At 31.9% G+C, this 52,569-nt stretch overlaps 2 protein-coding genes and 1 long non-coding RNA gene across 7 annotated transcripts; all 3 read right to left on the reverse strand.

The window, feature by feature from the left end:
• Positions 1-7,613: 7,613 nt before the first annotated feature.
• On the reverse strand, positions 7,614-13,409 carry LOC134236181 (growth hormone secretagogue receptor type 1-like). Of its 4 annotated transcripts, none has more exons than XM_062718349.1 (3): positions 13,329-13,409; positions 9,246-9,308; positions 7,614-9,115 (listed from the first exon to the last, which is right to left on the reverse strand). In XM_062718349.1, the coding sequence occupies exon 3, from the start codon at positions 8,902-8,904 to the stop codon at positions 7,732-7,734; it is 1,173 nt and encodes a 390-aa protein (XP_062574333.1). In that variant the 5' UTR covers positions 8,905-9,115; positions 9,246-9,308; positions 13,329-13,409; the 3' UTR covers positions 7,614-7,731. The 4 variants fall into 4 exon arrangements, with proteins under 4 accessions (XP_062574333.1, XP_062574334.1, XP_062574332.1 ...); XM_062718350.1 differs by lacking the exon at positions 13,329-13,409 and adding an exon at positions 9,788-10,288; XM_062718348.1 differs by lacking the exon at positions 13,329-13,409 and adding an exon at positions 9,788-10,288 and having other exon boundaries at positions 9,246-9,409.
• A 2,473-nt stretch (positions 13,410-15,882) lies between these two features.
• Positions 15,883-35,698, reverse strand: LOC134236184 (inter-alpha-trypsin inhibitor heavy chain H3-like). Its single transcript, XM_062718352.1, has 15 exons — positions 35,618-35,698; positions 34,781-34,929; positions 34,583-34,693; positions 34,193-34,437; positions 32,866-33,017; positions 32,355-32,640; positions 28,663-29,405; positions 28,396-28,528; positions 27,671-27,700; positions 27,469-27,525; positions 21,830-21,871; positions 17,192-17,362; positions 16,969-17,085; positions 16,473-16,694; positions 15,883-16,197 (listed from the first exon to the last, which is right to left on the reverse strand). The coding sequence occupies exons 1-15, from the start codon at positions 35,696-35,698 to the stop codon at positions 15,983-15,985; spliced, it is 2,754 nt and encodes a 917-aa protein (XP_062574336.1). The 3' UTR covers positions 15,883-15,982.
• Positions 22,574-24,466, reverse strand: LOC134236182 (uncharacterized). 2 transcript variants are annotated; one of them, XR_009985558.1, is made up of 3 exons: positions 23,866-24,466; positions 23,554-23,663; positions 22,574-23,288 (listed from the first exon to the last, which is right to left on the reverse strand). It is a non-coding gene; the product is annotated as an uncharacterized LOC134236182 (long non-coding RNA). The 2 variants fall into 2 exon arrangements; XR_009985559.1 differs by lacking the exon at positions 23,866-24,466 and adding an exon at positions 23,752-23,769.
• Positions 35,699-52,569: the final 16,871 nt, after the last annotated feature.

Here is a 52,569-nt window from a genome sequence, read left to right on the forward strand (position 1 = left end):
TCGTTTAAAAGTTTTTTTTTCGAAACATAATAATTGCTATTGTAAGTACGACGTACTGTCAATTAACAATGGTATTTTCCATTCTTATGTCGATACGAAATATCCTAGTGAGCTTGAAATAAAAGATACCACAGAGTCTGACACATCTGCTTCATATTTAGATATTTTTTTTTCTAGAAAAAGTCGTTAATGGTAATCTAACAATCAAGCTCTGTGATAAACTTGATAACTTTAACTTTTCTATCTTCAACTTCACTTACTTATACAGCAATATATCTTCATCACCTGCATACAGAGTTTACATATCTCAGTTGATTAGATACACAACAGCATGCTCTACGTATGAACAATTTCTACAAGGAGGTAAATTATTGACAAATAAGTTGATGAAACAAGAATTTTAGCAGGCTTGATTAAAGTCATCATCTCGTAAGCCCTATGGTCGATACAATGACCTCGTCAGCAAATACAACTTATCATTGAGTCAAATGTTGACTGACGTTTTTCATACTAATTGTTAGTCCATTATTTATACACTGAATTGACGACGGATTTTTCCGTCATTTCCCGATCACGACAAGGAGCACACGGCGAGTGTGACCGTTCGGCAGGAGAAGCTCACTCCTCCAAAGCACCTGATCCCACCTCTGATATTTTGGAGGGTCCGTGTTTGCTCTGCTCCTATTTTGTATTGTTTTATGGATTTCTGATCTGGGATACTGTTCGTTATCTCATTTTTTTATCTTTACAAATGACTAATTGCATTCGTATTTTAAATGTTATTTTTATTTTTTATCTTAAATAAAGGCGACTCCCAAAAGTTTTTTTTTCATTATTGCAGGCTCTGTCACATCAGAAATATATATTGCCAATTTATTTCCTCTTACACAATCTTCAAATACACACATGGTATACGTTAATCTTTTCGTGAACACGACAAGTGCAGCGTTGACATCAATTGTTCACGGACCTAACACAATTCAAGAGCCAGGGACATTCAACTTCAGCATTTCCAGGGGATTTACATCTCCTTCCGGAAAATTCAAGATATCTGTGACAGACACAGCTGAGGTTTTCATTGAAGTTCGGGAACTAATGCAACTTTATCACTTCAACATTGCACCAGTGATGGATTTGGGAAAAGAGTACATACTGATCTCTTCAAGTAATAGAAGCAACAATTATATGTGTCAAATTTCATCTGATTCATCTCATGACGTCATTTTGGATATAAGGTTGTCACCACGGCTCGTACAGAATGTAAATTTAAATGGTTCATGCTTCAAAAATTCTCACTGCATTTTAAAAAGAGACAAATATATCCAAATACAGAGTAGATTTCCGTTATATCAAACCGTTGTTGCGTCCTCTGAAACACTTGCTGTGTTTTGCAAGGATACCTCCATTTTCCAAGTTCTTCCCAAACATAACTGTGGAAAGTATTTTCAGGTATCATGTGCAAGATTTCAACCTCCTAGTGTTAATTCTAATTGTACAATCAAAATCAATACTATCGTTTCAAGGAAGCAGAACATCACAATAAATGGCAGAGCGTTTTCGGTTGTTGACTTTGTCGAATTTAATTTAGAAAAGCATATGTTACTCTCTATTCAGGCAGAATACGAAGTTTGTATTCTTCTCGTGGATAGTTTTCATGATAGTTCTGGGAATAATGTCGTAAAAACGAAAATGCTCTCATCTTTGACGATTCCATCGTCTTCACTTTCAAATACTGATTACACGTCTGCTTCGCTGGAATCTTTCACATCTACATTAAAAAGCATGTTACTAACCACCAACCAAACACTCGGTCGTCTTATTTCCACAACAGCATTGCGAACACCAATCATCGCTTCCAAAACGATATGTAACTGTATTTGTAAAAAGTTTAACACCACATTAAGTTTTACTAAATACCCAAACGTAAAAATTGACGTGGTTCTTGTAGAGCTTAGGTTAAACAAATCAGAATTATCTTCGGTAATAAGAAGGAAATCCTGTGCAAAGGACAACAGAGCGTCAGCCCAGAGGATCGGATATGTAGGAGCAGTGGTTATCACATTAGTACTCGCTACTATATCGTTGTTTGATCTGATAAATCTTTTTGAAAAGTATCTTCACAGGAGAAAAGTCTGAAAAATGGATGAAACTACATGTAAGGTAGCGCGTCCTGGAAATCTGACTGTTAATTTTCACTACATGCAGTACAAAACATTGGAACTGTGTGAGAATTCTTACAATTATTAACGTATAGGTTTATAATTACTTTGATGATGTATGTATGTAAAAAAAAAACCTGACGTTTAATTTAAAAAAATACATTTGAATATATGACTAGAGATTGATAAAATCATTCCTGGTTTAATCATATTTTTGTAAAGAATTAGACACCGCAAACAGGCTTCTTTTCATTATTCGAGGAAACGTTGGAGGCTTTGAATGCATGTTTTTAAAGTCCCATTCGAAAGTTTTTTCGTTCACATTGGGAAGTCACAATACGGTAATAGTTAAAAACCAGGAGATTTTCATGTATGCGTTTGATTTTTTGATGAACAATGATACGAATTTATTGAAAACGGACATTGCAATAAGTTAATTGACGTGATCTATGCTACGTACAATTTAAATATATCAGCATTATATTCAAAGCTTCTGACTATATTTCATTCAGAAAAAATGGGTGGAGCTAGGGTTTGTCATAAAAATTAACAATTCCAGATTCTCAAAAATTCAAAACTAGCTAGCCTAAAATTTTATATTCTTTTCAAGTAAACACACAGAACTTCAATGTTTTCAATATATTCTCTTTGCATCACGCATTTGATAGAATTTACTTTATGAAACTTTTTTTTATAAAGATAACCGGCAAGAAATGCAGCAACAATTTAAAGAAGTATGAAAAATTCTTATCAAGCATATATGTAAATGGTATAAAAAGTATTATATGCATTTGCTTTGAGAGTTTTAATCTAAATCATTTCAAGCCCATAAAAATTCCTTATCAATAGTGCAGTTTTGGGGAAACATTTTTGTGAGTATGACTGTATCTTCTGATTCACTTCTTACTGCAATTTATGAAATTTAAACTTAAGTTTGGTTTATCATTATTGAACCCTTGAAATCGAAGATTAGGGGGTATTTACTTTTTGGTCTGGTCGTGTATGCGTCTGTCCGATTGTCCGCCAAAATTTAACCTTGCCTTTAACTTTTGAATAGATGGGGTCATAGCTTTCATATTTCACAGGTGTATTTTTGTGACATGATCTTTATTCGGGCTCATACAAATTTGATTTTTTTTTTACCTTAGAGTTTGACTCACCTTTGCAAAAATCAAAACGTTTACCTTGGTCATTACTTTTGATCAGTTTTACCAGGGCTTCCAAACTTCAAAGAAGTATTTCTTGTGACAAAGATGTTTTGATGTATACATTTTTTTTACATTTTGATCTTAAAGATTCATCCACTTTCGGATTCACATGTGTATTCTTTGTGCGAAAAAAATCTAGAGACACTTTTGTCTTTTTGATCTCGAACTACTTTTGAAAACGTCAACATTTACCTTGATATTTCACTTTTTTATTACAAGTTCGATCCCCTGGTAACCTTTCATTTTACCATTTGACCTTGGAGTTTGTACCACTATAAAAAAGTAATCTTAGGTTTAAATTTTGAAAGGGTTCTATTAATCCCATTTATTAGTAATTTTAGTTAAGTGTGAAGTTTTGCATTACGTCACAACCTATGATGACTAATGCGCTCAAGGTAAAAAGTACACGCCTCCTGACCGTAAGCTTTACGACTGGAAGTTTCTTTTATTCCCTGATTGGTTGCTCGTGCAACAGATTATTTCCGTGTCAATGTTGATAATATGAGTTGACCAATCACACAGCAGCGGCTGAATTGTTTACTCTGGATGCATCAGTCGAAAAAGATCGTGGCGTAATGCAAAACTTCACACTAAACTGAAATTATTAATATTTTCATTGACACGAGTCCTTTGTTTGGGTAAGAACATCTGTTTTTATCCCTGGAGTTAGACTTGCATTTGGGAAACTTCAACTCTTGTCATAAGCTGTCATACGGGGGCATCAATGTCATAAGCTGTCATACGGGGGCATCAATGTCCCATAAAACATCCTGTTATTATCATTTTCATGTCAATGTGATAATAAATATCAAAATCACTGAAAATTGTAGCTCACATATGCTTTGAGAGTCATGTTTTTGAGCTCTCAGATTCTGAAATTTTCTTTGTCTTAAATTTCAGAATGACGCACTAGCTGTGAGCTATTGCATTATACAGAAAAATTCAAATTCTATCACTTCAATTTATCGTTTGAACTACTATGGGCAGCGGAAAGGGCAAAAATTACCATAATGAGAAAAAAAAAAATTTCAATGACCATAAAAATTTAATATACAATGCAAAATCAACAGATGTTTTCGCACAACAAATATACATTAAAGCAAAACCAAAAAGTAACAAACATGTATGAATGCAAAACCAACAATGGTACAAACGTCATAAATTACGACAAGCGAAAAAAATAACAAATCGGTAAATATATAATATACGTTTTTGTTTTTTCTATTTGAAAATGTAAAATATATGCATATTTCCTTTTTAAAAATTCAATAATATGTAAAATCCTTTGTTTTACTGAAGCCAGAAACCAGAGAAAAAAACTTTTTAAAAACTTGACAAGCAAAAACAAAAAGGAAATTAAATGAAAACTTTTCGAAAATAATGTGTGTAGTTTTTAACAATAGAACTAATATATATATGTACATACCCCCCCTGTTTTTTCCTTTTTCTTAAAATTAAATGGTCATGCAAAAAATGTTATACTTGTAATATTTAAAGAAATGGAGAAAACCAAATTATGTAACAACAACAAAATAAAAAAATGAGGAAACGGCATTCAGGAGAATAAAATTTTATTTTTATTTTCATTTTATGTAAATTCTTTTCTTTTCTTTTCTTTTTTTTTGTTGAAATTTTAAGGATAAAATAACAAAAAAGAGGAAAAATTCAACAAAGTAGAGTCTATGTCCATGTTAATTGTAGAGCAATATAAACATGATGTGGCCAAGAGAATCGAAAAAAAGCATATCTTTTATTTATCTTGCATGCAAATTAGTTTTCAAACTAAAAAAAAAAAAAAATTCATAAATCCTTTACAGTGGTTTTCGCATTTAAAAAATTTGTCGCTTTTTGACAGGTGATACTGCGGGGAAAAAAAAGTAGAAGATCGGATGAAAAAAACACTTGCACGTTTGATAAGTTTTTTTCGCTTAGTGTTTTTAGAACTGTACTCAAAGGATTTTTTGTATTCATTGTGCTTGTGCTTTAAGTATATTTAATTCAAAAGGTATGCATTGTATATCATTTGTTAAGTTTTTATGGTCATTGAAATTAAAAAATTTTAAATTTCAATATGGTAATTTTTGTCCAAGATAAAATTACAACATTAGAATAAACAATGAAATTTGATTGCTTCTTTTGAAATTGCATTTGCAAAAAGTTATGATTATGGTTCTTTTGAATATCATAATATATAATATACTTGTATCTATTTGAAAATCCATTGTTTTACTTAAATGAAAACTTTTATTTACCATAGTAAATCATTATAATAGTCTTTAAAAAAAATCAATTAAAGGCCATACAAATAGAGAGACAGAAGCAGGATCTACACTGCTTGTAACCATGTGGGTTGGCGTGATAATTTTAGTTTGAAAAACAGAGAATGTGCTCTTATTAATTTACCAAATAAATTAGAATCAAACCTAAACAGGAAAAAATTGATCACATCTTAAAAATAAAATCAAAAAATAAGACAGTTATTCCTTAATTGAAAATGTTAATAATTTTACACATATTGAAACTTTTATCTGGTCAAACAGTTGTCCATCAATAATTCTCAAATATTAGAAGCATATGCCCCCGGGGGATGGGTGATGGATGTGCAAGGAGGGGCACATGTACTGAATTGATATTCCTTCTCCATCTTTGTAGCAAACAGATCATACAATGGCTGCTAACCGTACAGGTATAGAGTCTTCATTTAATTCTTTTGATAAGCACAGATGATGTGTCTGAGGCGAGGTAAAGAAACTAAGCCCTTTGTCTGCTTTTTGGTATTATTGTAATCTCCTTATGTAGGGGTTCAATAGCTACTTATATTCATTTCAAAAGAGACCGTTTAAAGTTTACGCAGAGGAATGTGACATGTAAATAATAAATAAAAAAAAATCTTCAAAAATTTAAAGAAAATTGCATTTAAAATACTGTTTGCAGGTTTCCTTTATCTCTCAAACTAGGATATGCGATAAAATGATCTAAGGAATCAAGCCAATTGATGAATTTGAGATAATCAATTCAAACTATTTGTATTCTAGTTTCTTTCAATCATATAAAATGCAATACAACTGAAGATCTTGTTAAGACTATAATTTGGTATACAAAGGGTATTGTGTTTTACTTAACAAAATGGTAACCCAAAATGATTTTTTATTAAAATTGTCATTCCCAGTTCGTTAATGGGACATTTAACTTGCTATTAAAACGACTTTGGTTAGTATCTGATCCTAGCTAGGCAATGTTTAATGGATATATAGACTTCCAGTGTAACTCTCCTTTTAAAACCATAGATCTATAATTGACTTTCCATGTTTATACTACTGATCTTTTGCCACTGTTAGTTTGATGAGATATAACCATATTATAAACAATCACTATAATAAGTTTAAACTTTCTGTTCAACTCTTTATTGTCTGGACAAAAGTGTTTTATCATACTTTGTTTTGCCTTTACCCTAAACTTACTGAAATGTCAATAGATCAAGGTCATGACACACCTTTAGGTTTTATTAGAAATTCTCTGCAGCAACGTTTTAATGATTCTCCATTGCAATATTTATAGTTATAGTTACATATAGAGACCTATGTATACCTCAAATTTTGTATTTGCAGGTATGAGGGAGTGTGGTTATAATTTTACAAAATTTGAAAACAAAATACAAAGACTTGTTTCTTTTTACGCGTTTATTTATACTTTAATGTATATATAATAAAACTAATTTGTTACTTTAATTTTTGCATAAATTAAATCTTTTACGTCCACTTTTATTTCATCACAAAAAACTACCTTAACTTGACAATAAAATGCTCATTCTAAAGATTATTTTACAACACCACAGCTGTTGTCGAATAAATGTAACGCATGCTTCTTCGTTCAACTTGTAATTCATTTGAACATGCATATTATCCGTCTGCAAGGATCTTTTAACATTCACCTCCATGTGATAAAAACAATATGAGCAGATGTAAGTAATTTTCTCTGCAGACTCCCTTCGTAATTAAGTACATAATTTGTCCAAGAAATCTGTAAACTTCAGTGCATACGCTGATGATAATTGTATTTCACTTCTTAATTCATTTAAAGATAACATTATCAATTTGGTTTTGAGTCGACTGAATCATGTGAATAGGTCGAAAAATAAAAAAGATAAAATTTAATCCAATTTTAACGATTTTAGATGTAGCCATACACATCGTTTTACTCATAAATTTATTTAACGTATAAAAAAATCTAATATGGTTTTACTTAAAAAGATACTACAATACATGTTTAAAATAATATCCCTTCTCAGTAAAAGTGTTCATTTAAACATGGATTTTTTCTCCTTTTAACTAAAAATCTTAAAATAGAAAACCCTCAGAAAGCTTTCAATTCCTTCTAAATAATCTCACACACTTCCGGCAGGTTCGGACAATTTCCTGTCTAAATCGTTCGTGGATAATACTGTAAATAAAGGGGTTAGCTGCAGAGTTGATCATATAAGACCTTATCAGAAAATTATACGCGACCTCTGTCGAGTTTCCTTTGTTGACCTCTATAAAGGCCGTGTGAGTAATTTTCAGCACCCTCGTGATCAGATGAGGGAGAAAACCAATAATAAACACAATGGTCACAGAGTAAAAAATGAGTGTCGAGCCCTTCATTCGAATACCTCTTTTTCCAATGGCATATCCGCAACGCTCAATGTTCATGTCTGAATGGTTGTTTTGAAATTTTCCTGAATCGGTTGTGTCCTTCATGAATATTAATCCATCGTGAAATGATCCTCTCCTCCTGTGATATAACTTCATTCCTATCATAGAATACAAGATTATCATTAACACAAGAGAAAGTATGAAGACGATGTTGAGAATGTAAAGATAAATACGAGCATTGATTGATTCGTCACTAAAACTTGAACATTCAAAACCATTGATCGTTACATTGTCCACTCGAACGGGTGAAGGTTCGAGTCCCGCGAACATCACTACAGGCCAAGAAAATACTATGCTTAGTCCTACACAAATACAGCAAGCTCTCTTGGCACGGCTAGGGGTGAATAAAATTCGGGAAGTTCTGACACAAAGGTTCATATACCTGTCTATCGCCACGGCAACAAGAGTGAACCCGGCAGCAAGAACAATTGAAAACTCCACAAATCTCATAGACTTGCAGAAATCTCCGGATGTGAATCTGTACTGATTTCTGAGGTCGTAAATTTCAAAAGGCATTACAATTAAACAATTCATGAGATCGAATACGGCCAAGACGGAAATAAAAACTCCCTTCGTTGTTGATTTACTTTTAGTTTTGTAAACGTAAAACACAATACTATTTCCTATTCCTCCAAGAATAATTAAAAGGAAAACAAAACATATCACTGGTAATAAGAGGAGAGCATTTTCGTCGTTTTTATAATTCAGAAGAGTCTCCCAGTCAGTTATTTCTTCCACAACATCTTTGTCAGTAAGGTTTGTGTTCAAGTCCATGCCGCCATTTGACATTTTTGTCAAAAATTTTCCCGTTTGATGAGTCCCCACTTTCGTTTCCTGATAGTGCATTTCCTATCACATGTTTACGATCTATTCATTTGAGTTTCATTAAAAAAAACTCCGTGGAAAACTAATTCAGTCATTTGAAGACACTTAAATTTTTAGAAATGCAGCACTACACTTGAGGAAGGAGAGAATAAAACGAAACAACTTCTCGTGTGTTATAATTTGACGCACGTGGATGTTGATAAATATTGCCTTCTTAGTCTATACAAAGCACCTGTGGGAAAAAGATAGATAAGTATCAATTATGCATTTTCACATACTTTTACCGTTATCAAAGAATGATTATAAACCAGAAAATATACATAAATGAATGTTTACTAAAGCTTCAGAAATGATAAAAATACCTTTAAGCACCCTGTCGTCAAATGAGATCTCTGCTGGTTGGAAAACAACCAAGAATTTATTTTCTGCAAATAAAAATGATAATACTTACAGTATCAAGGCCTTGGATTTTACAAAATCGGATTGCTGGAACATGTATTCCTTTGACAATTTAGTCTTCCCAGATCTACAAAGAATTAAATGGGACATTTTTGAGAAGAAAAAAATCTGCTTGAAACAGATGATGACCAACAACAGCGGATTTTGATGAATGGTCTATTTTTATTCTGAACAATTTGCAAACCCCAGTATTCGGTATTAATTGCTCATTAAATGCCATCAACGATAATAAGAGGCTCACATTGCATTATATCGATATTAAATGGCAGATCACCAACGTACGTACCGCGGTAGGGTCATTATTATTATTATTTCAGCTCCCCAACTTCGGAGAGAAGAGTTAACCCATGTGTTTATATATAATTTATCTAAACATCAAGTTTGTGTCTTCATAACAAATCGACAAAAAGTATATCTTAAATGAAGGAAACAGCAAACTTCTTACCCACACCCTTCTCTCTTCCCAGACGTAGTATTGCAAAAAAACTCATCGGTATAACATTAAGATATTTCAAAAAAACATCGGCGTGATTATTTTCCCTCGCATACACTTCAAGAATCAAAACATCTAATTACATAGCAAATGGAAACGGGAGGAAATTCCGTTTTATTATAAATAGGCTATCGCTGTAACCTCCACCAAAATGTGCTCTTTTATCACAATATTATGTAACTTCAGTGTGCGTTTTTCCTAGTTTTCCTGTAGGATGAAAGTAAAAACTCAAACAAGAATGACTCGTGCATACAGCCTTAATAATAAGAAAACAAACAGAATGTGTTTGTAAAACACTGAAGCCCCAGATAATTGCGGAGGTTAAAGTTTCTAAAATGCAATTTAAACTCGAAGGTCAAAAGTGTTATTTTCGAAAGAAAGGAGTTGTATCAATAAGCATTAATGTGAAGAATCAACCATTCAAAAGTTACGTCAAAGTTTTAGTTTATAAAATTAGTGTCAAACTTTAAGGTCAAAGGATCAAAATGAATTATACCTAGGGAAAGTTCTTGTCATAAGATAAATATAAAAATCCTAGCACCAAATGTTTAAAAGTTATAGCCAAGATTTTTTTTTTTAATTGAAGCCAAACCCAAGATGAAAGTCAAAACTTTTAATATCCAAAAGAAGATATTCTCAAAAGAATTTGTGACTAGGCAAAATGTTTAGGCCCTAATAGTATCGCTAATTGTTCAAAAATAAAGACCAAGGTTATTTTTTTATGCGGTCAAACTTTATTTTACAATAGTTATGACTAGTTTTATTTAAAATTTGATAATTTTCTGCAAAAGCAGGTAAAATATATTCATACCCGAAGAAAGACCTTGTTACAAGGAATACACATGTGAAATACTGAAGCCATGGATCCCTCAAAAGTTATGGACAAGGTTAAAAGATATTTTGTCCAAACAGGTGAACAGACAAATGGAAAAACGTAAACTTGTTCATGTGTAACAATGTGATGTATATATACATGTACATGTGTTTCAATTTTTTTAAATGTTTGAAATGAAGAGCATTGTATATAATTTTGAAGTGTATTTAACATTATAGTAACCAAAAGATACAGATTTTCATTTCATATTTCTCGATGCACCATAGATTTACCTTTTATCATAGTACACCAGTAGTTTAATTAATCTATATTTCATTTTTCCTTTGATTCTTTTAGAATATTTCATATGATATTATGCCAACATGTTTTGTGAAATCAATAGAATTAATAAAATGCAATGAATATAATACTGATCTTATATCTTCCTTTATATAAAAATGTGAACATATTATCAAAATAAAGGGGGATTTCACACGTCTGAAAGTGTTAACTTCCTTTTTACTTCTTTAGCTCAATCAACTATTATACTTACTTCAATCCGCTCTCTAAAAAGAGCAGTCTAGTTTACTTAGAAATAAAGAAGTGTTCATTTGAAAACATCTAAGGAACTAATAAACTGTATCCGATATGAAAAGCTTATAACCTTGATCACTTCAAAGTCAAGTTTGTTTTAGTAAAATTTGTATCCTGTGCCTTTACGACCCTTTCTTCGTTTAAAAATAAAATAGTGTAAAATAAAATATTTTCGTAGGGTCAAATTTTCGAGGTTAGGAAAAAAATATTGGTTTAAGGGGATTCGATTTCATGGTTGAAAAATGTTTAGTAGTAATTGAAATGAAATTTTTACTTTTTTGTGGTGGTCATAAATTTCGTAGGTCTCTCCATACCTCGAAAACGACGAAAATTAGTGATTTCACGATCGATAACAGTACTATTTAGATTATAATACATTAGAGATTACTGAGCATGATTGATACATTAAGTATTAATAATTTCTTGTAACTTAAGCAATGCTTAAAGCATAATGGAAGAGTTCTGATTGAATTTGTAATATTAAATATTTTTTAATTGTAATCTGGAGAGAGAGAAAGCTTTACAGTTTAACTTGGACGCCAAAATCACAAAAACCTTGATATGTCGAAGTAATTTTGAAATCCAAACAACTTAATATATAAGTATTTTACCCTAATGTTTCAAGTTATCAAAGATTTTTTCTCCTTCCCATTAAGAACAAGTTTAATCTCATATTCTCTCTCTCTCATGATAAAATTACATCCATGAGGCTTTCTCTACTACTTGACAGTTATCCCTGACTAAAAGAGTATCCCTTGCTGTAATATTATGTAAACGCAAAACCGACTTTTAATATTAATAACACTATTGTTAAGATAGTGTTTGCTTAGTGAAGTTTTATTTCCGCAAGAGCTAACCAAGTCTGAATTAAAGTGAATACACAAGGAAATTTTAATATAAAGAGATTTTGACAGAGGCGGAAACGCTCAATTTAAAAAAAAAATAAATGGTTAATTATAAAATATAAAAAGTGTGTCAAACTCCAAACTCAAAAGGTCAAATTTTGATGGTACCAAAAGAAAGGTCTTGTCACAAGAAAAACACATATGAAATGTAAAAACCATAGCCCCACCCTGTCAGAGGTTATGGGCGAGGTTAAAGCTTTTGCTGAAAAGAAGAAACAGACAGCTAGACAGATGGATGGACAGGAACAAAATATACATCCCCGAATCTTCGATTACGGGGGCATAAAAAACTATGCAGACTGTTGTATTCAGCGCTGAAGTTTATTTAAAATTTCTGAGAAGTTTGAGTTCTAAATTTGAAATAGAATCATCACAAATAATCATATTATTGCATATTTACTTAATCAAAATAAAGCCATTTAATAAATGCTAGTTAGTACAAGTGTGCTCATAAAATATTCATGTGAACTTTAAGTCGTTATCCTAAAAAGTATCAGACACATAATATTCGGTCTGAAACGACAAATACTATAAAGACCGTACTCACTCGTCTGTTCTTCATGTTAGGTACTTTGGCCGTCACTGTTGGTATATTCTCAGATAATTTATGAAACGTGTTGTATACCAAAACACATTCATTTAATTCAATTTTGGGATAGATGGCAAGTCTTTATACATATGTGTATACCTATTTGGCAACTATTAAAATGAAGTCAATACTCCTTCACCGTACAAACTCTTATCTTAATGAAAGTAATAAATCAATTTACTAATGAGTACTATCGGCGATAATTTTTGGTGCAGTAACATTAATTTTAGAATATGAATGTTTCATGTGATGACTTTTCCATGTTCTATCGGTCAGTATCTAATTCAAGGCTATTATAATAACAGATAATAGATGGAAATACTCATATTCGAGTTTCTACTTCTTCTCAAAAATTGTCGCAAGGTCCTGTGATCATACTGAACGTATAGACTATATTGCTGTTTTTTAGTACAAGTATCTTTGCATGATCTTAAATTCCACAGTTCTCAAAAGGGGGCTTTATACAAATTAACGTTTAGCATGTGTCGAGACCCTATCAAAATAATTTTCTTGCAAATAGAATAATATTATTATGAAAATATCAAAAAATTAATCTTCATGATGTTTTATAAACTTAATTTTTTTATTTACCTTCTTGACGTCAGTTCCTTTCACTTATAATGTAGTTAAGCACTTGCCATTACTTGATTTAAAAGTGATTTCGTTCGTTCGCCGGAAATAACATCTTGATGACGTGACGTTGTGCACACTATTCTAAACGCGCTAGTGATGAAGATGTCATTAGGAATGTGAAAAAGGGCGATCTGTTATCATTACTCATTAGAAGATTCAGGTAGAATTAAGACCATCACTCATTAGAAGATTCAGATCGAGGACTGCAAGTTAAAGACTTGGCAATTAGAAAAATGGTTAGGTTTTTTTATTCACTTTTTTCAATTTTGAAAAAAATTTTAAAGAGCAAATTTTGGCGGAGGTAATTTGCTTGATATTTTGTATTTAAAATTGAATTTTGTAGAGAGAATATTTTGTTATAATGTAAACTGTCTAGTAATAACAATGATTCATTATTATTTTGTTACTCTGATGTACTAAAAATGATCATTTTTACAAAAATTATTTTTGCAGCCATTCTTTTAAGGAATGGTCTCTTTTTCAAAAGTAGATCATCAACTTCTATAGTAATCAATATTTTGTAAGCGTTTTTATCCTTAATTCCTTCCATGAAAAAAATCAAAATAATAATTTGACCAAAATACTTAAGCATTCACTTAAATATAAAAGATGTCAAGGTGTATTTTTAATCAAATCATCTGGCAAGTAATACAATAGAGTAGAATTCAAAACATTTCATAATAATCTTTGGAAATTGATTTTTTATAGTTTAACTCGAATTTGAAAATGGCATTTGGATTTGTTAATGTAACTGAGCTGGTTGCAAAATGTCTCTTGATGAGCGACCCATTAGCCTCCTTAATAATTTTGTAGATTGATGTGATTCAGCACCTACAGATAAGGTTAATGAGAATCACGTTATGGCGCCATTTGTCAACTCTTTTTGCTCTTCACAGATACAAACAACTGAGATCGGGTTTAATACTTAGAACTATGACACTCCTGTACCGATTGTACTTAAATGCATTTAACCACTGCGTTGTAGAAAAATCCTACAAGTACACAAACTGTAACTACGCATTTTTGAATTGTGGGATAGGACTTTTTCTGCTCTAGGATATAACAGTTTTGTCGAAATCTTGTGTCGAAAAAGGAGTCGGCAAAATAAAGAATTCTCCCTTCTCAAAAGCCCTGAATGAAATGTACAGATAAATATTTGAGACCCTTGAATGGCATACGATATAATTATCAAGATACTATTGCATTAACGTTAATTTGCCAGTTTAGAATATTGAGATATACTAGGTTATAGCTAGACGTGATGCCCCATATCGTGACATCATCAGATAAGAATATCCATTGGAAAATACAAGTTGTGTACTTTAACACCAAATGTTGTGGAATGCAAGACTGAACTTTTCTATTATTAAGAACGTTTCTAATGTTTACAGCATCTCTTCCTTTGTTGCCAACCGAAAGCTGAAGGAACCGCTGGCTTGAATCAGAATTATTTTCTTCCAACATGCTAATCACATACACTAACATGTATTCTGCAGTAAATCAAGTAAAAATTTGATTGAACTTCTTCAAAGTGTAAAAATGAAGGGAACCTAGTAAAGTTTAGTACGAAATTGATGAAGGCCTTCTTTAAAAGCATCAAATAATTCGGTCTATTGATTATGCATTTTCTGGTGTATTATTAAAGAAAAAAGTCACATCACTTTCACACTGATACTTGATGAATTATACTTGCATGATTTCTATGGAAGTTGCAACCTTAAGGAAATAATGTGCTTAATTTCTGATTCAACATCCTTTTTTGTTGTGTTCTGAATGGAGTTGTGCATTTGACTATTAGTTGAAGCAGTTTTACATTATTTGACAAAGCAATAAACAAAGGAGCTGGGGTAGACCTATCAATTAATGGCTCAACCCAAAAACCTTTGTGAAAATTAAAAATACAACAATTTTAGGAAAACTTCAGAAGAATTGTGAATAAATATAGGATATGCATCAAAGCACAATACAGTCGTTTTATTTCAAGAATTCAACGATTTGCACGTGGAAATGTTTAATTCAACAAGGTTTGCTGCCAGAGTCGTATGTTAATGACATTCAAAAGAATAATATTTAAATTGAAAGTCAATATCCATATTTTGAAGTTTTAGAAATTTAACCAGAACTAAATGATGCATCAGCAGATTTTTACGTAAATTAATCTAATTCGTGGAATATCGAAATTTTCTTGTCTAAAATGTTATAAATAGATTTATTTTTTGGACAGACATTTTCAACTCTACATCTTAAGACTTTAGTCAATGAAATATGCAAAGAAAGTCAGAAAAATTAATTTCATTCATATTCTAATAAATCGCAAAATTGGGGGAAAGAGACGATCAATTTCCCCATGACAAGAAATTCAAAATACAATACTTAGGTTAAAAGATAATGTTTGCTTACAAAAATATATTTGTAAATATAATCTACATGTATATTTAGTAACTGTTTTTTGAAGTAAACGTCTGAAAAAATCATTTGTACACAAAAGTAATGATAGAAATAAAGCAATGGATTAATTTAATAGTGTTTAATCCATCATAATTACAATTCAACAGATTGATGTTCAACAAGAAGTTGGTCAACATACATGTAGAGGGAAGAGACAAACATTTTTACACTCCAGCGACTTGAAATTGAGACATATTTGTGTAAAACTTCTTAATGGTTTCACTGTCCAAGTACCAACACACCCCGTCCCCAAATTTTTTGGTAATCGCTCTCAGAGAGGTCTGTTGTCCATTTGTCTGCACCAGGTCGACATAAGCGGCAAATTCACCTGACTCCATCACTTTGTCAACAAGTTTACCACTGTAGTCGCTGAAGATGGCTGCAAAGATAAATAATAAAACATATTACTATAGGGTTTACTTTCCATGCAATTAGAATGAAACATATGGATATAACAGAAATGAGAAAAAATATTACATTTATTTAAAATCCTGAATAAATCTGCATTTAAAGATTGATTCTTGAAAAAAAATAATTATCTAAAACAGTTGGTATTTTAACAATACATTAAAAAGAGCAAGCCTCGATTTAAATGTTTTTAACAAGACGTAACTTTACTTTTTTTGTCTGAAATAAGAATATTAAAGAAATTACATAAGATCCCTTCCAAGTTATTTTTTGTAGTCGTGAATTCCGCCCAGAGTTGTAAACCCAGTGGTGTGTTAATGGCTGTTACAGTGACGTCATTGATATCCTTCTGATATACAGGGGTTTTGGAAATGTCTCCCCGGTCGGAAGCAAAGCTCACTACCCTGCCATCTTTCACTGTGATTTTATTTATTATCTCTGTCCCAAACTGACCGTCAATACGGTAGCCTGCAATGACAACTAAAAAATACAACAACCAAAAAAACTAAGAAACAAACAAACAAAAAATCGTCAAGAAAAATTTTATAATCAATACCTATGTATATATGTGCGTTTGAAAAGAAAATGTTTTAAACTTATGGATGCATGGTACAGTTTATTTAAAAGAAAATATCAGGGTTGGTAAGGATAACTGCATTTTATTTCATGAATAATTTATATTACTATGCAATAATTTATATTACTATGGTTACAATTTGTTATTTCATTGACGTGATCCTACCTGTTGATGTTAATTTTAGGATAGTGTACATGGTAGATGAGGTCATTGGTAAATCAAAGCAAAGGGGTTTCGCTAGGCCAGGAAGGATAACTCCAAAAGAAGGAACCTGGGATTTCTCTGTGAATATTGAAACTAATGCTGTTACAGAAGTCTTCAATATCAATGAAAGATATTTAGTAGAGAAAATGCAACAAGGATTTTATCACTATTTGAAAACAGTTACCTAGAGTCCTTGGCTTTGGTATAGATGGTGTTACAGGTTTTTGAGTGGTGGTGGTGGTGGTGGTTGTAAAGAAGATAGATGGCCTTCTTTGAGGTCCGGGGAAGCCCCCGGCGAAGCTAGGTATTGAATTCCTCAAGCTAGGTCTGGACAATGAATTCCTCAAGCTAGGTCCTGACAATGAAATAGTATAAATCACGTGTTTGTGTAGAATGTATATGTGGATTGCACGAGCCAGGATAGAAGTCTGTAAACCATTGCTCACTGGTAATATCCCCATTCTCATGTGAATAGAAGCACGGGTAAACACACCCTATTACCGGCAACTGTGACAACCGATGCAACTGTGACAACAGACGGCAAAGTTATCAATCGCTATGACAGAGACCTAATTGATATCATAATTTTGACTATTTATAACATTCATTTACTTTCGTTTGGTGGTTTCCCGTGTTGATATAACCTTAAACTATTTTTCTGTTGAATATAAAACAATTATTTCTTATTGAAACAAAATAAGAACAGAATAAAGTTAAATTTCAATCGTTATTCAAGAAAAATTGGTTAAACTCAGCTTAAAAAATAAAAACTACTACTCTGCGGTCTTATTTCCTGTTGTATATAATTAATTTAGACTCTCTACACCATAACTTTATAATGTGGATGGACTTTGTTGTTTAACAAGTGTTCTGCAAGTGTTTGATTTTGATGGGTCAAGACATTTTGGCTGTCGTGAACAACAGATGTTCGTTTCTGTGGCAAACACTGACGACAGATAATGGCAATCGGTAACACATTTATTTTAATCTGGATTTCAACTTTTTAAACGTTTTTTTTCTTATCAAGATCACTGACAAAAATATGACTTGTCAGACATCTTTATACTTTATATAATTTATTATTTCAGAAGATGATTGTCTATCTAAGAACGAAATATGATCTCTCTGCAAACATTTGCTGCAAGTCTTCAACATACATTGGACCAGTTCAAACTTGCTACAAACATTGCTGCAAAGGATCCTTTGCTGCAACGAAGCTAAAGAAACCATAACAAACTTTGAAAACCTTTGTATTTGCAGCAAGTTTGTCGCTAGTTTTGACAAGCTTATAGCAAACAGTTACCCTAGCTGCAGATCTGTTATGGTTTTATATATTTCTCTTTGACCATAACGCCACAGATCCCGTAATGCAAAAAAGGTGCAATTTACGGCGCAATATTTTTTGCGCTCTTTTGGGGAGAATTTCTCTTTTCTATTTCTATTTCTAATTTCTATTTACCTTATTCTAGAAATTTTAGGAAATCCTACGTAGAGCATGCATTTGCGTATCGAATCAACAGAGAGTTAAACACCCTGTATGTATGTGATGAACGTATTTTCCTGCATAAGTAAGGGAAGTTGACGATTGAAAAGTTATAGTCATTACTTTTATAATAAAAAAAAAATAAAACAAAACCATATCTTATCAGCCAGGCGTTGTGTGATATCTACAACTTCAATTGAAATATTTCAAAATGGCGAATTCTTTGTTGACCTAGGTACAGTCTACATTTCATTGGCTGGTTTGACTTGTTTACTTTCATGCGAGCTTCCTGCAAACCTTCGGTTTGTCAGATTTGATATTTCCAACGAACTTGTTGCTGCTGTATATAGAGGCATGTATGTTTCTTGCAATGTTCCTGCAAACAATTTGAGTTCTTGCAAGATAATATAGCAATAGTTGTAATGTCGGCCGCAACATCGCAGCGAGCGACAATAATCTACAAGAAAACTTTTCCTGTGTACAATTTTGTTTGCTGAAGTCTGAAGCAAACATAACAGCTTCCTGAGGAATGCCAAAATTAGCAATTTTAAAAACCTAAGTTTATAACTACATAAAACTTGTACATAAAAAATCACTTTTGAGTACTTTACTGTGGTCCTTGATATGTTACAGTTCCAAATATCCGTTTTCTGTTTCTTATCGTTGAAAAACAAAAGAAAATTGGGGAACAAGGCGGGCATAATGCCTATGGCGACAAATACATGTATTAAGAAATCATATTCAATATGTGAATTGAGTTTGAAATGTTTTAGTAAACCACAAATTGTATATTCTATTGCAAACTTTTAGGATCATCTTTCAAAAAAAAAATGGAACGAAGACCCACTCATATTAAAAAAAATTGTTTAATTATGAGAAAATGATCTTTTTTGTTCTTTTTAGTGTGTATATGCTTTTTCATAAGCAAATATTTTCAGTCTGTGTGAGATTTTTGTAAATTGTAGAGATTTAGATTAAATAAACTTCATTATTAGATAAAATATCAAATAAAATTCTGATACAATTGAGATTTGATTTTTAACTTCTTATCTGTCGCACTATAGGCATTTCGTCCGCCTTATCTCCCCATCTTCTTTACGAACACCACTGGGCCGTCTTATTTAAACATGTTCATGTTGATTATCGAAGAATAGTTATTCAGTAGCTGCCGAATGGCAACCATGCACGGAGAAGAATACCCCCCCCCCCCCGTCCGAGGGGCATGTCCATAAATTTCTTTGATACCAAGTACCATACATTTGACCAATATTGACAGCCAAAATATGTCTTGACTTAATTTGAAGCCTACTAGTATCAGGATACAGCTAATTTGTACCTTGATCAAACTTTGTATCCACTGTTTCCGATTGCCGTATTTCGTTTTAAATCTGCTGTCATTGTTTGCCTCGTCTGTTGTACCTGATAGCCAAAATGATTTCACCAAACAAAATTAAACGCTTGCGGAGCTTTTATTAAACAACAAAAATTATCCATATTTTGAATTTATGTCGTAAAGAGTCTGAATTTATTATATACAACAAGAAATGTGACCGTAGAATAGCAATTTTTATTATATAAGCTCAATTTGACCAATTTTTCCTGAACAACGATTGAAATTTAACTTTATTCTGTTCTTATTTTGTTTTAATAAGGAATCATAGATTTATATTTAACAGAAAAATAATTTAAGGTTAGATCAACACGGGAAACTACCAAACGAAAGTAAATGAATGTTATAAATAGTCAAAATTATGATATCAATTAGGTCTCTGTCATAGCGATTGATAACTTTGCCGTCTGTTGTCACAGTTGCATCGGTTGTCACAGTTGCCGGTAATAGGGTGTGGTAAATAGGAAGTTTATATCGGATTTATACAAAAATTAATCTCACCATATGGCATGTTTAAACTAAATATATGTTAAAATTTCAAGTGTCTGCAGTGAGTAAATGCATGGAAACTGTGTTGGAATTTGATACTTACAAGCACATCGATAAATAAGATGATACATGTTACATTGAATTCGTACAGAAATTATTCTAACCATATGGTATGTCTCAAAAAAAATTGTGATAAAATCCCAAGCATCTGCACTGACTAATTGCTGAGAAAACATAGACAAACACGAAGACATACATGTAATCAGAAATACAAGGGTAAAACAATATACATGTATTTCCTCTCCTTGATGGGAATATATTTGGAGGCAATGTTTATATAACACATTCACTCAAGAAATCAATATTTCATGCAGGTAAAACTGCTTTTCGAATACCAGTCAAATTCATTAAAGACATAGTATTACATAATATTTACATGTTTGCATGGTTTTCTATAATGAGCAGATTATCTTTAAAAATATAATACAATGAATTTTGTTTCGGTTGAAACCTTTGATATAGTTTTATTTGTGAAGAAAATCCTTGTTTCGATTCAAACTACACTCATCTTTCTTGATTTTATTTATTTATTTATTTTTTGCATTCTGCTTTTTATTTTTGAATTACATGTCTTTAAACTCATTATTTCATGCAATAAAATAGCTAGATATCATCTCCAATTACTGATCATGCTTAAAATAAAATTGCCCCAGGGTCAGGGGTTCTGGTATTAGGGCGGGGCTCTAATAATCATATTGTGAAAATAAATTAATTCTGTGGAAAGTCTTTTCCTTTGCTCCTGGGTAATATGCCAATGATCTATTCATATTTATGATGAAGAAAGGTGCCTCTTCTAAAATGGTTCATTTCAGGGCCCCTGGGTTAGGGGTACAGCGCGGGGGGAGGGGGGTCACATTATCTGAAAATAAAGTGATGCTTTGAAATTTGCTCTTTGGTTTTACTCAACCATTTATGATGAAATGAAATATATGGCCCCAGGGTCAGTGGTTCCTGTGGGTTGGGGTGCACAACTGGTGATTATAAAGTGGAAATGCATTTTCCCTTCGTTACTCTGATCTACCTGTAGGTATTAAGTAAGCAAAGTAAGAATGCTAAGTGTATAGTTATGATAAATAATAATGCCTCTTTTAAAATTGTGAATTTCATGGCTTTTGGTTTAAAACACGAACTAAATTCAATTGTTGGAAAGTTGTTACATGATATGCAGTTGACCCATAAGGCCTATTGGCCTCTTGTATCAAAGTTGGAATTTAGGTTATAACTTTTATTTAGTTTCAGGGGGATCCTTGCGCCCATCCCTTCTTGATTTTATTCTGCTTTTATTTTTTTTTTATTAAATTGCACGTCGTTGAAAGTAAAGGTGATTCAAACACATTCATGCAAATAAAAAGCTTGATTTGAATTTTGTTTACCAGATGTTAAAGAAAAAGAAAACTTACTTGATGCCATATTGAATCGACTAGATATTCCTGGTGATAGTCCTATAGATAAAATAATAGGAACAGTTTTATTTAGCTCATTATGATGGGGGATCAAAAGTTAAAATTGACATTGGAAAAATCTCGTTATACAAATTCTCTAAACTTTCCACTCGAATTCAGCCCTTGGATACGTAATACACAAAAAAGAACACATTTTGATTCATAGAGCAGTTTAAGAGGGTAAAAAAAATGAAATATGTATTGCAAAAAAGCTTCCTTCTTTATATTATGAAGTCATTGTTAAATACTTCTTTTTTTTTTAAAAAGTTGTATCTTCTCCTGGGATTGTTGCTTATACAACCATTGGTCGTAAACTTGTTCGAAATATATATATCAGTTATATGTTTAGTTTCTGCCTAGAACGAAAAAAATTAAGAATATTACAAGCTTTAAAAATTATGCTAGGACATACCTCTTTCAATGGATAAAAATCGATGAACCATCATTACATTACCACCTCCTATAATACAAAAAATGAGGTAAAATAAGAAAAAAAGATCACTCCTAAGTATTTTTTATTTTTGATTTTTTTTTTAATTGTACTACTTTTATTAAGGAAACTCTCACTTTACCATTAGGAACTCTTCACTCAATTACGGTTACATCATTCAGTTATGCATAGTTAAATAATCTTTAATGTGGGGGAAATACCACTTATCAAATTCTAAAGCAATTCAATGTAAACAATGTATTATAACCCAGCAGGCATTTCAACGTTGATTCAACGTTGATTCAACGTTGCACTTCAACGTTGAATCAACGTTGAATTTTGGTTGCATATGAAAGTTGAGGCAACGTTGAGACATAACGTTGTTTCAACGTCAATTTTCAACGTTGAATAAACGTTGAAAATGGGTTGAATTTTTGGTTGATTTATGGTTGATTTTTGGTTGCAAATGAAAGTTGAGGCAACGTTGAAGCTTCAACGTTGTTTCAACGTCAAATATCAACATTGAACAAAAGTGAACATTGGTTGAAATTAGGTTGAGATTTGGTTGAAATTTTTCGGATGTACAAACGTTGATATTTGGTTGAAATCACGTTGAATTCATATTACATTTTGCTTTATAAACAAATACATTTCAAATTCTAATAAAAAATTTTATTCAAGTTGCGTAATATTTATATAAGTTGTAATCAAGTATTATGATTGTGAGAGAATTAATTTTACATGTATTTTTAAGACAAACACAAATTCGGATTCAATCACTGAATCTCAAAAATCACTGCTTGACAAAATTTATATTCCTTGGGAAAAGTGGGTCACAATAATCACATCCAGGTCCTTCGAAGTACGCGTATGCCTTACACTTCTAAGTTCCACAAAGTGGCGGATCCATTGATTTTAATCACGCATAGAGTTAAGTCCCACGAATGAAAGAAATGAACAGGAGAATCCACCCTCTAAAGCAAAAGCCTATTGATAAAAGAAATAAAGGTGTTAAAGCCATTTGTTCGATAAAATGTACGTACACATGTAACACGTTATATCAAATGATAAAAATAAATATACATGAATGATTTAAAAAATCAGACAAAGGAATATATTCCAGTACTTGGATTTAATTAACATGATTAAAAGAATTAATGTTGACTTTATGTTAAAATTCGTATGAGTATGCTTATAAATAATTATTACTAAAGAAAAATGTTATAGACATACATATACATAGTGTACTTACAAAATGTTGCATTCCTTTGTATAATTTTAACAGGAGAAGAATCTGATGCAATCAAGGCTGACTATACAATCAATTCCCTGCATAACTGGTTGATTGAACCTTACGGCGAACTACAATTAGTTTAAATTGTATAATATATTAGTATACTAGCTTATATTTTATAACCAAATGAATATCAACAAAACACATAACACGAACCAAGGATGTGCATTTCACGCAGATTTCAAATATACTTATAAAACAAGACTTAAATGATGAACAGATACTAAAAAACTGAATTTCGTAAATTCATGAAAAGGAAATAATACTTACTGAGCAGAAGTTGATATTCCAGCCTAAATCCTTGTGTATATAGCTTCAAAAACACATGAAATATGAACAGGAAAGAAACGCGCACTTCTTGTCCATCAGTTGAATTCAAATTTTGACCTAGATAAGCTGCAAACAGCTATACTCTGCCCAGCAAGAAAATTGCATAACAAGGTTATCCTGACACTGAAACTGACCAACTAAGCGAGAGGCACTCCTTATCTGATATCTCGAAGGTTTTTGGGGAGTGGATCTTAAGTAATGCAACTTTACCGGGGTTAATTGTCAGTGTGAAAATTCTTATGTGTTTATTTGAATTTTTTTTTATATTTTGTGAAAAGAAAGATTATAGAATTAATACACACAGAAAACACAATCTAATAAAATAAGCTTTAAGACTTCTTAGATTCGCTCTGTATACGTATAATCTGTGCAAGAGTATACGGCACGGATCCATATGAGTCTTACTTTAAGAACATTAATTCTGAATAATTATTTTTATTAATTCTATAGTAACATGGAATTACAGTGAGATGTTGGATAAAGATGTTACATTATTTATTAAAAGCTTATATTTGACATATTTTATAAATATATGTCCAAAAAAAAAAAAAATAGCATTCACAATTTATTGAAAAAAAAAACACCTTTTTTGAAACATAATTATAATGAAGTGTTAAATGTATATGCCATGCTTCATATAAATTCATATTTAAAATTTTATAGTGGCACTAGCTATTGGCACAACTCTTTTGAGTAAATCAATTTACAATGCATGCGTTTCATTTATTAAGTATAATTACCGTATATCCAGTTTTTTTCGCGTGTTGGAAATTTTGCGAAAAAGAGGTAGATTAGTACAGTTTATATTTAGCGTAAGTTATTTTTTACGATTGAAGATTATTTTGTTCAAAATGGTAATGTTCTTATGTAACATTATAACTGACATAATTTCAGCGTGTTTTATATTTTGCGAATTAAAAATGATCGCAAAAAATGCGAAAAATAGATCACCGCGAAAAAAACCGGATATACGGTATTATATATATAAAATTTTCTAACAATGCATACAGCTTTGTGTATATTGCGAAAAATCACATGGATTAGAGTTAAATTAGACACCTTTATATTTTGAACTTAAAAACTAAAGTGCTCAATATTCGTTACCCCTTAATTGTTTCAACGCTAATTTTCCTAACTTTCCTAAAGTTGAAAATATGTTGCATCTTGCACGTTGTTTCAACGTTGAAATCAAGTCAGTCAACTTTGCATTTTTAAACCTTGTTTTAACTCTACAATATCAGAAAATACTCAACGTTGAAAACATGTTGAATCTTCAACGTTGTTTCAACGTTGAAATATCGACGAACATTCAACGTTGAAAATATCTTGCAGCCTCAACGTTGTTTCATGGTTGAAATATCGACGAACATTCAACGTTGAAAATATGTTGCAGCTTCAACGTTGTTTCAACGTTGAAATATCGACGAACATTCAACGTTGAAAATATGTTGCAGCCTCAACGTTGTTTCAACGTTGAAATATCGACGAACATTCAACGTTGAAAATATGTTGCAGCTTCAACGTTGTTTCAACGTTGAAAAAAGGTTGAGGATTCAACGTTGAAACCTCAACGTTGAAACAACGTTGAAATATAGTTGATCAACGTTGCAACCTATATTCCACCTCCTTTCAACGTTGAAACAACGTTGCGTGCCTGCTGGGAAATAACTTTTTTTCAATAACGACAACTTTCAAATTCTAAATGAACACAATACAAGAGAATTCATCTAAGTTGCATGATAACCTTAATACAGTTTTCGGGAAAAGATCTCTTGTATAGTATTACCTCCACCCCTTCTTGAGCTTATCCTTTTCTTTGCAAATCGATTAAATGGTCTCTATGCTCCTAAAACAAAGGACGACTGCACTTAAGGAAACTTAGAAATTGCGACATAATTAATTTTAAAAATGGGCATTTCTCTTTTAATGGTAGAAATTGCCAATGTCTTAACTGCAACTTTATGTAATTACGTTAATTAAAAGTTCGTATTAACGAAGTTCGAAGTTGTTTTTATAGGGAGGAGTCATAGCATATTCTGGAATCTCCTTAGGATGAGTACGCCCACCTGTTTATAGGGTTAATACATGGTCAGCGCATGTTTGTCTATTGGTGTCCTTTTTATGGTAGTTGTATATTTATATATATTACCTCATATTTAAAGGAGATCAATAGACAAACAAACATGCGCTCATGGTTAAAAAAGAGAAAAAACTGTTTCTTCGTGTGTTCACTTTCTCTATAGTAAACAGGCCATTTTGACCATGTTGTTACCTGTTGAATATTATAATTAACCATGTGATTTCTATACCCAGGTAACTCTGTGAATACTAAAATTCCATAACGTGACGTGTAAAGAAACACGCATTCTGCCGGGCGATAGTGATTGTCCATATCTGTTTCAATCCATTCCCATCGAGCCACGGGCTATTCTTTTTTCTCTTAGATATCTATAAGTTTATTCTTATATTTATCTCAAAAGCGTTTCATTTTATTATATTTATATATTTTTGAGTGTATTATACGTCTCTACATGTTCGTAGTCTACAAGAAAAAAGAGATTTATTTATTATGTTTTGAACCATTGCTTAACATGAACATCCAAAATAAAATCCAGTAAATAAAAATGAAATCATACCATTCTCAGCACGCTAATTTATGGGAAAGTAATTATAAAAGAAACTAAAAAAAATTTAAGTAATTGTGATGTTTTTCTTTCTTTTTTATAAAAAGGAAAAAACAAAGTACGTCTTACTGTTGTTAGCGGGTCTCGATCCCAGATCTCAATATTATTGATTCTGTGCATTACCGACTGAGCTACGTGGTACTTATATTCGAACACGCGAATTGTTGACATCAGCCATTGCTGTTGATTATCGATGGCTACTTCTACCGGTCGATGTTATTTGTTATTAGTGATATACTTTATTTGAAAACTTAAAAAATAATAGACAAACATATGACGAGAGAGAGAGAGAGAGAGAGAGAGAAATGCACTAAATATAAATACAGTAACTATTCTAATTTTAGACCACTCATTACAATATTAGCTCCACCTCTTATGCATATTTATAAATCTTATCTTCAATCAACGGCAGATAAGTCTAATTTCCCGATATTTGCAGAGAGGTTGCGTAAGAAAACAACAAATTATTTTATTGCAAAGCAGTTTATAACCAATTTGACATTGCATTTCATTTGAAAATAGACCAAACTCTATATCAAATGACTTAAGGCAAAAATAAAAACAAAAATAAATGTGACAACAGAGATTGAAAAAGACCCAAAAACCGGCGTTACGTGCAGTCATCCTTTATATACAAGCTGTAAGAAAGCTTTTTTTTTATTTTAACGCCATTCTTAAAAAAAACAATTGTAAAAAAAAAATAATAGGTGTATCTTCTCGCGGGATTGTCGCTTTTACTACCAATGATCAGAAACCTGTTCAAAATATACATGTATATGTCAGTTATACGACTAGTTTCTGCCTAGAACGAAATAGCAATGAAAGAATATTCATGTTTTAAAATTATGCTAAGACTTACTTTGTTGAAGATTAGATGAGGATAAAGATTGAGGAAGCATCATTGCATTGGCACCACCTATAATACAATAAATGTGGTAAAATGGGATTTGGAGAAAAAATATGTCATTACAAGTAAAAATGATTCAATCACGTTTATGCAAATAAATAGCTTGATTTGAATTTTTGTATCGTGTACCATAAAGAAAAAAAGGTAAACTAACCTGAAGGCATTAGTCGTGGTGCAGGTGCTCCTATAATGCAAAGAGATTTATTCATAATATTCTATATCAATACTATATTTTCTTCCTAGAAAAAATACTTTGATTTACTTCAGTAAAGTAATTATAGTTAATTAAATTATTTTATGTTAGGGATATTTTGTTGTCAACAATTAGGTAATAATTCTAATAAATCGTATTATGATGTTTTAAGAAAAGCGATTGTTCTTCCTTTCTTGAAGTTTTTTCTTCTACATTTATTCAATTACATTCAATACATTAAATACAAATGACCTTGTCAGCAAATACAATTTATTATTGAGTCAAATGCTGACTGACGTTTTTCGTACTAATTGTTAGTCCATTATTTATACACTGAATTGAAGACGGAGTTTTCCGTTATTTCCCGATCATGACAAGGAGTACACAGCGGGTGTGATCGGTCAGCAGGGGATGCTCACTCCTCCATGGAACCTGATCCCACCTGTGATGTTTTGGGGGTCCGTATTTGCTCTGCTCCTATTTTGTATTCTTTTATGGAGTTTGATATTGAATACTGTTTGTTATTTCTGTATCTTTCATTCATGGAAACAAAATTTATATACACATGCACCTGCATGTATTTTCACCATAATATTAAATAATATATTTAAATTAGAACTAACAATTCAAGATTTCTTGTGACACGTAATGAATTATTTCGTTCATGTATAAAGAAAAAACCCAACCTCTGTTTAAAGACATGCTAGAAGAAAAAGATTCAGTCAGACTGGATTCTGCTGCCTTCACCTCACTTGTATTTGCTTTGGTTTTATCGGGCAGAGTCACCACCATCGAAGTTAGTGGCGTTACAAACTGATACTGTAATATCAAGAAATTCATCATTTTTCGTGATCATTATATGTATTTCATAATCAAATTCACCAGAGATTGCATTTGTCTTTACTTTTAAAGAATTTGTGATCAAAGCAATAAATAAAATTATTAATTCGTACCTTTAGGGAAAGCTGGAGAATTTTGTCTTCCAACTTTTTGATCTCTGCCGGTGAATCAAGTGCATCTTTATCTCTCAGCAGTTGTTTGATATACAAATACGCCCAGAGTTTTTCCATTATTCCGGGATTTCTTGTGGTGACGGGGGGTAAAGGAGTGGAAAATGGTCTGGGTGGATGCGGAGGAAAAGGAGAGCGTGGCCATGGGATAATGATTCCGTGATTGGCAGGTATGCGAAGAGACACGCTGTTTCTACTTCCTTCTCCATTTACTGTCATGCCTGATTGTAGCTTGTTCAGATCTTTTACTTTTCCTGCAACAACCATTTCGGTACCTCTGAAGTAAGTGTTGAAGTTGGTCTCGGTAACTGTAGTGTCATATAGTGTTCCATCAACATAGTTTAATGAAACATTCTTTAGTAAAACGGTTGAAATTTCTTCGTAAAATCCAGCTATCTGAAGAGCTGCATCTGCATCTTCGTAGATTTTTCTTGCAAACCCGTTATTCTGTGCTGCAAGTCTTTTGACTATATCAAAATCAGCGCCTCTTCCAAAGGCAAGACTGAAAATAGGCAGTTGGGCTTCGTTTTGTTTCTTCACGTTTTCTAGTATTCTTTCAGTTCTAGTTTCTCCGGAAGTGGCTTGTCCATCGGTTAGGAAAACCATGAGAGGTGCCCTTTCTTTGGTTCCATTTATTTGCGTTAGCTTCTGAAGACCTTCTCTTAAAGATAGATCTATATTTGTCCCTGAAAGTTAAAAATATTATTAATTTTTCCCATTGAAGAGCAGGTAATTCTTTTTGGAATATTTGTTCTTAAAAAATCTCAATTTTCAATATGTTAATGTAATACATACTATATTTTGCATATGCAGAATTTTTCTTGAATTAAATTCGAATTAAAATTCACGTGTTTTGTGCTTATTGATAATATATACTATATTAGAAAAACAAGTATGATAATAAATATAATATATATGAATTTGTTCTGAATTTTGGCAAATACGATGAATAAGCTGAAAAAAATTATTCATTGAAATATTATTTTTCGTGAAGTACAGCCGTTGTTATTTATGTTTTATGTTTTGATTTGCTTAATGCATATAAACCCCTTTGCTTTTGAATGTAAGCAGCTTCTTAGAGATAATCTCGAAAATATATAGTGAATTGAAAGACGTACAACACACTTGGGGAAATAGCTCTTGCGATTTCAACTGAACGTTTGACGTGACGTCAAATTTAACGTCAAAAATAAAGCGTCAAAATGACGAGTAAAACGATCCCGATGTATATCAATCTTAAAAGAAAAATGGGATATGGGGCTTGGCTGTGATTATGTGTACCATGCTGAATCAATAAGTATTTTTTGCAATTAATCCGATTAAACTCCGTAAAAAGCAAGACATAAAATACCATCCCCTAATGTTTATTTCATTTCATTTCATATACAATAAATTCTATTCTTGATCAAAGCGCAGTATTTTTTTTATTCTGAAAATTTTATTTTACATTGCCGAAATTCTCACTATGTACCACTGGCTATATAACATTCCGATTAATGGTCTTCATTACAATTTGTGCATTTACGATATAAATATGATTGTTTTCTTCTTTACAATAAACAAACAAAAAATTTTTAACAATATAAAATCGATGTTGTTCTCAGACCCTTACTGATCAAAGAGGAACAACTCTGAAAATGTAGGAGATGTTTATTTTCCTCCCTTTATTCATGGTTTTCCACAGAATCAGATACATTTACAGCAAGACTTGATAAATCCGAGAATTGAACACTATAGACCTCATATAGACAATGTAAGTATAGAATTGAAAAGAATTGTTCACTAGTACTGTAATTGTCTGCATTTATGAATATCCTATTGCAGCAAATCGTTTGACTTTCTGTCACTGTCAACAATGTCGGTTCGCATTTCCTCGAATCAAAACAAAACGTAGCCTATAAGATTTTCAAAAATATCAATATGCGATTTGATATAAATTGAAATAGATGAAGAGTTTAATGTTTGATACTTTGAAGTTAATATGGACGAATACGGAATTTTCATTTTAACTTTAGAAGCAACGACATTGAGAGAATGCGTACAATATCATGAGGGGTGTACATCTATGCAAATGTCGATGTATCCCCACCGCCACATAGTGATGCTGTCTCGTTTGAAATAATTACAAGAAAGAAACTACAATTATTCCATTTACATCACTGGAGAGTTAAACATACATAATTTTTTTTTTATAAATAAAATTAAAGAAATCAAATTAAGAATCAATCAAGTTCAACATAACTTGAATTCGTATCCAGGTTTCATGTGATAATATGGAATGCATAACGCATAACACTAAAATCCTTCAGTAATTTTTTTTCCTGATACATATGAAAACAGTAGTCAATATTTATTCTGCATTCATGAATTTAAAAACTAATGCATACCTCCGGGATTCAAATGACGAAATACTAGTATATTTGCACTGTAAACGACGTTTCGTCGAACGCTAATGGTCTGCGACGCAAAAAAGGAAGGGTTGGGGGTGGTAGGTGTATTCAAAAATTGCCTAAAAATCTACATTTAAATATGCTTTACATATGAGAACTTTTAAATTTGTAAGTTAACATATTTTTTAAGTAAAAGCAATATTCAAATTTGTTTTTTTTTTAAATGTGTATTTGTAGATTCATAGCAAAGTGATCGACCCCCATCTGAAAGACGCGCGGGAACGTGATTTATTGAGAAAGGGGGAGGGGGTAATTTTCCCGCTATTAAATCAAATCTGGTCGTACAAAAATTATACAAAAAATTATGAAGATAATTTTTTACTACCAGCTATCTAAAGAAAGTTTTTTACCATAATCAAACGACAGGTTTCTTCACAAAAAAAATTTGAATTTGAAAAATACACAATTTTCAAGGCTTTGATAATTCATATTTTTTCAGTTTAAGGTCTTTGAAAATTGTTTTGATGATATGTATATCAAAACGATTACTATATTTTTGTGTTTAATGGTTAAAGGAATAAGTCAATGAAATTTGACATTTACATCTAACCTGGCTTATTTGAAAATCAAGGTTTAAGTAGTTCATTGATTAAAAATTTTCTCTCCTCGTAAACAACTAAAGGGGGGTAACTTTCGGAAGTTCCTGTCCAAAAACCACTCGAACGATTTTGTCCAAAATGTGCATACATGCAGTAGATACAGTCATGTACTAAACATACAAAAAAAAAAAACGAAAATTAAACGACAGGATTTTTTTGGGGTAGGTGTGTTGTACATCCTTTAATCAGCCAAAATAGCAAAGCAACCAATCATATATATTTACATTTCTAAATAATTTTCCTTGAAATTCTTTGCAAACAGGAAACTGTTCATTTTCTAATGAACTGCCACGGATGAGCATGAATGTTACGTCATAATACCGCACTTGACTTCAAAACTAAATTCCAAATTGTTTTGCTTTAAAAATGACAATTGAATGTCATAAACTTTGTGGCAACTCATCAGGAAATCAAAGTATAAAAAAATGATTGTTTTTTCATGAGGTATAATTGAACTACAACGCTTCACGCCGGCATATTTATCATATAATAAAAACTAGTATGCCGGCTTGATGCGTCGTAGTTCATAACCTCATGAATCTTCAAAATTTTAATCATTTCTTAAATAATAATTAAGAAAGTGTACCTCCTCTCGCAGTAGTTTGTCTTATGTAGTCTTTGGCTGCGTTTTTGTTTGAATATGTTGCCTGTACAAATTCAGGTTTCCAATAAGACAGCGAGGAGTCAAATGCGATGATCATTATTTTATCTTCCGACTTTATATCGTCTATGATCTTATACATGGATTCCTGAAGCTGTTCTATTTTCTTTCCACTCATTGAACCACTTTTATCCAGTACAAACACAATATCCATTGGCATCGGTTCGATTCCTTCGGGTGCCAGGAAATGCACAAAATAACCATCCATTACCTGAAGATGTATAATTGTTTTAATAAAAAATATGCTTTTTTTTAATGTTTAGACTTATACTCTATGTAAAGCAATATAATTGTTAAGTTTTCTTATCAATTCATCAGTAACAGATGCATGTTCATTTCTTTTTCTTTTTCAATTCTTTTTACTGACTTGCATACTTTTCTAATACTTTTGATATAAGAAGAAAAAAAAAGTTTTCATAAGAATTGTAAGATTTACCAGAATATCCCCTGCATTGTCACTTCTGTCCACATCGTACTGAACAATAAACTGACCAGAGATCCCGGACTCTTGTTCTGCTCTGGACGGCTCGTACGAAATAAAGGCTTTTGTTGGAGATATACGGTTAACCACGGCAAGCTGGTTGGTTCCTTCAAAATAGAAGAATATGATTACACTTTATTTGAGGATAACTCTTTTTAGTTTCATAATATGATCAATCCATTGGCTTGCGTGATAATTTGCATAAGCACCGAAGGCGCTAAAGATTAACCCCTTACATGGCATATACGCATTTCTACGCTTCTGACTTGAAAAACGAGTAACGTGTGAAAAAAACATTCATTTCCTTCTTAATACTGCAAATATCAGAATAAATCTTGTACCGTTGGAAAGAGAAAATAATAACGATAAAATAACATACAGAGTTTTTTTAATTGGTTGTACCGATTTTTTGCTTGCTTGAGTTAAACTTTGCATACTATTTTAGCGATTTTTACATTATCGAAATCAATCCGGGGGTAAAACGTTATACGCAAAAATGCTAAATTCTGGTGATTACCTCCCATCATCACACCATCCCGCAAAAAAAAAAAAATTATTAAAATTGGTTTGTAAAAAAAATGTACAACATGCTCATAATTTGCGACACAAAAATTAAATATTTTTAAATATATTTAAGTAGGAAAAAAAAACTAGAATGAAACTCATTATTAAATAAATGGAAATTCAAGCATGATTAGTTTATTTCGTTGCCATGGCAACTGAAATGATATTTTTTATAATAATTTTTAGAAACTACAAAATACCTGCTTTCAGAATATACATACATCGGTATTATACAAAAATTACAAGAAATACCCGAAAAAATGCATTGAAATCTTAATATCAGTTTGTCTAGAAATGCTTAAAATCTTTGTCATGGAAGGGGTTAAAATTATCACGCAAGCCAATCGATTGATCATCATCATGAAACAAAAAAAAAACCTGAGTTATTTCTTATATTTGCAAGCTCTTGATTCTGCAAATTCACGTTCTACAACCCCTACTTCTGTCTTTATTTGTCCCGCCCCATATGTGATTTTTTATAGCGATGAACCAGTAGATTTTTGTAAAAATAAAGTACGTACTTTTACTATTTTGTAGTTTTGTCTAGGATAAAGAAATACTAAAACAGAAATATTATCCTTTACAGTATCACATATCTTTTACAATCTAAAGTCCACGATTTCTATCTCTGTAGATTCAAATTCTAACTTAAAATTTCAAATTTGAATATGTTCAGTTCTTGATTCCTTTGCTATGTTTATTTAGATATTTTTAATACCTTCAGGACCTTCCGTAAGAAGGTCATTTCTTATTGGCGGGGTTTTGATGGTAGTAATATTTCTTGATTCCTTGATTAAGACGTTGATTTTTAAGTCGTCTACCACTTGTCCAGGATTGATGTAAATAACATGGTTGTATAAGCCTTTAGTTCGTCTGAGAAGTTCCCGGTATGTTAACTCGAATGTCACTTTTTCTTGGGCTGCTACATTGACTTGGATTTGAAACTTGTTTGTTTCCCTAGGTCTGTAAAAAATTGTTTTGGTGATGAACTTATTAAAAAGTTTGCGATTTATCATTTTGACCTCTTATGGGTTGCAATTGTCTGCTCATAACAGAGAAAAGTTGAGCTCAATCAGGTTTTTAAAGGTATAGAATGAATTGTACTCACTTGGCTACAATATGACCTGCACTCTGTCCTTTTGCTTTGGCAGCCTCAAATTCCTGTTTGGCTTGTTCCTTTTCTTTCACTTTGCCATTAATTTCTTTGCCATTTATTGTCCTTCAAAACATGTTTCATGACTAATACCATATATGAAAATAAACCAAAACCAATGCTAGATGTTTTCTGTAATTTGTTTTTACTTACAATTTAAATGCTGTTATGAAAGCCTCATTTGGAAGAGTAAAATCGAACACGGCTTCCCTCGCAACCGGTTCCTTATTGACAACTTTACTGGTTACTACAGTTTCGGCAAACCGGAAGTCAATTTCCGATGTGACATGAAGGTAATATACCTGAATGAAATTGTATGCATCAATTTGATGGTTATATGTTTTTGTTTGTATGTTTAACGTAATTATATGAAGTGTTGGCCTCCACGTCCCGCAATGGGGACAGTAATTCTTCGTGTGCGGAATGTTTCCGTCCTTACCAATGAAAGTCGAGGTTAGCTCATTATTTTGAAGATTTAGCAGAGGGAGGGTAAAACAAGGGAAATATTTACCATTCATCTTTAAAAAAACAATGTTAAATCAAGTTTTTTTATGGAAACTTTTAGCAGATTGTATATTTTTGAGCATTATTTTTGAAAAAAAACAAAATAGATTATCAAGAATCTCGGTTAATGATATTAATCATTAATCTTTATTGTAAAGTGATAAACTGTAAAATTATTTCGATAAATTAAAAAATAGGCTTCTTAGCATAAAATTTCAATTTAGAAAGTGTAAATTTAAATCCCTCTAAAATTTCTTTTCAGTCTTTAAATTCCAGTATTTCAGCGTTTTTTTTTTAAGTAAACATTTTTTCCATTTTTATTTCCTATTGTTTAAAAAAAGCAGTCTTAAAAGTAATTCAAAAAGAACATTAAGTCATAATTTTTAAGTAAATTTGAAGGATTTTTCAATCTGATGAAAATCAGATTGAGGATTTTTATTAAGATTTTTGCTCCTTCAAAGAGATTATGACTGAAAACTTTCTTACCTCAGGTGTTTTTAATTTTTGTGACGAAACAAGGCACACGAGAAAAACTCCACACGCAACAAATCCTTTATATATTCCCATTCTTCTGATTAAGACTAAACAAAATAAATTTAAATTATATTTATATAGCATTATTTTGCACGCGTTCAGTTGGGAAAATAGCAAAAATAGACCTATGGAAAACCCCTGGTTATCTTTATGACGTATAAATTGTCACGCTGTGTGAAAACAGTAATATATCATTTAATGTGTTCAGACCAATTTTACCCTATCTTTGGACTTTCAGTAGGGCGTGACTTTTTCAACGCTACTTGTTTACCAGCTTTCAAATGGTGACGTTGATTCTCATTGATTGCATCAGCGATGTACATGTAGCTGATGATTTGCCCCACCTACGAGCTTCCTGTTTTTTTTTACACTCTATGCGCTAGTTTTTGATGTATATTTCTTCAGAGAGAAATGCAATTGTAAATTTCTGTTCAGAATAATGTCAGTCGATCTTATGTAATTTGATCGATTTTAATCATAGTGAAAATGTGATTGATATCATTTCACACGGTCAATCAATGCAGTTATAGTACTATAAGAAACTTTTCAAAAGAGCTAAATGATTTCTGTGTCGAGAAACCCAGGGGTGGGTTTGAGGAGATATTTGACTAGAAATAACGATTTTCAATCAGGTTCAATCACTTTAGTGTCTGATGTTTTCAACATACATGTAACCATTTTAAATTTACTCAATTTCCATGATCTTCCAGTATGTCTTTACATGAAATTACAGGAAGCCCCTGTTTTATTGCAAATCGCTGCTTTTACGACGGTAGCCGCTTTTGTTAACTCAGATACAAATTTTAACGCAATATTTCTACCGTAAAGATGTTAAAGTCATTATGTAAAATGTGAGGAAATGCACAGTGTTGGTTGACCTCTTTGAAATACTAAGTACATGTAGCATCGTTTTTATGTCAATTATATTTCGTTTGTGGAAATAGAATGGAAACAAAACCCATGGATATCGAGAATGATTGTGACATTAAGAAAAATAATACTGAGTAATGATATATTTCTTGGATCCTGAAGAAAAGTCCTATGTACAAATTGCATTATAAAATAATACAAATTTATTCTCTTTTTCTTTATAAACGTTTAGTGCATTGTGTAATCGTGTTGTAAACACACACCATTTATATAATCATGTGTCTTTTCCAATCCGCACAGAAAAGCACGAAAAGTAATACGTTCATGTAATTAACGAAGAACTCTTTACTCCGCCGGGTATGTTTCATCTACTTTATTTAAATGAAAAAAAAAGCTTACAACTTTCTGACTCAATGGGGGGGGGGGGGGGTATCATTTGATTTTATTGAAAGGGTGGTCCCAGATTACTAGTATTCCTGTTTTCAATTTACAGTCTCTTTTTGTCCTCAGTGACCAATGACAAATGTTAGGGGTTTCAGGTAACCCGACTATGTAATCGTGCCATTTACACAACCTAATTTTTGCATTATTATTCACATTTATCTAAAAATTAAATATAATGAATTTATTCTACATTGTTTGATCTTTCGTATGATGTGCGTGTTATGTCAATCTGAAAAGTTTATTCTAAAAATTAACCGGGTCGAAGTTGTGCTAAAATTGATGCATGGCACTGTAATTTTGTCTCCGCGGCGTTGATAGCGTCTTTTTGATTGGCTTTCCGGGAGGCGATTTTTTTTTATTGAAGTACAAAACTATATGGTGTCTGATAACACATGGATAGTATTGATGCTCAATTTTGCTTTTTCTTTTTGTTACTACATGAAATAATACAATTTTCAACCTAGTTTGTGGTGTTATTTTTATTCGACGTAGGCAATGCTATGAATATTGATGAGATTGTCTGCCAACTAATGAGAATGAACGTCAGCCGGTAACAAGTAGCGTCGAGAAAGTCACGCCCTACTGAAAGTCCAAAAATAGGGTAAAATCGGTCTAGTTGGTCTGGTGACACGTTTGATTTAAACAGGTGTGTTTGCATGTAGGTAAAAAAAAATGTTTACGCTTTGTGTATAAACAAAATAATATTCTAATTAGAGATGAAACTGAAAGGAAAACAATACACTCATGTAATTAACAAGAAGATTAAAAATGTAATATATAATAAAGTAAACTTGACATTGGACAATTTGAATAAAAATACTGGACTTCCGAAAAATCTCTAAAGGTTTTTTAATGTCCAGTAGACATGCTATATTCTCTCGGTTTGAAATTATAAAAAAAACCAAACACTTAAATTAAAAGTTAATATAAATAAAAGCAGCAATGGTCCAATGTTTTTTTATTACGACGGATCCCTGTGTGAAAAATCCTTTGATGAATACTATAATATATCCATGAAATATCTAACAGCAAATAAAACATATGACACAATGATAATATTTCATAATATCAAGTTTTTATAACAAATGATTGGACCTTCAAATCGGACAAAAAACTCATAATGCTTTCCTTTTGGTTATACTGTAGTAGCTTATGGAAATTGACAAACGACATTCGTGAATTTCTCTATCAAGTATTATAATAGATGTTAATGACCTTGAGCCAAAGTACGGTTCACTATTTTTTTTTTTAATAATCAAATGCTTAAGATTTTAATTTTGAATTTCTTTATTTTTTGAAACAGATGATATCCTAATTTCAATATTTTATTAAAAAATTAAACGGATATTTTTTAAAAAAAAAAAAAAAAGTCTTATGAAACATCTTCTAAATTTAAATAATAAGTGAAAGATACGAACGCAATTAATATTTGTTGGTTAAAATATAGATTATTTATATAGAGAAAATTCAACACCATCAAAAGTTAATATTTATTTATTTGTATGTGGTGAGTATTGTCGTGGCATTATGTGTGGGTGGCCGCACAAATCAACACAACATTGGCAGACCCACTTCAGCATCAACAACAAATCAATCAATCAATCATCCATCAAATTCAGCAAATATATATATAAACAAATTGACCACCCCGGGTAATCCGCGGACGGTTACTTAGTTAATCTTTACTAATTTACATCAGGGACCTATATACTAAGTATATAAGTCCCTGTTACATACACAATCTTCAATAATTATTTAATACAAAATGCAGCTTTTCTCCAATTTATCAAACCCAGTCACACAGCAATGCAGTTCGCATCCGCACAACATTTTCACTCGATCAGTGTCACCATTAGTCAACAATTATTTCCCATTAACAGAAATTAGTTAACATATCAGTTGACTTTAGTGCGCGCATAGGCCTATGCCACGACGTTCTGGAACGGATCCTCCTAGAATTCTAAATAGAACCAATGTGTTTTCATTACCTTATTTAACCAAACGGATATGAATTAAACACTTTATTTGCAACCCTCTTTCTGCATTTAAAGCAATCAATCAACATATATCTAACATTGTTTTAGCAAGTTTAAGAATGTTTTTGCTTCAGTATTTTAGTTACAATTCACCATCTCCTGTTTAGTTGATGAATTCAATTAAAAATAGTGCTGAGGACACAGATTTAAAAAAAATCGTGATGTTCAAATGTAATTTGGAAATTCTTATTCCGAATAAACATTTTGGATTTCCCACCGGAAATAAAGTTGTTTTAATGCTGTGATTGATAGTCAGGGGCCCGTTTCATCAGAGGTCTTACGCCCAGTCGTAGCTCTACGCCGGTGTAACGACGAAAAGTGACCCCCGTAGAATATTGACCGGGGGTCATTTTTCTACGTAGAAATTTGACCCCCTGGAAAATATTCTACGTAGAAAAATGACCCACTTTTCTGTAGAAATTATGGCCTTGGGGTCGTTTTTCTCCGTGTGCATTGTAGAAAAATGACCCCGTAGAATAAAGACCCCTTGTCATTTTTTTATGCAAATACATTCGTTTTGATAGGAATATTCTTGTTAGGCGAATGTATACGGGTAATATCAACCTGCCTTATGCTTTGAAGTGTTATTTCTGAAAGCTTTTAAGCCTAGATAACGAAATCAAAGCTATATAATACCTTACATTAATAATACAAACTGTTTTATCCCCATTAAAGGAAAACAATATTAAAATGTTCTAACTAAAGGCTATATTAGAGCAAAGATACGCGCATTCATAGAAACTTTTATTACATTTTATACAGTAAGTTTTCACAGTTGTCATTTTAAACTTTAAAAAAGGTTATTTTCGGAGGTACCAGCTGGTGTCGGAAAAATTTTCCATAATCAATTAATCTTAAATCTCTTTGATTTTACCCTGGATAAATAATTTGCAAAAACCAAAATAAAGTATTATTTTTCAAAAGTTAAACGTTGTTTTTGATCCCTGCTTTTAAAACTGGCGCGAACAAGGGCGCTAGCTTAGAAAATTAGATCTTATAAAAATATTTGATTTTCTATGAATGAAGTTTCAAACTTCTAATAAAAAATTAGGGATGATTTAATTTGTAAAATAAGTACGAAATTAAATTGCCTCTGACTTATCATACAAGGGAAACAAAATGTGGTTAGCTCAAAACCTGTAAAATGTCTTTTGTCGTTTGCTAGTGTCAAAAAACCTTAACAAAATGGGGTTGTAACATAAAACATGATTTACTACAAAAAAAGAGTGCGCGTCTTTCCAAAAATTGGCACATGTAGTATCGTTTTCCCCATTCTACATGTACTTACATATAATGATTTTAGGAGTTTTTTTACCAATAGAAAATAAAAACAAATGTTGAATGATGAAAAAGTTATTACTTTAATGATATACTTATATGCCCCCGTAAACGAAGTTTTGGGGGTATATAGTTTTTGGGAGTTGAATTATGTTCAATCTCCCTTGGTCATCACGCATTTAACATGCGCAGTAATTTGTGTTGATTATATAGAGCCGAAAGCGAGGCTACTGTGTCGACCAATTTACTCCGATGATATTCAACAGAAAACATGCATAAACATCCGCCACAAATCGTTCATGTCATTTTCTCCTGAATTGATCTGATTTTTATAATTTGAAATGTAAGTAAATGTAATGATAAAGTAATCTTATTCTGAATATAAGATTTCTTTCAAAGTAAAACTAAATTATAAAGAACATCAAAATTTTTCGTAAAGGAACTCATTTTTAGTGTAGCATCATCTATAAAGACTGAAAGAGAGACGAACGACAACTCTACATACTGACGGCAAGCGGTAAATCTAGTCTTCCCGACGCCTGAATCCCGACGGTCCCGGATTTTGAATTTTAAGCAATTTCTGTTTTACTGGTGCACAGAATTTATTTTCATGAACATTTTCTTGGTTTAGATAAATTCATTAATACCTAAAAACTTTTGGAAACATGCGTATTTATTATTAAATCAGCAGTATAACCTGCAAAAAAGTGGTAAATCTAGTACTCTGTTATAAATGTTAAAACAAAAAACGGGCACCGATGCTTTCGTAGATTTGCGATTAAAAACATTAAAATGAATAATAATTTTCTCGACAAATAAGCGGAAAACCTCATTTACATACCAGATAATTTGTACGCACACAAACACATATATCCCTGTTTTTATGTTTGGTCATTAAATTTTTGTTTTTAACTTGGTATTGCTTTTTTCTTCACAATATTAAAAAAATTTAAGTTCCGACTTTCTCCATGTATAATGTTCGTGTAATTGAAACACATTTATATTAACAGAGAAGTTTTATATTACAAACCTGTTGGCTTTTAAAAGGATGCTGTGTGAAAATCCACATTATATCAACATTGATATTATTCCAGTGAAACTGAAATTTTCATAACACGTGGGTAAATGTGCCAAGGAAAAATATATTACAAATTGGAAGATGAACTAGAGGTTCTGTGAGCAGTGAGTTATATATATTGATCAACTGCCTCTAATATGAATTAATTATAATGGCAGTGTCCATGTTTTGCAATGGGAAAACCAAAATATGTGTAGGATGAAAAATAGAAGGTGCACAACGGCAATATGTAATAAAGATTCTATGAAAATTTCATTCAGTGGCGTAAGAGGAATTGCGGATATAGATGGGTATACCCAAAGCGTAACAAACAGATGGATGGACATCCTGATTAATAAATACCCTCCCGCTTTTCAAGCTGGGGGTATCAAAGCATTAAGCAGGCAAGCATTATGGCTCATGCATTTTTTTGCTATTCAATGTCTCTGAATGTCTTTCTCAAGATTGTTGCAACACAAAAAATCTGAAACAGTTGTCTGTATATGAAATAATATTTTTTACTCACTTAACCTTCCGATCAAAGATTTATTTTACACCATGTTCAACTCCCATGAGTACTTTCAGTACTTTGATTTACCTGTTCGTCCGTCTGTTTGTATAATTGACCACATGAATCTTGCCAATATCTTTAAACTGGGTGTGACTATGGCTTTCATATTTCACAGTTGTATTTTTATGACAAGACCCTTTTTTGTGTACAACCAACTTTGACCTTCTGACATTAGACTTGGAGTTTGAGACACTTTTACCCCAAAGGTCCACCTTTTTACGTTAGCATTAACTTTTGGACGGTATGTGTTAGGACTTAATATCGAAGTAATGGCATGACAGACTAACAGAGTTCATTAATTTGCAAAGGTTATGCCTATAAAATCTCAGAAGGAAAGGGGTGTAACAGCACCATTGGTCATTTGTCTGTGGGCTAAAAAATGTTGAAAAAGGAAGTATTTTTTTTACTTATAGATATCTCTGAATGTTGAACATTTATTCACTCAGATGTAAATTTTTGCCAGTTTTGGAGGATTATTTAATATCATCATAAGAACGTTCTCGATGTGTATGGTATTTCCTGTATATACGTAAAAAAATTTACTACTTTATATAAGGTTGTTAAAAAGTGTGTATTTTAAAGCAGAATGCATAACCCTGCTACTTCAACTGGCGTTGGAATTTCATAAATATTATGGATTCTGTTGAAAATTACGCCACACAATGGGCCAGATATGAAAAAGAAGACGTTGACACTTTGTCAGAATTGACTATAATGTATCAGATCCATGTTTAAGTCGCGTATTAAAAGATTGAGGGGCAATATGAAAACCATCTATCCTGTGTTCAATAATCCATAAGTGAAAAAAGAATATTAGACAGATTACATGATCAGTACGTACTGGTCCCTGCCGATAAAGCAGATAACAAAATTGTCTTCGTTTGCAAGGCTCATTATACAAATTATATTTTAGAAGAATTTGGATTTAATTCTACAAGTGGTAATCCTTCTTATGCTCATACTTCCCTTTCTGAGGAAGAATTTCTTCAAAATCATAATGATGTCAGTTTTGAATATTCTTAATATTTCAAAGAGCCAAAATGAATTTGAATTTCCCTATATATATATTGGATTCCGAAATTTCATAAGAATCCTTGAAAAACAAAGATACATTGCGGGTTCCCGTAAATGTTCAACCATGCCTCGTTCGTTATATGATAAACGTGATGACTTTAACTTTTCTATCGTCAACTTCCCTTACTCACGCAGCAATAAACCTGCACCTGCATACGAAGTGCTTAATTATATCTCAGTTGATTCGCAAGAGCATGATCTACGTATGAACATTTTCTTAAACGAGGTAAATAATTGACAAGCAAGTTGATGAAACAAAAATATTCGTTTAAAGTCATCATTTCGTAAGTTCTATGGTCGATACAATGACCTTGTAAGCAAATACAATTTATCATTAAGTCAAATATGCTGACTGACGTTTTTCGTGCTAATGATTAGTCCATTATTTTTACATCGAATTGACGATGGATTTTTCCGTTATTTCCCGATCATGACAAGGATCACACGGCGGGTATGACCGGTCAGCAAGAGATGCTCACTCCTCTATGGCACCTGATCCCACCTCTGATGTTTTGGAGGTCCTTGTTTGCTCTGCTCCTATTTTGTATTGTTTTATGGACTTTGATATTGAAAACTGTTCGATATCTCCATATCCTTCTTCCATACAGATGTATATTATGTAAGTTTAAATGTAAGAGCTTAGGGAATTGAATTTATGTAGTAAAATAACATTGCTTTTCTTGCTCCTATGCTATGTTTTTGGATTTGTAAAAAATTTCAAAGTTTATAGAAATCAGAAACATATCATGCCATTTTCGGAACTAAACCTTTGAATGATAAAAACACCCAAAAATATAATGATAAATTTATGCTCCTCAATGAATAAATATTCATTGGGATTCTGCAAGCCAAAAATAAATCCATGCCAGATACATTGATAGTGATGCTACTATTAAGATTATGCAATCAAATACTATATGCTGGAAAGGATTGAAGTACATAAAAAAGTTCTCCCTACTTGCATTAGAAAGTATGAAAAAAATATCAGGAGAACATTTATAAGGTTTTATTGTATTAAAAAGTAGGGGGTCAAAATTCTATGGGGGTCATTTTTCAACGTGTATGGAGTGGTAGAATTACTGGTCTGGAATGTTTTTCTACAGTCGAAAAATGACCCTACTTGTCGTAGAATATTGACCCTGGGTCATTTTTCTACGTAGAAAAATGACCCCCTGGTCAATATTCTACGGGAGTCACTTTTCGTCGTAACACCTGTGTAAAGTCGGGACTAGCACGAAGACTTGCATTTCATTAAAGAGCGTATCGTTACGCCTGACTAAATTTAGGCCAAAGGATGATGTGACATAACTGCTATCTGGGGCCCCTTTTTCCACGACGAATTTTATTTAATCTACAACGATGTTGATAGTTTTCAAACATGAGATAATAAATACGACGCCTTTTGAATAGTTTCAATAGCTCAGACACATTTTTACTATAAGAAATACTGCATTATCTTTGATTTTTTAGACCCTATCACAGCTAAATTCGGCCAGGCTTGTGCGAATATTTTCTTTTATGACAAGAGAATTGGCGGGTCTTAGTACAATAGAGGGATACGCGTGTCCGAGAAGACCTTATATGGTTATTTCTATTATTTCGCACTTAGTCATTGTCCAATCCGATGACAGAACACCAAAACATGCTGGCTTAGTACGTTTACATTTTATCGCAGACACGTGGTTTAGGTCAATTTACCTGTTATCCTTTTCTACATTTCAAACTTTTATAATGGACATTGGTCAGCCAATGCTGTTTATAATGATGCGCATGGATCTTCAGCATTTATGGTTTTTAGGACAAGATATGCACATATGAAACATGTATTCACCGATACTCGGGAATACGTGTAGACCTAGCGAATTGCTCACCCAACACGTTACAAAACTTTAAACTAATGTATATCATGTATATTCTATCAATTGTTACTATAACTGTATATAAATTTTACCGTGGTCTCGGAAATGGTACATATGTAGATCCGTGTCTAATCTGTGACTCTAATGCATAAAAAAATATCGGATAGCAGTAAAATTCCAAGCATGTTTCCATAGTATTTTTGTGCTACTCACTCGTAACGAATTTTATTTAGCTGATTGGTCAGTTAGAAAGTATCGCCTGTGCCTCGATTAGCATATGAATTCATTCTTACGTCAGAATATCTAGTTCCGTCGATCTGTTTATAATGGGAAAGGGCAACTAGATTTTACAATTTTTTGAAAAATAGCATGTGAGCGCAGTTAGGTACAATTTTCTCCTTTCACATATAGGTAGATTTTAATGGAATACAGTGACCAGCCAAAGGAGAAAATTGTACCTATCTGCGCTGGTATATTTTAAGGGCTTCAAAGAGTGGGGCGGGGTTAAAATGCAATGGGAATTGAATGTAAACATGATACCCCTACCACAATATAAGATCTAAATCTTTCAAATCACGTTTCTATTTTTGTTAAAAATAGTATTCTATAAAGGTACACATATCAGTGATTAGTTACATACAAAAATTTGAGTAAAATTAAGACATTTAATTTTTTGTCAATATGCGAGGGGCCGCAAGTCACCTCATCCTTTTTACGTCTACTCATGGGTAGGCGTAAGTTAGGGCGTAAAGTTAAAATAAAGCCTTTGTATCAAACAATTTAGCGAGGTCTGAAGAAAAAGTACGGTTCTAAGAAGAATTTAAAATACAAACAATGCATTTTTTAATTATAAATATTATGAAGAGTGGGGTGGGGGGTGGGGGTTGGGGGTGTTGTTACAACTACTTGGGGACATAGTTGATTTGAGTAATAACGTACTTTATATTTTTATAAATTTCTGCTGAGAAGAAAAGCTTGTCTTGTTAGAGATTTCTTCGATCACCATTTCTTACGTTTTGACAATGCATTCATATATATATATTTGATTGTGGTATTGTATGTATAAGGTATTGTAAATCAATATACATACATAACTATATTTCTACACCTCGCTTGAAAAGCGGAAGGGTACATGTATATACTATATAGTAATCGGGATGTCCGTCCGTTCGTCTGTTACGCTTTGGGGGGGTACCCATCTCTATCCACAACTACTCTCATACACTGTACCATTGATTGAATTTTGATGAAACTTTCACAGAATCTTTATGACATATTGCAATTGTGTCTTATTGTACTTTTCGATCCGACACATATTTTGGGTTTCCCACAGCAAAACATGGACACTGCCACTATATTCATATGGGAGGCGGGAGGTCTAGTTATATTTTCTGTTTCATTCACCAAAAAGAGACCCATTAAAATTATTTATTTTGAAAGAAAATATTTTCCCAAAAACATATTTTCTGAAAAACAAAAATTAAAAAAAAAAAACAAGAAAAAAAACAACCAAATCGGTTTCAAAAGCACAGTAATCCTCTTTCTGGTAATTTTCTACATTTAAGAAAAAAAAAACATCTTAAAACCATAGTTTTTGTTATGTTTGAAGAGTCCACATGTGTGGATCTAGAGGAGGTTCAGAACCTCCCGAATTTGCAGATTAATTAACAATGAATGTACAGAGTACTCAGTTAAGGACGAAAGTAATTATTTTTTCTAGGTATCTGGGACAAGTGAAGTTCCCGGCGAATCTAAGACGGAACCCAGGGAGGGGGTGGGGTCTCATAAACAATATGAGATTTTTGAAATGGGGAAATATATTATTGCTTTTATAATATCGATGTAAGACGGTGATAATTACACAGTTAAACTCAAGAATGAATTATTCGTAATTTTTTTTCTCAGAAAAACATTGATCTGATGCAGAAGACATCTTTAATTTTCATGATTTTGTCTAAAAGAGTAAATCTTACATAGAATAAGATAATCTGAGCGGATATAAAGCACATATAAGATGAAAATATACATGTTTTTGATTTCCTGCACAACTTACGTTTTTAATGAAAACAAAATAAAGAGAAGCCGTAACTTAATTTTAAAGACAGAGACCATACACGCAGAAATTTTTTTTGTAAGAATATCTTTGTAGTCATTTTTCCGAATCTCTCTCTCTCTCTCTCTCTCTCTGCGTACTTTTAGAACGGTACATTACATTTAATCAGCAGATAGTAAAGAACTTTTTCTATAACTGCACAACCTAGAGTCTAGTATTTTGTAATGATATTATGAACCTTTGTGTCATTTTAAGAAACAATAACAATATTATAATGAATCATTTGAATTGACAAAAAATTAATAAATTTGGAGAGGATTATCTTACATGTACCTTAGTAGTAAACGTGTAAAAGAGGGTGTTGCAGTTCTTTTGTAATTTTCCCTAAATGTGTAGCAGATTAAAAGAAGCATTTTTATGTTGCAGAAACTCATATTAATTTTTTTCAAATGCATCAATATATAAAGCACAACGAGAAACAATATTTGGAAGCTGCGTATTGACTTCCAATTTGCCATAAATTGATGTGAAAATTAGTTTCACGGCAAAATATATCAGATTTTCCGTTTTTTGAATAGGGAATCCCCATTGTTCTAAAAAAAAGTGCCTCCTTGAAACAAAATAATTTTGATATATGCACAAAGAGGCAGGAATTTTCTTCAAAACTGCCATTTCCGATTTTTGTTTCAAAGAGTCACATTTTTGAAAAACGCAAAAATTGAATAAAAATTATTCTTCAAACGTAATACAAAGTGTGTACATTAAATAACGCTGGAAAACCATCATGTCCGAAATGGTCTAGTGGAAATGCTGGTTGGTTAACAACTCGTACATTTACCAGCGCATGGGCTCGAGTCCTGGAATGGATCATTTTTGCATATATTTTTTTTCTTCTAATAATTTTTTTTCCATATGTTATGGTATGGTGCAATGAAATTATATATTTTTTGAAAGAGAGAGAATGTCAAGAAGATAACTATATGCAAGATAAAATTGTTTTCCTTGATATGCCGTGACTTAAAACTATATTTAGTTTTGTCTTGGAAAATAAAGTTACTGTATTGTTTAAACAATTTATTTTTTACATACTGTAGTTATTCATGTTATTGCAATTTTGAATAATTATGGTCTCTTAGTAGCCAAGATTTGATTTAAAACAAATGAAATGTCTTGGATGTAGCACAAACAGTGTGATTTTGGGACGCAATTTTATTTCACGAAAAATATTTTCGCAATGTCTACAGTATATCTTATAAAATGCTGCTTTAGCCATTGTGCTTTTTGTTGTTCCAACCTTTTTCGTGCAAAATGACGAAATTGTTTTGCTGTATCAAGCAGGAAATACCCGCCGTAAACATAGTCCTCTACGTAGCTGTATATTTAGACATAACGAGGGTATTTAAATGTTCTTCTCGATTTACTGCAACACCCTCTTTATTTCTTGACTCAAAATGTGTACACGTATAAACCGTTTGCATTTTGTATTTATTATTTTTGCTTGCATATACATTTCTTATGAAAATTTTAAATCTTAGTCTCTCTCAAACTTAATTATTAGTATTTATCAGTAGAATCAGTATTTATCGAATCATGAAAGAATCTGGGGGGATTAGGCGAGTCATATGCCCACACGGATTTTGTCGCTCTGTAAGCATATCGGAAATTTCATATAGTCGTACGATTTACCTAAACATTTAAACTTTGTACAGCACTGTCCAAATGACAATATCTATATACATGTATATTTTTAAACCTTGCTGTTATCGTTACAGTATTTTTAACATGTGATGCTTTTCATACTACGTGTTAATTGTTCTGTCAAATATTGTTTTTCAGGGGTGGGGAGATGGTACTCTTTACCTTTCCTTTTAACTGTGTTTTTTGCATACAGAACAGCCATATCGTGCTGGTCTACCCATGATTGTTTACATTTCAATCGTATAATGTAGTCTTGAACTTAATGCATTCAAAATGTTATATATCTTGGAAACTTGTTTATTATAGGAAAATATTAATTGGCCGTAAATAAATTCATTATCTTAATTATTCAAATTGTTTTTAGTGAAAAAACAAATTTATTTATAAATTTCAATCTGAACTTTAATAAATCGTGATTCGAACACTCGCGACTAATAACTGGGTACTTCAACACAGCTGCTATGACCACTGAGCCACGAAGTCGCACATTCATTGCCCTTTAAATAACAGTTCTATATGTATAACAAACACACAATTGGACTTGGAGTTTTTGAGAATGTTCCGAAATTTAAGTTGGTAAACTAACTTTTTTATATAGAGTGGGTCTTCGTACCATTTTTTTGAAAATGGTGAGAGATACATTTTTCCATACCCTTTCAATATTTGTTTACAAAAGAGTGGAACGAAGACCCACTCTATATAAAAAACACAGTTTTAACATTCCATTTCTATCATTTTTACGGTTACTAAAGCGTGTTACCATTTTGGTGGGTTAATTACAATCAGTGTCTAAGTAATTTGATTCAGGTTTTATCTTTACTGTACGGATATGGTTATAAATAATTCCCAAATTTAGCAAAAAGTGGAACTTGTGAGAAAAAAAAATATTGATATTTTACCTGCACTTGCGTAGTCATATGACTCGTCTAATCCCCCCAGATTCTTTATTATCAAAGGCGAAGTCATTAACCTGTATCAATTTCAGGAAGAAGGAAGAGGGGGTGGGGTGGCTTCCAAAATAAATAGTTTAGCTTAATTTCGAAACACATGTACATGTACGGTCCTTTTCTTCCTCTCAATTTATATGACTTTTATTATTGAAATGTTGTAAAAACTAAAATTGATTTCTTATAAGAAACATGTCTCCTACATGACACTATACAAGATACAAGATACAAGATTTTATTAATCCAATTTGGGCCCCCGGAGGAGCAAAAAGATTTACAAATAGAAGGAGGAGGATCCAAATGATAGAACAAGCATGATGATGATATTACAAATAAAGAGCAATTGTTAAAAAAAACAAATACGTAAAAAAGTATATGAGATATACTGAATATACATACATGTATTGTATTGTAAGTTACATACAAATATATAATTTATACATATAGTTAAAGGCAAGAAACTGGGAAAGAGGTATATAATTTTTTTATGCTTATCACAATATCTTCAATTAAGGTAAATTACTAAGGAATCCAGCAAGTGATCTAAGGATGTCTGGGTCTTCATTAGTCATGAGCCAATAAAATTGATTATCATAAGATAGAGACTGAAAATTTTTACATTTAATTTTACAAATATTTATGAGTTCAAGTCTTTGTACAAGTCTATAAACCCATGCATGTTTCAGTCAGTACAAGCATTTATTAATCTATAATTTGTGTTATTCTGTACTTTGACGTGCTACAATTTATACATGATTGTACGCATTGGGCAATGTTTATGTTTTTGCGCCTGCGCAATGCAACGTTATCATGGACTTAGTCCTGTGACTAAGCGTATCATTTACGACTAGACTTACTCCATTTGGTGAAACGCAAACTACGCCCGACTAAGATATATATATATATATATATATATATATATATATATATATATATATATATATATATATATATATATATATATATATATATATATATATATATATATATATATCTCTCTCTAAAAGATATTTTTGCTAACAAAAAATATAATTGTAAATTTTAAAATCTATATGTAGCTTCTTGCAGAAAACGCATGTAAAAATCATTTGTACACAAAAGTAATGACAGAAACAAAGCAATGAAATAATAGTGTTTAATGCATCATAAATACAATTCAACAGATTGGGTAATTTTATCGACCAATCAGAAGAGACACTGAGTGTATAAGGACCCGGACCACAATTAGCTTACATATAGACTTATATAGTAAAAACATGTGTTTTATTTTCTTTGTAACTTTTTTAAAAATCTTCATTTCCAAAATATCTTTGACCATATGATAGAGCAATATGTCAGATAAATATTCACATCCAGAAATAGGGGTGTTCAATGTGGAATTCCCTGGTTATTAATAAACTTCTGACGTCATGACCTCAGGATAGCTCTCGCTTGGCAAAAAAAGTGTAAACAAACCAAATGACTACTCTATTCAATACATATTTCTTTGCATAATTTTTGCTTGAAATACACCTTCATGCATATCATTGTAAACTTTAGACATTAAACTTTTATTCTATACCAAAAGAGTATCACAAACATGTGAGCTGTTTTTATTTTTAATCATTGAAAGGGAGGTATGTGAATTTCCTGCATGTGCTACGTTTTAGCCATTTGACCTTCACCCTTTAATTGTGGCCCGGATCCAATAGATTCTACGTCACTATTTGTTTTGATTCGATCGCAGCAAGAAGGGTTTTCCAAGTGTTGCCCACCAACCACCCCGATCATTATTCCACCTTTTTACAACTAAATACATATGCAATGTAAAAAGTAAATAGATTAACTGTTTAAAAATACGTATTTGTTCATATTTTAATTTTTTATATTTTGACAGTTTTTTATCTGTCAAGGCAGTTTTTGTCTGCCACCTTTTTGCTGATTTGTTATTTTTCACATTCTGGATTGTTTATTTGGATTTTCTTGATGTAATATGTTACACTGGGGAGATCATCTAATGTTTTGTACACATTTTACACATTTTTTCAAGAGTGACCTCCCCTTTATCTGATGTATTTTATGATTATCTTTCGTCATTTATACATGTATAATAAATGACAAATTCATCCATCATATTTTGTGTTTGTGTTACTTTGATATGGATGTGATATGGTCTACATAAGGTTATAGGTGTGTGCAAAAAACTAGCTTCAGTGAACTTGTAAAATTAATTAAATTACACTGGAGAACATAAATACAATTCAACAGATTCAAGTTCAACAAGAACGTCCTCAACATACATGCAGAGGGAAGAGACAAACATTTTTACACTCCAGCGACTTGAAATTGAGACATATTTGTGTAAAACTTCTTCATGGTTTCACTGTCCAAGTACCAACACACCCCATCCCCAAATTCCTTGGTAATCGCTCTCAGAGAGGTTTGTTGTCCATTTGTCTTTACCAGGTCGACATAAGCGACAAATTCGCCCGATTCCATCACAATGTCAAAAAGTTTACCACTGTAGTCGCTGAAGATGGCTGCAAAGATAAATAATAAAACATATTACTATAGGGTTTACTTTCCATGCAATTAGAATGAAACATATGGATATAACAGAAATAAGAAAAAATATTACATTTATTTAAAATCCTGAATAAATCTGCATTTAATGATTGTTTCTTCAAAAAAAATACATATTTAAAACAGTTGGTATTTTAACAATACATTAAAAAGAGCAAGCCTCGATTAAAATGTTTTTAACAAGACGTAACTTTACTTTTTTTTTTGTCTGAAATAAGAATTTTAAATAAATTACATAAGATTCCTTCCAAGTTATTTTTTGTAGTCGTGAATTCCGTCCAGAGCTGTAAACCCAGTGGTGTGTTAATGGCTGTTACAGTGACGTCATTGATATCCTTCTGATATACAGGGGTTTTGGAAATGTCTCCCCGGTCGGAAGCAAAGCTCACTACCCTGCCATCTTTCACTGTGATTTTATTTATTATCTCTGTCCCAAACTGACCGTCAATACGGTA

The sequence above is a fragment of the Saccostrea cucullata genome, unplaced genomic scaffold, assembly GCF_032062105.1.
Source record: "Saccostrea cucullata isolate Sc308-1 unplaced genomic scaffold, CSIRO_AGI_Scuc_v1 ctg4389, whole genome shotgun sequence".
NCBI lineage: Eukaryota > Metazoa > Mollusca > Bivalvia > Ostreida > Ostreidae > Saccostrea > Saccostrea cuccullata.

What these genes read in the sequence shown, in the direction of transcription:
- LOC134236181 (XM_062718349.1), bottom strand. Translation starts at nt 8,904, where the DNA reads ATGCACTATCAGGAAACGAAAGTGGGGACTCATCAAACGGGAAAATTT.
- LOC134236184 (XM_062718352.1), bottom strand. Translation starts at nt 35,698, where the DNA reads ATGGGAATATATAAAGGATTTGTTGCGTGTGGAGTTTTTCTCGTGTGC. An exon ending in TTCATAACAGCATTTAAATT is followed by an intron (nt 34,694 to 34,780) that starts GTAAGTAAAAAC and finishes CATGTTTTGAAG; the next exon opens with GACAATAAATGGCAAAGAAA. An exon ending in GCAGGTCATATTGTAGCCAA is followed by an intron (nt 34,438 to 34,582) that starts GTGAGTACAATT and finishes AATTTTTTACAG; the next exon opens with ACCTAGGGAAACAAACAAGT.